Below are 72,089 nucleotides of genomic sequence, written 5' to 3' on the forward strand. Positions count from 1 at the left end.
ATTACCACTCCCCAGTGGAATTAGAAAGCGTTAAAAGGTGACACAAAACAGAACTGTGAAGAATGGTTTTAAGAATTATAGAATGCTATTTGCGGACATGAAGATTATTCGAAGATCTGCTTATCTTTTTTTGGAAAAAAATTAAAGAGGTATGAAGATTTATTTAGAGACACGAAGATCTATTTAGATAAGAAAGTTTCATCACAAAGCCTTAACTGTTCTTCCCATGGGCTGTTCGTTATTCTTTTAGGACATCAGACGGAAATCAGATCTAGCAGCTAGAACAGAGGAAATTGTTCTTAATGTTGATTTGTTTGGTTGTTTGCTAAGAATTAACAAATGCAATTCCACGGGCTTAAACGATGGACAGTTTAGCGTAGTTAGAAAATAACTGAGGATTTTCATATTCAGGCTTTATTTCTTTCCTGAAGAGCCCTTGGCACATTCATTAGAAGAAACTTTGCTTAGATAAAGCGCAACAATTTTGAAACAGTTGTACGATGGACCCAAAAGATGATAATTGCAGCGTTTTATAGAAATCCATCGTGTGATAAGTATTGCACCATGCGATGCAACTTCTGGGTACAAAACTCAAGAAATTATAATCGAGATAAAATCGCTTCCAATATGCAGCTTGGAGGTGGAGGGAACTGCTTTTTTTTTGTTGTTCACGTGTGATTATCTTTGCAAGTACTTGTGAATCTTTTGGAGAGTCTTAGATTCGAATTGCAGACCTCTTCAATCGAGATTGTGGTTAACCGATCTCACGAGAAGGAAGAATGGTTGGGTTTATACCCGTTGGTTATTCCAATTTTTCAAGTTACGCAACATACAGTTGTAACCACTCACATTCACACATAACCAACACAAAATATAAAATAATTTTGAAAGGAATAGATAGAAGGTACGATGAGATGTAAACATAAAAAATGCGCTTGTTAAATGATTCAAAGTGATGTTTATTTATTTACTGATATGGTACGTTGTAACTATATAAGATGATCTAAGAGGGATTCATTAATAATTCTATTAGAGAGATTTAATATATGCTCAGACTGCAGGGGCAGATAACGTGAAGAGTAAAGGGGCGTAGCACAGTGAACAAACATGTTCGCTATGGTACGTTCATTTTTTAAGTTTATTTCTTACAAATGTCCGCATATCTTAAATTACACTGGCTGGCTACTTTATTAGGATCACAGAGGTTTGAACTATATGCTACAGTCCATGCAAAAATATGTAAATCGAATAGGTCACACTGTGCGTGTCACCAGACTGATGCCCAATTCATCGGCAATGGGGGATAATGGATAGGATCTCATAGACTTCCAAAGAAATATGATTATTGGTACTCATTTAGTAGGTGCTATAGTAGAGAGGAACCTTACAAAGAATGCACTTCATGGAAGCCACAATTTGGACACCAACCAAGAGATATGGTTCCGATGATGATAGAAACGACGAGTACAGATAGAAGAAATTTAGAGGAAGCCAAACGAGGTACTGGAACCATCCTGTTGTGCACCGACTCTATAGGCTGCTGGAGGAGGTCTGATGGTAGTATCTCATTTGTCTCCTGAGCCCGCTGGAGAGCACTGTTGGCTCCAGAGCATATCTGACAATCGTTGTCAATCCGTGTACCCGATAACCTCGCATGTATGTCCCTATGGAGAGAAGCACCTTCGGGTAGCAACGCAACCATCCGCCGCATCAATTATTTAAAAGAAAAAAAAGAGGAGGACTTCAAGGCGTTTCCCGCATCAATTATTTAAAAGAGAGTTGAAGAGCAAGAGGAGGACTTCAAGGCGTTAGTCATTTCATCGCAGATGTTCAGTTTTATTGAGAGTTTGCAGTTATCGTCTTCCCATCATTCAAAGAACTGAGGATGGTTTTGCTACATGAATGGTGCAACGTTGCTCGTGTCACTTTTCAACAACTTCTAACTCCATTCTGTTAGCTCGTGAGCCTAATAAACTGGCCAGGCAGTGTATAATTAATTATTAATAAAACTAATACAGTATTACGTATATGTTTTAGCTTGCTCTTTATCTGCTCTTTTACTCATTTACGATTTCTCTTTCTCCACGATTTATTTTTTCTCCCTCTTTTTTTTTTTCTTTCTGTCTCTTTTGTTTTTTTTCTCTTGTTTGGAAAGAAAGATGATTTTCCCTCTACACTTAATTTATTTATTCTTCTTCCCTTCCCTTTCTTCTTTCTCTTTACTCCTTGTGTTTTCCATTTCGAGTGTGCTCATCAAAGTACACAAGCAATGCGGTGCGAGACCGATTTATTTGTTTCCAGCGCAAACTGAAGCAGATCTGATTTCTGGAAAAATGGAGTTTTTTCACGTGTTTCTCAGTACTGGTGGCTTCTCTCTTTCCAGGTGTGTGAGCCAACAAGAAAGGGATGAAGAGCAGAACAGGTATTAATTATATGACCTGGCGGCCATACAGAAACGGAGGTGCCTCTTTCTGAGAATCTACAGCAGCCCGTCGGGGCGGGACACGGGGGTGCATCGACGCCCTCCCCGCTTGCCCGTCTCTGGTAGGCAAAAGAGTTCGCGCATCAGGCCAATAGTGGAGAAGTGTTTCGCCCTTTTCCCTCGGGCAACGTGTGCCGAACAGAATGCGTCCTCCCCCCGGTCCCTGCAGCTAATAGAGGTGCTTTATTGGCGCGAGCAGCCATGAATTATTAACATTTGCGTACATGGCGATTCTCCCGGTGTAACTCTATCATGGCGGCCGTCGACGACCAGAAAGTGATGGTGCAGAGCGGCGGCGATGCGACGGCCGAAGACGAAAGTTGGTCCCTCTACTCGCCCCCTTACTACCCTTCCGCGCCTTCAGCCGCGTATGCGCACGTTATGCCCTCGTCCCCCTCCACTCTGACCAACATCAGCCTGGACCTGAGCACCTTCGAATTCTTCGAACAGATTCACGAATTTGGCACGTGCACGAGTTCGCAGTCGCTCGTGGACTCGGCGAGAGACTCTCCGAAGTCGAATTACGGCTCGCTGACTGTAACCACATCCTATGACATCCCCGGCAAAACAGCTACAAACTGTGACGCACTTCTCGATTTCCCAACGAACCCACCCACACTCGGCACCCCAAATTCCTCGACTACTTACGGCGAGTCACCAGCGGAAATCGCGGCGAACAATCAAGATTGTCCTGGAGCCGGTGTTCGCCGGCACTCGGCACGTTGCGACAGAAAACTTTACGATGAGTCACCCCCCGACTACGCTACTTCAGTTCTGTCTCAGTGGCACAACGGACAGCTCTCCCCTGCTGAGTTGCTGGACATCTCCGAGTTCAGGGGACGTTATATCCCTTCTCCGTCGACGCCCCAGCTAATATCCACGCCGAGCGTGGAAAACGAACTTAAATCAAATAACGCTGAAGGCACCGAGAACGGAACTCCTACCTCGTGCGCTTCTTTGACACAAGAAAGTGACCTTACGCTGTTGGGAGATTTGGAAAGGAACCTTCTAAGTACAGAAGAAAGCCCGGCGAGCTCAGATGAAGAAGAAACAGATAACGGAGGGCCAACTATCCTCGTACCAGCAGGTAAGTGTCGTTCAAATATTAATGTTTTCTTCTTCAGAGTGAATTCTAGTTTCTTAATGTTCTTATTTCAGTACGTTTCTCTTAATTTCAATTTTCGCTGTATTTGTAGTTTCATATTGAGTTAAGTTGAAGCTTCGTATTGAGTTAAGCCTAACCAAATTGTTTATTCAAATATTTACCTTGAAATCTCGCGCACACCTACGCAACAATGTATCACGATACTACGCAACAATAATGACACTCGATGACTAAGTCCGAACTTGATTCACGCGCTAACAGAACAACAAGACCCCTTACTCAGCGTTCTTTATCTCTGATTTAATTCTATATTTTGTTTTCAGGTAGTTGTTTATTCATCCAAGGAGAAATTCCCACCTTTTTGGGATTGCTCAAGAAGACTAACCTTGCTTCATAAAAAGTTTAAATGAAATCGCTCTCTTTCTCTCTCCAGTTTATATTAACCATAAAGCCAGTCTGCTGATTCAATTAACTTTGCTAAAATTTCATTTACAAATAGTAAAACGTCTTAAAGGGAAATTATGAATATTAATTTCGAAAACCGGTTATAAATAAGCAATAAGGGGATTTTATGTGAACTAATTATGGTGAAATAATCTGACCTCGTTACATAAACATTCCAAGAAGAGAAAACGATGTAATAGTTAAAATAACCTAAGGGATGAAGTGGTTTTCTCTTCGTAATATTCGCGGTTAACAACTTTGCAATTAAACTAATTATTTTCCTACACTTGGTTTTTACTTTGGCATCTCCAGCCATGTTCACTAATTTAAAATAGAAATTTATGCACATCTGTTTACAAAGATTCAATTTTAAATTAGGCTTCTTCTTATATTCTGTTTAACACCCTTAATACAGTTAAAAGCAGTCCATCAAAGATCAGAGGAAAACCAACTACAGGTTTATTTTGAAAATTGCTAAATGGTAGACATTATTATTTGAATCACTAGAAAACCATGGATATTCGCGATCATTCTCATTCTCTTTCTCTCTCTCTCTCTCTCTCTCTCTCTCTTGGTTGGTTAATCTTTACCTATGTTACACTAGAGGCAGATTTCATAGCCTGCAGTCTTAAAATAACATCTCAATGCTTCTGCTGCAGTACCAATCATCTTAGTTTGCTAGTTAAAGTTTACTTAAAAGAAAACAATAAATTAACTCACCTGGATTCTGTCCTGCCATCTCAAGACGTGGAGAGCAAGAATTTGCGTACCATGCCACCGAAATTTTCTCCCAAAATGGTCTTGTCCAGTTCCTTCAGACAGCTTTGTGCAACCAATGGCCCGAAGGTCCTTAACCGGTCCTAAGCAACATTTTTACCAGTCGGTAGAAATTATTGGCGAATAAACATGTATCCGGCCCGGAAGAAAAATTAAACTTGGCTGTTGTTGTTGTAATAAGGTTTTAGTAGCATCAGCGACTAAGACCATATTTTTCTATGTATATTGTCTGTAAATTGCGTGTGTTCTATGGTCGATTTTCTGTTTGATGGACGAAAAACCCGAGTTTCCGGGAGAAAAAACCATGCTACCATTGCCCGAGGCCGAATAAATCATCCACGTCGTGAAAAGGCCCATTAAAAATTCCTTACGTCATCAACGGGACTAGGACTTAAGTCTTTTCCACCCGGTGTGGGGAGGATTCTTGATTCTTCATGAACCCGCATCTACATATCCATAATCTCTAGAATATAACTTGAATACAACTGTTAGTACCAATCGTCTTGGATAGTTCTACGGCATTTTCACTGACAAAACTCGCAGATTGAAAGCCAGCTTCTGCTCCTGACTTTTCAGGTGTTTCTTTAAAGTATGTACAATGAAGTCCCAAAATCAAAAGCCCAATCTATTTTTGCTATAATTTTAAAATATTTCATGCATTTTAATAAATAAAAAAACAGTTGGTGACCATTGATTCCTACATATTGTTTTAAACAATGGCTTTATAATCAGTGTATGGCACTTTCGGATGACAGAATGATCCACTGTCAGGATGTTTAACAGCATGATCCACACATTCTCTACCTAGGATGCTGACATGACCAGGGATCCAGCAGAAGGTTACCATCTGGTTGAATGTTTGATATTGATATAATCTAGATCGGATCTGTTTCAGAATGGGATGGTAGGGTGAAGTAGTATATTGAATGGAGGTGACTGAAACTTAAAGTGTCTGTATACAGGGTGTCTCAAAAATACACGGCATAACTTCAGCAATGAGTTCCTCATATGTAGGCAATAAAAATATTTTATATCAACATAGTTCCGGAAATGCTTGATTCCCGAGTTATTAACCGGAATGTCTTATCTCCCGCAGGTGATTTCCTTCATCACAAGGTACTGACAGAATCTGGTGGTTTTCCATTCCGACCATGTACTCAAATCAGGAACAAGCGTATATGCACTTTATGTACGGTTTGGCAGACGGAAATGCTCTGGAGGCTCGTCGATTGTACCACGAAAGGTTCCCAGAACGAAGATGTCCAGACAGGAAAACGTATGAAGGTATCCATCGTTGCCTTTGTGAACATGGGACCTTTACACCTCGTGCTCCCGACAGAGGACGACCAAGATCTACGACTCCTGGAGTAGAGGGGTGGACCAACAGCCTGGCCTCCATGCTCACTGAGTTAAACCCACTAGATTTCTTCTTGTGGGGCCATTTAAAGTCATTGGTGTATTCGACTCCGGTAGCTGATGTGGAAACTCTCCGCAATCGAATTGTGGCAGGCTGTGAGATAATACGAAATATGCCAGGAATTTGGCATCGTCTTCGCGAGTCCATGAGACGTCGATGTGAGGCCTGTATTCAGGCAGAAGGTGGACATTTTGAACAATTACTATAAGGTGATGTGAACAGTTAAGTGTCATAGACAGACCTTCAAAACTCGGAAACCAAGCATTTCCGGAACTATGTTGATATAAAATATTTTTATTGTCTACATATGAGGAACTCATTCCTGAAGTTATGCCGTGTATTTTTGAGACACCCTATATATCTGAGCTTTCTTGAAATGCTGATTGTTGATATTATCTAGGCCAGTTTCATTGCGTATAATTTGCGGTATATTTCATTGCGGTATAGATATTGCAGAAGAATTCTACTTGAGACACCAGGACTGCTGGTTATAATGTCGAAAATCTTCAATATATAGTGACATTTTGAATAACTCTGTGGTATCTACACTTCCCAATTCTATGGAATGGACACTTTCATGTTCCAGCACGATAATATTTTGCTTCGTTCCATAAAATTATAAAATTTTATAATTCCTATAAAATTTACATTCCTATAAAATGAAGTTTGGACTAATGGAAGCAAGAAATGGGGTTAGGCGAGTACTGTCCACTTTCATTTCTGTTCCGGCGATTGCATGGAAGAAGAAATAGAGCAAAATACCAGTTGGATGCTTCCATCAAATTGTCAGCGCGGGTAGCACAGTGGTATCATCACCGTCCTCCCCACACCGGGTGGAAAGGGCCTGGGTTCGAATCCCGTCGATGACGCGAGGAACTTTAATGGGCTTTTTTCACTCCGTGGCTGAGTTAGTTGGTCTCAGGCGTAGATAGCAATTTTTTTCTCCCCAGTAACTGGGGTTTTTTCGTCCAGCAAAACAGACAAATCAACCATAGAACATACGCAATTTACAGACACAAATACGGGTTAATGTATTTAATTACGGGTAACCCTAAAATAATAATTAATAAAATTGTCAAAGCATAGATGCTGCAATTTATGCCAAGCTGGGGCCACATATTATTAATTTCTTTAATAAAAATCAGTTTTCTTCAACGTTTCCATGCTCTCAAAAATAGTACTGTAGTTATGGTCGCTGTTCTTCCACGTTGTGTGGAAAAGGCCTGTGTTGTAGGATAGCAATATGTCATCCAAGAACGACTCTTGGATGACATATTTTAAAACCTTCAAAGTCTGGACAATATGATCACCACTGGGCCGTTTTACTGCATCTGTTTTCGAATAGCCAGATTGCTTCAGGTCTCCTAATGGATCTCCAGTAAAAATATTCAGGAAGGTGGGTTCTTTTAGATATTTTTAACACATTGGAAACCCTGATGAATGGATCATGAACGCGGAAAGGTTGACTTTCTTCCCCATCGCTTGTAAATTTCGATTCCTGCATAGGCTACGTCAATGTGGTATCTTCTGATAATTTGGCCAAATACTCACTCAGGCTTCCACAGTAATGGCGGCCTTCAGGCAGGATGTTGGCTAGGGGCGTATTAAGATTGGTAATGATGTTCATGGTCCTGTTAACAATGTGAGCTGGAAAAGGTTGCTTTTATCTTACTTCCAAACCTTCTGGAGTTTCCATTTTATTTCAGATTCCTCACATACCGGGTACTGTACAGTCTCTGAAGATGAGAACTTCAAGATTTGACCTTAATTGTGAGCCGTGGAACATACCAACTGCATGCGTATGACAGCAATTCTGCCGCAGGTTTCAATTTAAGTTAATAACAGCTGCAAAATATTTTAGGCATTCCTTTTGATAAATCCCAATGTTTTGAATGCTTTGCTAGTGATTTTAAGGACATGAGCATCAAATTTAACAAAACTAGAAATAAAGAGTACCATGAAGTCATTCACTCGGTCACACCTTTCTATGGCCACAGAGTTAATAATATATTCCATATTTATTAGTTGCGAAGATTGGAAGGATGAGAAAGAGATTACACTTCAATAGACAAAGTGTTCAATGACAGCCACCGAGAGAATTTATTAAGGACGCATTTGCTTCTGAGAATGAGTTATCTCGTTCACGGCAAAATAGATATTTGAGGTCGTCAACGTAGAGGGCAACTTGAACGTCTGAGGTGTTGATGAAGGAAGGAAGATGATTAATTAAAGCAATGAAAAGCAGAAGACAAAGGAGGAACCTTGAAGTACTCCATTCGCTGGATAAAGGGTCCGGATTCACTTGGTTGATGATAACACTTAGGGAACGTTGCATAATATAGCTCCGTACCCAAGAAAGAATGGATCACAGATATCATAAAACGTAAGCTTTTCAGTTAGTTTTTTTATGAGGGACTTTATCAAATGCCTTAGAGATGCCTGTATAAACTTGAAGATGATTATCAAGAGCTTCGAAGGAAGCAAGTTGGTGATCACAGACTTTCCATGGCAGAAACCATGTTGATTTTGATCAATGAAATCCAAAGAGGTGTTTGTGTTCCCAAAAAAAAAAAAAAATTGCAGTCCTTGCCTAAGAATAGCTAACTCGGCCACAACAGAGATCATGCCGTTTACTAGCCGCGAGGGCCGAAGGCCAATGGATTTACCGGCACAGTTGCTCCGAGGCCCCAAGGATGCTTAGGTTTACCTGCGTCCTTAGATATACACTGCATCTGCTTACCTATTTTGTTCCATTCATACTTTATAACAACCGTCAATGAAGCATTTTCAAGCCAGTGTCTTCTGTTCAAGTCACTACAGGCTGTTGTAGTAGGATTTTAGGCGCATCGGCGACTGAGGCCGTATTGCTCCTTGTATATTATCTGTAAATTGCATGTGTTCTGAGCTGGATTTTCTGTTTGCTGGACGAGAAACCCGAGTTTCGGAGAGAAAAAAACCATGCTACCCTCGCCTGAGACCAACTAACTCAGCGACATTGTGAAAAAGGTCAATAAAAATTCCTCACGTCATCGTCAGAATTTGAATTCAGGTCTTTTCGACCAAGTGTGGGGGAGGACTGCGATTCTACCAACTGTGCTACCCAGTTGGTACAGGGTAGCCTGTACAATATGACATGGCTTGCCATGATTGAATATAAAAGGGTCCTCCCGATATTATTGCCGCAATGTAGGAACAACGGAATTGTCTGACATGCCAATGTACTGCATGCCATGCCATTAATTGTTCTAGGAACAACGCCGAATAATTCAAGCTGAAACTACTGCTTGAGCTTAAACAGAATTTGGCAAGCGATATTAATGAAATCAAGGGAACGATTACCTTGCATAAAAAATCGCTAACGTCTTTCCAGTACCCAAAGGGGATCAAAAAGAAGTGATGGGTTACCATAGACTAGTTACTTTGTCTTCGGTGGTGGAAAAGACCATGGAGTCTCTGATTAAAGATACCATACAGGATCATCTTGATAGGAATGGTATCCTTAATGGATCAAGGCAGAAGTTCATGTAGGAGAGGTTTTTCCTTGTCGATCTAGTTAATTTATTATGGCGAAGTCATAAAACAGTTGCATGCAAGAAGCAGCTTATCCTGACTTCTGTAAAAACAAAATTATACGATTCTCCATGAATGGCTGTTATAAAAACTGAAACAAAATTGGGATTGCTGGTAAGATTTTTCATTGGATGAAAGCTTGGCTAAAGGATAGGCGAGAAAGAGCATTCATAAATATTCTTAGGGGTGGAACAATGTAACAAGTGGAGTCCTACAGGAATCGGAACTGAAGCCACTTCTGTTTCTCATCTTTAATGATATTGATGAGGGAGAGAAAGGGGTTGTCAAAATTTGCTGATGATTTAATGGTAGAAAAGATGGTAAACGAAAGAACCTTACTATTTCGCTTCAAAATGACTTATATAGTTTGCACAAATGGTCTGAAAAATGGCAACTGAAATTTAATGCTTCTAAGTGAGGAACCAAGATATCCATGAGTTATTTACAAGAGTTAGTGCAGTTAAAAGTGGTCCATAACGAAAAAGACTTAAGGATTACATTTCAGTCAAGCGTGTAATTTTCCACGCATTATAAACAGGTGACAAAGAAAGCATATAGTATCTTGTCTATGTTACATGGTATCTTGCAACTAGGGAAAAGGTTGTCATCATCCATTTGTATAAGACGATGGTGAGACCGCATTTGGTATATTGTGTTCAGGTCTGGAGGACACTTGAGGAAAGCGTAGAGCTTCTTGAAAGGGTTCAAAGAAGAGCAATCAGACTGGTGAGTGGCACTATCCCTGTCCTTATAAAAATGGCTTAGAAGATGCGGACTGCAAAGCTTCTCAGATAGGCTGTCCAACTCCAAACCAGCAGAACCAGAACTTTTCTTCTGCATTTACCATTTCAACTTCCGTTTCCTGAAACAACCTTCCTTCACATGTATTTTCCGAAAAGTACGATCTGCAGAAATGCAAGTCTAATGTCAGCAAGTATCTTCTGTCTTCTCATTCACTCATTCATTAACCCATTTACGGAACTAAGTACTCTAGCTCCTAAGACATTTCATGTTTGGGTTTTACAAAAGAAAAGAGACAAAACGCCTTCTTTGTATTATGTTGGCAGTAATCGATGAGGAGTTGTGGAATTTACATGCCACTCTTCTGAGAATCATTCGATCTCTTTCTTACTTTTCTGAGATTGACCAGAAATTTACCCGTCAGTAGTAGCACGCCCTCGTTGGCAGCACAGTTGACAGAATCGCCATCCACCCCACATGCAGTGGAAAAGACCTGATTTCGAGTCCAGTCGATGACGTGAGGAATTTATATGCCTCTTTTTCACAACGTGGATGGGTTAGTTGGTCTCAGGCGAGGGTATCCCCGGATTTTTCTCCCGGAAACTCGGGTTTTCGTCCAGCAAACAGAAAATCGACCACAGGTTCAGTTTTAAACAATGGCAAACAGTGATTGCTAATATGGCATCCCATGATGACTTCCCTGTCGAAGTTGCAAAGTTGAACGCGTCGATCCATCTGTATTTCGTTCATCTGCTTGTAGCGTTGAACGCGTTAGTTTAATACTTGTCTGTGACACGTGATGGCGGTATGGGTTAATTTTTCCCTAACGACATGGATGTCCGGTTACTTTTAACAATATGGTGTACATAAGATAATTATTGGCCAAAAGTGGACGTAATTTGAGATATTCGATGAGCTTGTATTTATTTCTTAACTTATGGACACTTTTGAACTGTAATGCGAAATCTGTGACGTTATCAAATCATAAATCACTGCAGCACTCTCTAATTTGTTTATTTTATTATTATTATTTTAAGTAATTTAATACTCGATGCCACTAATTTGTTTACTGGGTCAATGGGTAGCTGTTACAGCTCGTGTTTAAAAGTTTCAGTTTTTTAAGAGTGCATTGAGCAACCCTTCATTTTCTATCACGAATTCGAAACCACTTACAAGTCCTTAGAATTCTCACCTGTCTTCCTTCTTTCGTGCCAAGCACTCTCTTCCCGGAACACTAGTCTTCTTAATCTTATCGATATGCGAACGGAAAGCGTGGGTGGTTACGTCGCCAATTTTCCGGCAGAAACTATAAACAGCGATCCGAGGATGAGCACAATTAAAGAAGATAATCGGTTCCGAGAATGGTTATCGTGGTGTGAAACACGCGTGTTGTAAAAACAAACAAAAAAAAGGGTGCACGAGCTTTTTAAACGTGCTGCCTGCTGATGGAAATTATATTGTCAACGTCGTTAGGCAGGAAGGGTTAAAATGGAACTTTGCTCCACCCATCTGGTCGTCGGAAGTCTGTCGGTGACATCCCACAGCCAACCTGCTCACAGACAAAAAATGCTGCCAATTTATGGGGGAATAATTATCCCCCAAAATATTCTGTTCATCTTAAACTTCCTATTTTTAGTGGAAAGTGGTCCCTCTTCATGATTAGGTTTAATATTATACTTTGGACATTTAAAAAAAACAACTTCCTGTAGTTCGGATCATTTTGTCTTTTATCTGCTAGACATCTTGTCCCACTATCACAAATAAAAAGAAGAAAAAAAATCAAATGCTTCAACCTGTGAGAGAATTTTTATTGCCTACCATTGCGTAATGTGATGAAAGAGCTAATCATCCTACAGTCTTGAAAGGATCCATTTCAAACGGGGGAGTTGGGTATAACGGAAGCTCGTTTAGACAACCCTGTTGTCTGCAGCCACGCTGGATGTCGAAGTATACAAATTTAGAACAGAATCATCTCGCTGATGCGACTTTTAAAGAATATTTTCTCATTGGAATGAGGGGTGGTGTCTCAAGGTCAAGACAGCTACAGCCATACACTTACAAAGAATGCTTATTCGTAGGCATGCTGTCTCAAATCTGAAGCCGAATATAATTCATAAAGACTGTAATTGGAAAACTAAAATAACCAGGAGCCGTTGGAGTAGTCAGTATGACGCATGCAACTATTAGTTGCAGAAGAAGATCGAATATTGGTGAGTCAGTTTATCGAAAAGACTTTTGAGATGCTCAAACACATTTAAAAGGAGCGCGTGAAGAAAAAGTTTGAATGGTGTGGCAGTCAGACTTCAGGTGGCTGGAGACTTGGGAAATTGCTGTTCATGTTGGACGAATTGTCCCAGGACAATTCATTGATGCTAGCACCAGTAAACATCCTCAGCATCAGAATATACCACGTTCTGCTGAATCCGAACAGACGACAGAGTGCGAGGACCGGATAACTCCCTGGCATATTGAAGTTGTCATATTTATGTCTCTCAGAAGAGTTAAAAATAATGCTAATTCATCTTTGAGATATACGATATGAATTATGTGAATCCGTACTTCCTAAGTCTGCTCTTTCTCTTGATTTGTCTCCATTGAGCATGTCTGTGAACTTACAGCTAAACTTCAGCCATAGCAGCTTAAGGGGAACAGCAACCCCAAGCATGAAAAGATATTCCTCAAGAGGATATCGGGAAAACTTTTTGACTCAATATCAAGACGTATAAACGCTTACATCACTGCCAGTAGGGAACAATACTTCATATTGATTTTCCCCATTATCTAAATCCCAATATCCAAAGGTTAGATAAAACACCTATATATTTGGGCTGGACAATTTTTCTGACAGAGTTCATCAAAGCGGATTTAGCACTTTTGGAACTTTAAGTGAAAATACCTTTCAGAACCCATATGGTATACAAATAGGCGATTTTATACTTGGATTCTTTCTCTCTCCTTTTCGCTTTTTTCTTCTCTTCTCTTCTCACTCTTTTTCTTTTATTCTTTGGACCTCTATTTTGTCAATAATGAATCTCGAGAACAGTCACCGGAAACTCTTTCCACGAAGAAGAAAATTCCAGCAGAAAGCATAACTTTGAAATACTTTGGAAGTGAATGAATTCGGTGTCAAGATTTTTGAGTAATTTCAAAGTCCCCTAAATTTTTAAGGAAGTGAATTTAAGAAAGAAAATATCAATAACTCGTCGTGGTTAAACAGTGGAAGGAATCAGTGATCCCTGTTGTTTATAGCCTGACCACTATAATATTCGAAATCATTCCAATGTGTACATCAGCAAAAAGAACAAAAAAGATGTCCTCTATTACTTTAAAAACCCTACGACAGTACAGTTCAACTGTCATTGAGTTATGTAATTGCACATTCTAGTTAGGCGTTCCCCGCTAGTTTGAAGTGGTACTGTGAATACACAACTGTACATACATAATAGTAGTTAAAACAGACGCAATTTATTGACCTTTCAAGGCAAGTCAACCATCATTCGTCATTTGTCTGGACTTCACAGCACAAGGAGAGTTTTGGAAGGAAGGGAGTACTTGAACTGGCAAAGCATCTTACAAGGAACCAATAGACTTTGAGTCTTATACTATTAATGCTTAAATATACTGTTTGTCAGGGCTCCATGTCACATGTTCATGGCACTAGTTTCAACGAGCTCTGCGGTGGTTTGGGTTTAATGGAATACAAACCACTGGCTTCCTTGCGTAGAGTCCACTTGAATTGAGCCTTCTTAACTCAGTCCGGTTGAAAATGTTTTCACCTGTGGCACAGTAACCTCAAGAGTCAGTTGATGAGAGACCATCCTAGGGTTCCGCCTTGTTGTTTGAGCCAGATAGCGGTCTGTTCTGGTTGACGTAGCCCTCGACCGACCTTGGCCAGCTCTTCTGGTAATGGTTCCTCTCTTCTGAAACCGTTTCCACAGTGCTGAGACACTGCGTGTCCCATTAAGCCAACGTGCGACCTCCGCCAGCGACTGGCCGGCTTCAAGTCGCCCAACGGCCCACCATCTCAAAGAATCATCTAAACGAGGATGACTTGCCATCCTGAGCATTGGAGATGTGGCTGTTCCACTGAGCAAGCCAAAAAATGGGTATTGTGGTCGCAACCCTTGTTTTTATATGCATGAATAATGGGATACTTGGAATTTGCATGCCAAGATGCCTGTTATATGAAATATTCGACACTGTTCACAAAATATTCATGAAAAACATTTTGTTCTGCTAATTTTGTCGAGCAGTGTATTTTAAATCACCAGAAAGGAGGTTCCACTGACATACTCCTTCATTCTCTCTTTCTCTCTTATTATCTCTCTCGTCTGTCTCCCTCTCTCTCATTCTGTTTCTTTCTGTCTTTTTCTTTCTCTGTTTCTGTTTGTTTCCCTTTCTGTCTTTTTCTTTCTCTGTTTCTGTTTGTTTCCCTTTCTGTCTTCTGCTATCTCTTATTCTCTCGCTCACTCTGTTTTCTTCCCATTCTCTCATTATCTTTCTCTCTCATTCTCTCTCTTCCTTTCTCTTCCACTTTCTCTCTTATTTTCTCTTCCATTCTCCCTTTTTTCTTCTCTCTCTCTCTCTCTCTCTCTCTCTCTCTCTCTCTCTCTCTCTCTCTCTCTCTCTCTCATTGCGTTTCTTTCGCTATCTCATTCCGTCTCTCTTTTTCATTCTCTCTCACATTGGTTCTGTGATTCTGGCTTGCTTTCTCATTCTGTCTTTCTCACACTCATTTTTTTTATCGTTCTGTCTTTCTCTCTCTGCCTCATCTTTCTCTTTGTTCTTGGGAAGAGTTCTCATAAGGGACCTTTTCCCAAGAAGAAGAAAATAAACCAGTCAGTCAGGGCCGTGGTGTGGGATGATTTATAAATGCAACCTCTAGTGGCAATATGTGAGTGAAGGAATTTTTAAGTTTTTTTTGTTTGCGAGCTATACGTTTGTTTGTTTGTTTGTTTGTTTAGAATTTTCGCTGAGGAAACTAAAGCCATGAGGTGTCAGTACAATGTATCTGTAAATTGTGTGAATTCTATGGTCTGTTTTAATGTTTCGTTCGATGAAAACTAAAATTTTCGAATTAAACCACGTGATCTGACTAACTCTGTTCGTCTTCCTCGGTGTCTATTTATATCTATGAAGTTATTTTTATTTTTTTCTTTCTCTCTGTCTTTACCTTGCTGTAAATCATTCTAATCGTCTGTGTCGTATTCAGAACATTTTCTTTTTGTCCAAGAGCCTTAGCCTATTTGGACGCCCTTTTAACCCCTGCTCGTGCGCCTGGTGTGCGCCTGTCTTAGTACTAAGATAACTCGTAATTAATAATTCCTTCCAAGATTATACAATCCTGGATTCTGTAACCGCAAAGAGCAGGTGATCGCGAAAAGAAAATTTAGCTAACGCATGCGCACAAGTTTCTGTTTTGCGCTAAACTTTATGTGTGGGGTTCATCACGATTTTCTCGCGTGATGCAATCCGGACAAGCAGATGTTTGGACGCTTAAAAGAAAGAAAAAAAGTAAAAATGCAAGCGCCTTTAACGCACCATCTACATAATGAACTGGAAGTGCGCAAAGAGATAAAGTCGAAATTATATTTAATCGGCCTTTGTTTAGAAACGACACGCGTGTCAACGCATTAAAAAAAAAGAAAGAAAAAAAAGAAAGGACAACTTTGTTTACGAAGAGATATGGGCAAGCGACAGTCGGGCACCAAAGAGAGAAAGAAGAATAGAAAAGGGAAAATGTGAGGAAGAGAGAAAATAGAACGAAACACTAATGAGAGAACACCATAAAGGGCTAATGGGAAGAGAGAGAGAGGGTGAGAGGGAGGAAAATAATAGAAAGAAAGAGCTAATGAGAGAGAGAAGAATAACAGAAAGAATTAATGAAAGAGAAAGAAAGAGTTAACGAAAGAAAAAGATAATGAAATAGAGAGAGAAAGAAAGGGGCAATTAGAGAGGAAGGAGGTAATGAAAGAGGGAGAGAACGATAGAAAGAAAAAAGAGATAATGAGAAAGAGAGAGAGAGAAAAAAGAATAGAAAGGGCTGATTAGAAAGAGAGAGAAAGAAGAATAGAAAGAGTTAATTGAGGAGAGAGAAACTAGGAGAAAAATAGAAAGAGCTAATTAAAGAGAGAGAAAGACTAACACAAAGAGAAATAGAAAGAGCTAATAAGAGAGACAAAAAAGACAGAGTGAGAAATAATATAGAGCCAATGAGAGCGAAAGAAGAATATGGAGCTACAGCTACTGAGAGAGAGAGAGAGAGAGAGAGAGAGAGAGAGAGAGAGAGAGAGAAGAATATAAATAGAGCTAATGAAAGAGAGCGAATAAAAATAGAGATAATGAGAGAAAGAAAAGAACGGAAAGAGACAGAAAGAAAGAATAATCGATCACGAGCTATGGATAAAGAACTAATGAGAGAGAAATTATATAAATAGAGCTGCTGAGAGAGAGAAAGAAGAATAAAAATAGAAATAATGAGAGACAGAAAAGAACAGACTAGAGAGAAAGAACTATTTTGGGAAAGAGAGAGATAGAGAGACTAACAGAAAGATGGAAAGAACTATTGAGCGAAGAGAGAGGGGAGGAGAACAGAAATAGAGATAATAAGAGAGAGAAAAGAATAGAAATAGAATGAGAGAGAGAGAGATGAATAGAAAGAATGGGCTAATTAGAGAGATACGAACAGAAATATAAAAAGAGCTATTGAATGGAAAAGAAGAGAGAGAGAAGAATAGAAAGGAAGAAGCAACAGATGAAACGACGAGAGTAATAGAAAGAAGAATAAGAATAGAAAGAAAGAAGTGTAGAAGAATATAAAGAAAGCGGTAGGTAGAAGAATAGAAAGAAGCAGCTAGAGCGGGAGAGAGTTGTAGAAGGATCACGAGCTATGGATAAAGATATTGAATTTCTCATCCCCAAGGACGTTTCGGTCGCAGAATGTTCCTCACAGGATGTGGTTAGCCACTTCCATTTCGCCTTTTGGCTGCCATTTGTTGCCTCCACACGCACACAAAACACTTTTATTCCACTTCCAAGTACTCCCACTATTCACGTGCTGCTAGCTGGAAAGGAGACTTTAAAAAACCTAATAGGAGAGGGTGTCTATCAAGTCGTGAACTCGCGCTGGAGGGCCTCCTTCAGAAACTGTTAAAACAGTCAAGAAGCATCTCTTCGCAGTCTAATTAAACCACACTTAAATTGAAAAACAAAACGTGCGAGTCACCGAGGAGCAAAATTACTCGGATCATCACCACACAGTCGAAGGAGGTGCGTGCACCACGCCCCTTATCTGTCCCTTAAACAGATGGCGACATTTTTAATAGAAAGAAGAATTTGGTACGAATAGCACCATCACGGGACTTTATGAAGAGTAGTGAGATATCGTGAACAAGTGGTGCTAAGGTGCCATTTCAGAACCGGTACTGAGGCGCCATTTATTTGCTACTCGCTTTGTCTTCCTTTCACGCCAAAGTTACAAATCTTGATAATGAACGTGCAAATGAAACGTGTTTTGCAAAGAATTCGTACGCTGTGCTTTTTTCTTTCACTCAGGGGCACGATCGTGGGCGAAAATTACAATGCATAAAATTACAATGTACGAATCCACAATGTTTAAAACTGTGAATATGAAGATTCAAGGATACGAGTACAGTACTTGGAGTTTGTAGAAGTTTATCTTGCGATGACCTTTTGTTTTGATGATTAAGGTCGTTAATGGAATACTACAGTTTGATACCAACTCTGCTGGTAATTGATTTAAGTTTATTTTATATTTGTACCCCCTAAAAAGTTTTATCTAGCCAACCCGAATTTCATTAAAATCGGACCAATAGAAATGCGACAATTATCATTTCTCTATCCATCCATCTGTCCGTCCGCATGTAAGGAGCCAACTCCCGATAGATGGATTTTCACTAAATTGTATATTTCATTCTTTCAGAACAATTTGTTGAGCGTTCCCATATTTCGTTAAAATCTGATCAATAGAACCGGTACTGAGGCGCCCACCGAGTACATTAAATAACTTTTTTTAATGTATATATTTTATTTATATAAAGTGGAAAGTTTTCCTTAATGAGTTAATAATATAATTCCGAACTTCTTCAAAGTGGCTTCAGAATAACTTTGTAAAGGAAGTAAAATCATTCAAAAGAAAAATTAAATTCTGATGAAATCATTTAAGACATTTTTAGACGTGTCCGTCCGCATGTAATAACTCAACTCCTTGTAGATTGATTTTCATAAAATTTTATATTTCTCTCATTTACAAAAATTAGAAACACCGTCCAGTGAAATGTTATCTACTTCTTTTCATACCATCGAGTACCAAACTATCCATACAACCTATAGATCAAGAAGTCATACTCAGCTGTAAATGTCTACACTGTCCAGTAAAAATATTATGACTACCTACCTAATAGTGGGGGTTGCCCTCCTCTTTCCAGCAGTACCGCTGACAGACGGCTACGCATGGACTCTATAAGACCTGTGAACGTTACGGGAGGTATGGTGTATCATATCGCCAGGATCTGAGTAGATCTGCCATAGGCCATGGTAAGGATCCAAACGACGGATTTGTTGATAGAAGGGGAAATCCCGGAGATGTTTTATGGGATTCATATCGAGCAGATTCGGCTGCCAAGGTAACAAGGAAAGGGAATACCTCATTAGCCACAATTAGTTGATATTTTTTACCATTCAGAGTGCGGTATACGGGTATGAGAGGCCTAAGAGATTTCCAGGACTACGTCCCCCATACCAAAACACTGCTGCCATGTGCCTGTTTCTTTGGGACCAGAATATCGGAGTGATTCCGATGCCATGGTCCAAAAGAAATAGTTTGTTTTCGTACTCTCCATCTACCGTCTGTATGGCATAGCAGGAAAAGTAATTCATCGGAAAAGGCAACTTTTCCAAGTCGTGAGTGTCCAATGACACCACCAAGATGCAAATTTTAGGCGCCGTTGGTGATGGGTGGCCATAAGCATGGGTACCTTGACTCCAGTGGCCCATACCGAGGAGGATTCGTTGGATTCGTAGTTTAGAAACACCGCTGGTCGTCCCCTGGTTAAAATGTATGGTCAAACTCTCATATTAGGGCCACCCAAGAACGAACTTATGTATAAAACATATACACATGCCTATGTGTATTATGTCCATAAACTGCGTGTGTTCTCTGGTTGATTTGTCTCTTTTTCTGGCCAAAAATCCGGAGTTTACGGGAGAGAAACCTTGCCATCTACGCCTGGGACCAACAACTCAGCTACCGAGTGAAAAAAAAAAGCCCATCGACAGGATTCCAACTCGCGACTATTGCACCCAGTGTGCTTCCTCATATCGAATCTCACAAGAGGGAGGGGGACAGCCTACTTTCACCATGACCATCAATGATGGGTTAGCACCAGTTATTTGCCAAACACTGCTGCTCTGTCCTTTATCCGTTCACCCACTCTAGGAACACCTTGACTACTGCACTCTGAGAACAGCCCACAAGGTACGCACTTTCAGTAATTCTGCCACCCTTTAACCGGTACCCTACAATCATCCCTTTTTCGAAGTCCGTCGAATGACGTCCCTTGCCCGTTTCGATCAAGTACTTCCTATGGACCTCATTCCACGGATCTGCAGTATCACATTTATCGGTCTCACCACGATACGTATGCCACCAGGCAGGGAGCAATTGTCGATTGCTGAAAGAATGGGGTGGTCATAATATTTTGACTGGACAGTGTATATCGAAGATAAAAATTATATAATGAAATGTCCGGTGATTGATGTTCCATTGGTGTTCCATATGGAACATCAATCACCGGTATGAAGCACTACAGAAAGTTTGAGACATGGTTTACGATTGCAATTTACAACTCCATCTTTGTCTTGGGCATGATTGTTCATGTCTGGAAACCTTGAGAGAACAATCTTTGTTCCAGTTTGGGGTCACCAGGTTACACTTGTTGTTGTAATTTCCCAGACATATTGGGAAATTCCTTATTTCTTTCAAGGACTGTTTCCTTATTTGTATTGGAGCTCTTTGTCAACATCTATTGAAAGATGATGTCTGCTTCTCTGGAACAGCATCCGTTTGCCAAGGTCGAATACATTAGACACGCTTCACTTTTCGTATTTTTTCCTTCTTGGGATGCATGGGGAAGGGCTCCCGATAACCTTGAAAAAAAAATCTGAAGGTCTTTTTGAAATAACGACCGGTTGCTTTTGTCTTCCCTTAAATAATATATTGTTTCTTTTTCGTTTAATGTCTTTTGGAAGTGTTCCAAATTCAGATACTCACCTGAAGTCTCAGTAAGGTCAGTCGAAGATTATTCCATTAATTAGAACATTCCTTTCATCACGCTGATATTATGTTTAGAGTGACAGTCCAATGTCATAATCATGTATCGACCCGACCCAAGACACCATCAATTGTAAAACTCGTAATCAGCTAAATGAACTTGAAGGCGGTCTCAAGGCAGGTGGTCTTATGGTTGATGGAACTGGTAAACAATATCTAATCCGTGGCTTGTGAAGGACACGAAGATTTACATGATGGACCTTCGTTGTCATGTAACCGCTCTTCAAGTTAATCTTGGTAATGGAGACAGGAATTAAAGATTCTCACGATTGTCTGGGACTGTAGAAAATTCAATACTGCTCTCATATCGAACGGTTGATGTCGCTATAATCTGTTAAGTTATATCCTAGAATAGACGCTTTTCTTTAAATATATCGCACAAAATCCTGCATCACTAACATAATTCGAACCCGGGCCTTTCGACCCGTTGTGAGGAGGAGTGATTATCGTTGGGCACATACCATGTACCCACCTAGCACCTGCATATTAAATTTCATGAAAACTTCAGGCAAAATTCAGCAAACTTTGGCAACTTCCCCAAGAATACCTCATCGATGTCATTAAGAAAGATGAGAAACAGGAGTGGCCCTAACACTGATCCCTATAGTTGTCCACCCTGAAGTGTGTACCTGTATAACGACTCTGTCTCCTATCTTTTAAGATAGAAAGCAGAGAGTAGACATAAATGGGCAAACATTTTGCACTAGCCCTTGACCCCAATCAATTTGCTCCACTTTACATAACTACTTTTGTGTGGAACCTTACAAAAAGATTTATTTAAATCGAGGTAAATTTAAATCTAGATTGTTTCGTGTGTACAATTGGTTTATGACTTAATAATTAATCATATTACTATTAAATTCATATGCATAAACTGTGCAAATATATCAGCTGTAAAAATTAATAGAACTCCATTAGTCATGCAAATACATAACATTTATGTACACTGCTCGACAAAATTAACAGAACATGTAGAAAAAGTGGTGTAACTCGTGCAGCTTTCGATAAAGCGGGCAAAATTTGGTATGGTGGTGTACCATAGAATAACAATGAAATGAGGAGACAGCGACAAACATCGGACAAGTATAAGAGACATTTAAAGAGGTTGTGTAAGAATTACCAAAAAGGTCACAGAAGTCGATACAAGATGCTTGAGAATATGGTCACGTGAGATCAGTACGGCGTATGATCTCCTCCAACGGCTAAACAGGCCTGACAGCGATGAACCATGCTCTGTTTAAGGGCGTCTATAAGATTCTGTGGCAACAAATTCCATTCTTCCACCACTGCAGGCCTTAGCTCACCAAGTGACTGAGGAGCTGGCTATCATTGTACAATGGAACGCTCAAGGGCATCCCACAAATGTTCGATCGAATTTGAGTTTGGTGGTCGTGTTGACCATGAGAGTCATCGGATATCTTCAATTTCAAGGTATTCTTCCCCCACTTGAGCTCTATGTGCAATGGCGTTGTCGTGCATGAAAAGAAAACCTGGGCCAACCGAACCCCTGAAAAGTCACACATGGGATTCGAGGATATGTTCTCAGTACATTTGTGCAGTTACGGTACCTCTATCAAAAACATGCAGAGCGATGTGGCCATTGATCATTATCCGCCCCACACGAGAACACTGCCTCCACTAAGCGTCCTTTTGATGTTGAAAGATGGTACCGCATTCCTCGTTGTCTCCAGATGAGATGATGTCTAGAATCTGCTTTTAGGCTAAAAGCGGGACCATCAGAGAACAGAACTGCACCATGTTTTCTCCACGTTCTGTTAATTTTGTCGAGCAGTATATTTCTAAGGAAGGATCCGTTAACCTGCAACTTTAACCAACCGTGTTCAGCGATGAGATATTTTATATTACGCACGAATGATTCCTTCTTTGGCAACGAACGTCAAATCTCGTAACAAGAGTCCTCTAATAATCCAAGAAGACAAGAATTTATAATGACAACCAAGCTTAACGGTGAACTTAAGTATAATGCAATACTCCAATCTGTTCCCAGAGATCTCCACTGTCCTTCATTTAATTGGGTTTGTTTTATAATGGTGGAAGACGTCGCTAAAAACAAATAACTTTCTTAATACATCAGCTGAATAGAATTAAGTTAAACATTAAGAATTATTACGCAAAATATATTGCATAAAGGAAAAATTTGATATTTTATTTGAAATCGAAAGTTATAATCCAAAAATGTGTGTTAAATTCTACACCAGATTTTAGTTAACACGAGTTTTAATTATTAATTATCCAAGAGTACATCATTTTGCGTTATGAAAAATTAGGGGATCCGTCCTCTTTCTTTTCCTCTTACGGCGATGATATCTTTGAGGGCTCTAGCCACTAGTTTTATTTTAAATGGTTAAAATCTGATAAACTTATCTTTATATATATTCATATTCAACAGATAGCTGAAGGAAGATTAGATTTCGCAATAAATTTTTTGGGCGTGGACGTGAAATGATCTTGAAAATGTCTCCTTCCATTTTCTACTACACTGTTGTTCAAAATTTAAGGACCATTCAGGTTTTCGTCTGTAGTTTCTCATAGGAGTAGCCTGGATATGGGAAAAGCATACCAAAGGAACCTCGAGAGGTACAGAAATGATGAAGGAAACAACACCGAAATAACAACGGAAACAAAACGGTACAGAGGGACTTTATTCAAAAATGGCAACATAGCACTGGCTGCTATGATACAGATGCATCCCTGCCAAAGATGGAACAAAGGGAAGAGGTGGTCCTCAGTAGGAAATATGGCCACCCCCAATGTCGATGCAGACTTTGCATCGCCTGTCAATACTGAAAACAATGTTGTTGATAAGTTCTTGCGGTAACATCGTCCATTCCTCTGTCAGCGCCATCTTCAGCTGGTGAACATTTTCTGGTGGGTGTGGACTTGCCTCTAGGCGTCTCCCCAGAACGTCCCATATGTGTTCGATGGGATTTAGATCAATGAAACGGGCAGGCCAATCCATACGAACAATGTCCTCACTTTCCAAAAGCATATCAACAGCTGCAATGCGATGGGGTGTGGCGTTACCATCTATAAACACGAACTCGGGGCCAATGCACCTCGGAACAGACGCACATGGGGGGAAGGATTACCTGACAGTTTCCAATTAGTCTGCGATTCAGGATTCGTACCAGCGCCTTTTCCACCCAGTGTTGGGAGGACGGTGATTATAACCAATGTCTACTCGCAACGACTGAAAACAAAGAACAGAAAGGACGAAAATAACTTCAGTAGAAATTTCACCGGTATAAACAAAGGGCATTAACGTTGCAGCTTTCCAGAATCGCAGAACTTTTACTAACAAGCTCCTCGGTGACACTCAACAGGAGATGGAGGTGGGTTTCATCCTCCCGTCACAATGAAGGACTAAACTCCACAATAGCAATGTTTCTGATCCGACAATGAACCGCTTCCTCCATTTTACCCCAATGGTCGACAGTAGCCATATATAGATGAAGGTGGCATTCTACAAAGGAACTGTCATTTCTGGATCTGTTCGATGGAAACATTTAATTTCAAAATATGAAATGTGACAATAAAGTTCCCGGACTGGTGCTGTTGCAAATTTGGGAAATTCGGGAAGAGATCGTCGTTTGACTCTCAGAATGATGGTTGGTGATTCGAATATGAATAAAGAGACGAGTCGTCAAATTCTGCATGAAAATTCAGGGAAAAGGAAGGACTGTGCAAAATTTGTGCAGCACAGCCTCACGGGGGAGCAGAAGCAACGAAGAGTGTCATCAAGCGAAGAATTCATTCAGACTTGTCGAGACACTCCTAATTTCCTTGACTGTATTGTCACTGGATATGAGTGTTGGGGTTTCAGTACGACACAAAGAGGAAGCGTCAGAGCATGCAGTGGACTTCAAAGTCCAAAAAAGATTCATTTACCGAAGTCCAGGATTGAAGTTTACTTAACCCTTTAAAAGGGTTAAATAATCTAAATATCATTAAACTATGACCGAACAGAGTCACTCAAGAGGTCCAGGAGCGTTCAGAAGAGACTGCCACAATAAATTATTCCAGCTTACAAATATCCTAAATTAGATGATGATTGCAGAAGTTTAAGCCAATTCATCTTCAGACGAGACCATCTGTTTAAAAGTAGTGCAATATTAAGGCTACTCGTTGCGAAGACAAGTCTTGTTCTGCTGATCTAGGCCCTGGTTGAAATATGGTCACGCTTCAACAGTTCATTTATCAAAACACGTGACTTGTTCCACGTGCAGCAAGACGTAAAATCGTATATATTCAACGATTCATCTAAGTTCTTTTTCTTCAGTCACGCTGGCTTTTTTTTTTTTTTTTTTCATTTAATTTCAGTCACCTGTTCATTGTTCACGCGCCGTTACCAGAGAGACAATTTGATTGCTGTCTTTTTTACTTAAAAAGTTCTGTTTCGTGTTCAGCTGAATACCCTCAATCCCTTCCAGCGATTTCTTTTCGCCTTCATTATCCGCCACGCGCGTAATCACCCAACGCATGCGTGTCTGACACCGAAAAGATTATATGGCGGAGGGTGGTTCAAAGGAGACCTACTTCTTCGTCATCGAGTGGTTAATCACAGACAGTCGCCGATGCGATATGACCAGAAGAACCTTGGCGGGTTTCGTAAGTGAAGAGTTACATTAAGCACAAGGGAGGTTGGACCAAGAGAACACCTAAAAAAACAGGGGGTGTTTTTCTCGTCATTACCTTTTGCGAGTGATTAAGTGTACAGTCGGAACACGATATCGATATTTAAGAGAACGAGTGCGCTGTCGCCTCAACCCATAGAGCAGGGTGAGCTTCGGATACTACAGAAACAGGATGTTAATGGAGGATGTTGATATGTCTCTTCTGACAATAATGGGAGTACATGGAGGAGGTCTTGCTTATACTGGCTTGCGTCAGTCGTGAATCACACTTCATTTCTTGTTGCTCCTCCCTGTTCATTGTCCTCTGGGGTGATGTTATGACATCTGCTCCAACATTCGCGACCTTGCCCTAGGAACCATGACATCAGCTTCTTTAATGTACGTTTTTACGAGTCATCCTGAATCCTACTTGAAAGCTCATTAAAGATCTGTGGAAAAACAAATTTTAACAGAATCATAGATCTTGCTGTAATGATAAAAATGCCCCTTATTACCTATAATTAAATTAAAATAAATTAAAGATTTTATTTCTGTTTATTCTCTGGTTCTCCCCGGAGAATAAACAGTTCAAACTATACACTTACACAATAACGTCATGGCATTTAGTAGCCAGAACCAAGGTCACTCAAATGCGTGTCATTCTGTACTCTCGAGCTTGGTCACTCGGCTACGGAGGCTCTGTTCTTTTAAAGATTATTCTCCAGAATTATCAATCATTAAGTATAAGATCTTGGAGTAGCCAAGGATATAGTCCGTACACGTGTCAAATGACTCCAGGGACCAAAAAAGTTTACGAAGAAGATGTGACCAGGTCCTTCATCTATAACTTCGTCAACAGTGACCACTGTTTGGCTTTACTTGTCGGAATCGAATGTTCAGTGTGCTGAGAAAGAAACCTCGATATTAATCACCATCGCAATTTCGTAGCTTTTTCTACTGTCATTAGAGTTTTCCCTAGCGTTGGAATCGATAAAATTGTGCAAGGGCTTGTACAGTATCAGCCATAAAAAATAATAAAATAATAACAAATTTTTTGTCCCTTCATTTATTCATTACTCCATTCCTTCTAATAATTTTCCCACTCCTTTAAATTTTATTCAACTTATACACTTCCACAATAGTAAGCCCCCTTGTGTGACAGAAAAGATAATTTAAAGATTCTATTCTATTCTATTAAGGATGCCATTGGCATTTGGTTTATTCAATCCATTGCCTTAAACACTTCAATCGGGACTTCTAGCAGGTTCTAGTTTTCGGCCGCTGCAGTTGTCAGAACTGAAGCCTTTCTTGGTAAGAGCACCTTTTTCTTCTCTCACTTATCTGATTGCTCTTCTTTGTAGGCCCTCGCAGGTAGCACAGATGGTAGAATCGCCGTCCTCCCCACACTGAGTGGAAAAGACCTGAGTTTGAGTTCCGATGATGAGGTGAGGAACTTTTATGGGCCTTTTTCACAACGTGGCGCAGTTAGTCGTCTCAGGCAAGGTAGCGGGGTTTTTCCTCCCAGAAACTTTGGTTTTTCGTCTAGCAAACAGAAAATCGACCACAGAACACACGCAATTTACAGACACTATACATGGAGTAATATGGTCTTCGTCGCTGATGCTCCTAAAACCCTACTACAACAACAACAACTCTGTACCCAGCAAAGAGATTGACATCTGTCCTTAAATGAGGCTCCCAGACTTGTATGCAGAACTCAAGAAGCAGCCTAATTATTTCCTTAATCAACGGGATTATTACTCCTTGTCCTTACTAGCAAAGTTCCTGTATACAATGACAGAACCCCATGTGCTAGTCTGTACTGCTCAGAGACTTCATGTCGGATTGTAAAATTAGACCTTGGTTATTTTCGTTCTCTTCTGCCTTGAGTGCGGTTCCACCCAATTAGTATGATATTTTGAGATTACTGCTAATCATATGTGCCCTCGTAGGTAGCACAGTTGGTTGGATCACCGTCCTCCCCATATCGGGTTGAAAAGACCTGGGTTCAACTCCTGTCGATGACAGAAGGAATTTTTATGGACCTTTTACACAACGTGGCTGAGTTAGTCAGTCTCAAGAGAGGGTAGCATGGTTTTTTCTCCCGGAAACTTTGGTTATTCGTCCATCAAACGGAAAATCGATCTCAAAACACACGCAATTTACAGACATTATACACTGAGAAATATGGCCTTAGTGGCTGATGTTCCTAAAACCAACAACTACCCAAATGCAACGCATTTATTTCCGCCAACCAATGATTTGCGTTAGACATGTTGTCCAAACGAGATATAGGGACAATATAGGCCAACATACGTATATTATGACTGCCCTCTGAACATCGTGGTTGGAATAATGACCAATGACCAATGCTACAAATTACTCTTGTTGGACGAATCCGCATTCAACTTGCAACCTGATTCTTAACGAAACCGTGTGTATCACGAATGTGGAATATGCGATAACATATGCCTTGATCAAGTACCCTGCCTTTGGCTTTAATGTTAGTCTTAATTCGATTATAACACCCTTCTCCAATGTACAAGTAGTAGAGAGTTCATATGTTGCTCCACTGTTCCTTCAAAGTAGTCACCAGCTGCAGAATCAAAGAGGGGATGATAGATTTGCCGTTCCAACCAATCAATGGGATTCAAGTAATAACTGTCTGTTGGTTGGCAGTTCTGCAACATCATATCTTTTAAACCCGGCGACTGCAAGACTAGCTTTGGGATTCTCATCTCTGATACGCAATGGAACGTCGATTATCCGAACTAATTGGAGATTGATCATTTCTTTTATTGACGTTTCTGATTAGCCACATTCAGACAATGGTCATCTCGCTGCTGCATACCAACGTTAGTCTCATCTTCAATAGTAACTGCAAGATGGCAACTCAAGTACGTATGACTGATGATGTTCTGTCTATGATGTGTTTTGCCAGTGTACTGGGTTGCAATTCTTGTCACATACAAGCAAAACAAAAAAAGCAATGGACCGTTTCTTTGCACGATAATTCCCAAAACACAGGATAGTTAATTATTCATGCAACTCGAAGTTTTAACGATTATTATAATGACCTAGCTTTCTTTGCTATTGATTCCGTCTTTTTCAATTAGATCGGCGAGAGTCGATTAAAATCCCTTTTAGGTGTGAGGCCGTACCAGCTACGTATTTCCCAGTACTTGAAATGCGACCTCGCAACAAGGAACTTCTCTGAATCTAACTGTTTATTTTAAGATAGCCTTCTGCCTCTTAACCAGATGTGATACGGCTAAAGGAGGAATTTCCCAAGTTAAATAGAACAGACAGACATGATAAACGAACAAAAATCGACACTTTCTACACTGCGGATAATACCATCAAATATGACCTCGAAACCTACTTTAAGATCTACATTTAGGCAAAGAAAATCTTAAGGTGGACTATAATTAGACAGCTACGAAGTTCCGGAAGATGGAAAAAATAAAAATAATAAACACTTAGAGATTCATATCTAAAGGTTTGTTGAGTAAGCAATAAATCCAAATTTTCAAAACACTTCGCTATTGACTTTCCAGTGATTTGGACATTCACTTAACAATATTCAATTTACTTTATAAATTTATATTTTTATTTGTAATTATTAATTATTAAACTTTATATTTATTGTTCTACATTATTAATTTTTAGAATATTAAAAATATGTAAAATTTACTTTCTTGTGTGTACAATTATCAAACACCACCTTTCTTGGTCAGTAGAAGAGAAGCGAATTAGCCACTACTCCCAACTCATCAAATAATGTGGAAATCTGAACAGCCTGAAACATTCTTTAAGAATGGAAAAGGGTAGGGAGGGTACGCACCGTGCTTGATTATCCTGATCCAGTAAGATGGGTACAAAAGCTCCTCATCTTGCGCCACCTCAAGATGGGTACAAAAACTCAAGATGGATAATACAAAAGCTCCTCATCTTGCGCCATCTCAAGATGGGTACAAAAACTCAAGGTGGATACAAAAACTCCTCACCTTGCGCTATCTCAAGATGAATACAACAGCTCGTCATCTTGGGCCATCTTAGTAAACATATCCACACAATATCTGAATATCACAGAATATGAGCCTACAATGAATATCACACAGAATATCTGAGTCAGCCAGAATATCTGGGGTCTAGAATGAAACAATGGTCTAGATGGTACAAGAATATCTTGTACCATCCAACTTTTGTGATTTTAGATGCAATCATTTACGTAATAAACTCACATTGCTTTTTGGGATACATCAAAATCTGAGGGACTGATTTTTGCGGATGAGACTCTTCACTTCTTGCCGTCCTGCCTGTATTCTTACCATGGAGCAGAACATCCTATAGCTTCAAGCCTTATGCCAATCGTAGATTGAATGTCTGCTTGGTGGAATGTTGTCCAACATTTCAAAACTTCCGCTTAACTTGGGTTGCAGATTTTGTTTCTTCCATCCACAAAATACATGTGCTCTTTCTTCAGAAAGCGTATACTGCCATTCCTGTTAGTTTAGTATGGCATAAGACATCCCTGGGCCCAAGACGTTTTGCCCGATGAAGAGCCTGCTTTCAAATTGCTGCTCCTAATTGGAAAAAGTTAAAAACAAGCCAGTAATTTCAACGTTTGGATAGGAAGGCTTACTCTGCCCCCCACAAAGGAAGATAAAAGATTGGCATTTGCATGATCTTTTAAAGTTGGAAGTATTTGCAATGTGTAACTTTAAATTTCATTTATATTAGAAGAGTGTTGTTTATTTAGTGGCTGTTCTTGGCATAGACTTTTCAGAATGGAAATATCCTCATTAAAAATCAAAGTCCCGCTTAGAAAGTGAAGATAAAAATTAATTGTAATTCTCTTAAATCGATAGTGGAAATGCAAGAGAAGTTTGCAAATCGATAGCGAATAATCGATAGTTCAAATCTGAAGTAACCTCAGAGAGAGAGCTTTGTATTTCTAGTATAACACGTAGAAAGACCAAAATCAAACCATGCCAAATATCACTGAAGATAATTTAAATCTTATATCCTCTCCTTTCATGTGATTTGAGGCCCATTTAGATTTAAATGTATTGTATTTGATTGTTAGCTACAATCATCCGACTCTGGTCTTTAAGGGAGTCGAGTTACTAGGTTTTTCTCTGGAGGGTGTAGGGTTGTTGTTGTTATTTAGGAGCATCTGTTTTAGGAGTATTAGCAACTAAGGCCATATTGCTCCGGAGGGTGTAGGGCTTCATGGCTTTCTCCATATTATCTTAAAAGAACTGAAAACAAAACCCCCGAAGAAAACCTGATGAGGTATAATCCGAATAATTCGAAACAGCTTTTGCTGTTTCGAATTGGAAGGTGGAATCTTGAGTTGGAAGGTGGCTCTGCCACCTTCCAACTCAAGAAGGAAACAATATCCAGGTTCATCTGGCTTTGTGCACGAGCTATTGCTGCCTTAAACCCCGCATTAGAGAATGTCGCCATCTGTTGTCAATAAACAGCCAGGTGGTTACGGGCGAGAGAAACCATCGTCAATCTGGCACGGTAAATAGCCCTTTTCTTCCCAGAACAAGGATGATTATCGGGGGGGGGGTTCTTTTGCACCACGTGCTGCAACGCTTCGGTGTGTCCGTAAAAAAGGTCAGCGAGCGTGTATGACGGCACTTAAGCGTGCCTACCCCCAGTTGGTAATGAAGATGTTTTGGGGATACTTTAATGATGTTGGAGATCGGATCGTATAAATGCACCCTGCATGGGGCGAGCGTCGAAATTGAGACCACACCGTGGGGGTCATCGATGCCGTTATCTGTGACATTCCACCGAACTGTGTGTCACTCTCGCTCGTACGTGATTCGGGGCGATGAACGCTTGCCGTCTGCACAGCGGCGACTCCCGCCGATACGTGGGCAGACGTCACACTCGCGCTGTGTCGCCAACGAGGGATCTCAATTGCGGATGTACAGAGACGCCGGAATATCACAGCCTCCCGGATTCACTCAGGTGTCGTCATGGGGACCCTCCCTGCCATTAAAGCAGTCTGTTAGAGACCCGCGTGGTACTGAAAACTGTTGGGGGGAAATGGAAGGGGGAGGGGTCGCAAAACTTTCGATTGGTTGCCGATGGCGTGAAAGAGATGCGGTAGTGCGAGGATGGAATTCTTGCGTCGCCTGTCCAAGTTCCGCCTGATAACAGTGGGAATATTGCTGCATACAGAAGACAAAACGCGGATCTGAGGGCCCCCTCATGAATCTGTGGCGTGCGTTGTGTCGGTTGACGGACAAAGAGATAGTTTATCAATCCGCTAATTGAACTAATCAGAGAAAAGCTCTTGTCCAACGTGAGTTATCAGCGGCCTCCCATCCATTACACCAACCTTTCTAATTGTATTACTCATATTTTTGGGAACATTCTCTTTTTTAGCTTCAGCAGGCAAACGTAGTCATTCACATAAGAATCCAAGCCTATTATATAACAAATAGGCTTAGCTTAAATACGCCTTCGTTGTCTTCGGGTTATAAAGCAACTAAGGCTTCGAGGCGTCAGGATAACCTCAAGGTGTGGCCATTAAATAACGAAACTCTGCCACTCTCTGCGAAGTCACGTTCCAACACGCTCATTCGATTTGCACTGAAACAGGTTTTCATTACTTTGTGTTTTTGCAGTTTGCGAGGAAAAATGACAGACAAAAGGATCGAACAACGAATCAACCTCAAATTTTTAACAAAACTAAAGAAAACACCCACAGAATTAAAATAAAACCTTCCACTTTTCTGTCAGGTAAGCTCGCTGGGTGGCTCTGTTTTCTGCTTCATTTTATACAGCAATGTGTAGCAATCAGGAATAATCTTGGCTGAATATTACCGTTTGAGCTGTTACGAGTAGGGGGAGGGTACAGGTCACGGGAAACTTCAACCTTTGGGATCGATTGCGTCGTTGATAACGCTGACCAGCGAATGGCTCTGTCGGTAGATGAAAGGTTCCGCCCCGTGTTCTCGTTGTGTCGTCATTAAGTGCCAGTGCCGTCCGGACGCTCGCAGACAGCAGCAGGAACCCTTTGATGTGGAGGTCTCCGCAGCGGGTTGTTCCCATTTTTCAACTTTCCCGCCTTCCGTGAAATGTCTGCGCGACCCGCCGCACACCTGTGAATTTCCAAGAAAAGGTTACGGTATCGCTAACACGGTGTCACCGACTCTTTTCGGATGCGTATTCTCGGTCTGCGAAGTGATAATCGTGAGAAGACGAGTCTTCACATGCTGCAGTGAGGAGAAAAAGAAAGAAAAAAGCTATTAAAACGAGTATTATTTTGTGGATGGACACATTGATGCGTTATTAAGGTGAAGCAGTTCTGGGCTTTATTTATAAGCGGTGTGTCACATCTTCTAATCTACCACCACACACAAAGTTGAGAATTCATTCTTTCAGGAATGTTTTGTTTTTTTTTTACTTTTTGGATGCAATAAAATTAAAATTTTTCCATCGAGTTTGCAGTTTGAATGTACTTATTCCTAATCCGATATTTCAAATAGTCAAGTCATTAAACTGTAATCGAAATTTTTATTAAATCATCGATTAAAAACTATACATTTTATTAATATTAGTATAACCATACAGGCCATTGCTGTATAGGCCAAAAAAGAAAAAGAAAAAAAACAGATAAGAAAATATAAATTATTAATTCTACACCCTTCATGTAGGTAACAATCCAGTTGATCTTTGATTATTTCGAACTGTCAGCCTCCACCTGTAAAGGCAACTTGTTCCAGCAATCAACGACTCTCTGGCTAAGAGAAAACTTCCTACAATCTAATTTAAACCTCTTCCGCTGTAATTCGAATTTATGGCTCTTAGTTCTGGAATGCTTTATAACAGTGAAAATTCCACCTTCCTTCATTTCATTAACTCCTCTCAGAGCCATAAAAACCTCCACCAGTCCCCTCTGAGGTGTCTAAGTGCCAAGCTCTTATTTGTGGGTTGCTGTTCCCCAAGTGTAAGACCTTACATTTAGCAGCATTGAAACATAGCTGCCACTTCTCTTGCCATCTTTGAAGTGTGTTCATCCTAAAGGAACACTGCTTGGCACTGACCATTAACGACTCTGCCAATCTTTACGTCATCTGCGAATTTTGACATCACTCCTTCTGTCCCTTCGTCGATGTCGTTTATGAAAAGCAGAAACAACAGTGGTCCAAAAACCGATCTTTGCGGACGCCACTCCTGACGTTACACCGAGCTGAAGAATATCCATAGATCATACCCCTCTGCCTTCTGCCCTACAGACACTCTGCAATCGTCTTAGAATCTTTCCAGTAATCCCAACATATTCCAGCTTATACAATAACCTTTCGTGAGGAACTAAGACAAATGCTTTGCTAAAATTCGAATAAACTATGTCGAAATTGTTCCCTACATCCAGCTGATGAGTAATTGTGTGTCAAAATAGTTTACTAGGTGAGTTAAACATGAGTTTCCCTTAACAAAACCATGTTTTGTGTCCTTCAGAATGCCATTTCTTTTTAAATGTCTCTAGATTGCATTCTTAATCATTTTCTTTAAGTTTTCCCTACAACTGCAGTTAAACTACCGGTTTATTGTTACAGACTTCACTCTTAGAAACGCCTTTATGTATTGCGGTACGTTGGCACTTCTTCAGTCCAAAGTAACCTCGCCCAAATCCAATGATGCCCACATAATTAATCTCACTGGTTCCATAACTGGCCGTCTCCCATAGAATTACTGGGTATATGCCATCTAGTCCTGGAGCCCTACTTGCCTTTATGCTCGAAATTTATTTGTAACTTTAAAACTTTATGCTTAATTTTATTTGAATTTAATAAATCTTTTTGCAGTTTGCTATGGCTACCAGAGGAACGCGTAAGTTATCTCCAGACTCATTCTGCTGTAATTGTGGATGTTATATAGTTTCAAAGAGGGTGAAGTATAACATCGTTGGCTGCACCAATTTTCGCGGTGCATGTGAAGTCTATTTTGGAATGCCTACGGTGATCAAAACAAGTTGGGCATCTCCTGTTTGCTATGGTGGTTGCAGGTTTTTTTATGGTAGATATATCAAAGTTTAAAAATCCTGCAGATAGAAATTTAATGTATTCCAACTTCTACTGCTCCGGTGCAATCCAATGACGAGCCACCAATTCTGAAATCAACTTCCAGAGAAGGGTCTTCAGAGTTGAATCTGGTGAGGAGGATAGCTGAAATTACGTCTCAAAAGCGTGTCCAAGTAGAGCGCCACATTTCCCTAATAAGCAAAAACTGAGTGACTTAGTGAGGGGAACTTGAGTCGAACTAACTCCATGAGCTCCTGACATCTCGTTTAAAAGATCTACTGGAGTTCGGCTGCAAGACTTCCGCATATACAGAAAAGCACATGTCCTTTTGTACTTATGCACCAGGAATTCTGTTTCAGAATCGCTGTGCTATTCTTTTCATTCGATTGATCTTTATGAATATATTGTTATTAGTCACAGTCCAAAAGTGGATTGTGGTGTCCTCTTATAGACTGTTTAAAAAAAAAGTTTGAAATCTATGATGTTTCACAATGGGAGCATATATCCATCCATTTCTGCTGCGCAATCCTCTCATATTAAAGAAAATTTGGAAAATCTGAAGCAGGTGTTAGAAAAGATCAAGGCAGACTAGTATAAATGGGTAGCGTGTAGGAACTTCAAGATGCTGAAGTTCTTTCTGGATTTGCAAGACAGTTTCACTAAATTCCATTGATTTCTGTGCCCCTGGGACAACACGGTAGCTGATCAGCACTACAGGAAAAGATAATGGTCTACCAGCGTTGAATTCCAGCATAGGACACACATAGAGTACAGTCACTGGTTCCAAGAAACATTCTTGCTTCCATCGTCCATATCAGGCTGGGACTGGTGAAGCAGTTTGTTAAAGCATTGGATCCTCAATGTGACTTCGCACATATAGAACTTATTTCCAAAATTGTCTAATAAAAAAGTGAGAGGTGGCTTATTTATTGGTCCACAGATTTCAAAAGACCTGGAAGACAAAATGGCTGATGCTGAGCGAAGTGTCCGGCAATAGTTTCGTATTGTAGTGGATGGCTTACTTGGTAACATTTAAGAGCGATAATTATAAAGACCTAGTTCACAAGTCGATGGAAAATTAAAGAAAAATGGGATGCAGAATAGCAATCAAGTTCTATCGCTTGCAATCTCATCTAGATTTCTTCAGACAAGATCTGGGCAATGTTAGTGAAGAGAATGGGGGAGAGATTCCAACAGAAAATACGCTCAATGGAGAAAGTACCAAGAAAGGTAAGATGAAACTATGATAGGCGACTATATGTGGAGTTTGCTCTGAGATGATACACTGACCACAAGATGCAAAGATGTACTCTTTTAAGGAACAATTTTTGATTAACCCGAAGTGGGTTTTCCTCTTTAATCTGCCATTTTTTAGGTTGTCGTACCTTTATAGAGGATTATTAAATAAAATAAAATATATTTATTTATTCTTTATCTCTGGTTTCTTCTTTCTCTATGAAAATATTGTACTCCAAAGAGAAAGGAGAATTTGATCAACAAAATCTCAAGCTTCCAAATACAGGATAAAATGATTGCACACCTTCAAGATTGGGAAATTGTTTCAATCTTAAACACATAATTGAGTCACGGTGACATCGGTGGAGTATGAAATAAAAGCGCGTGAGCAAACACCCACGTTGACTGCCGTGTCCTGCTCTTTCACGTCTGATAATTGGATGCCACTCAGGAGGATGTGCACGCACATCAGTCTCGTTCCACAACAATGCTCGCTCGTGTCACCATAGCAACACTCGTTGAAAACGACAAGAATGTTACCGGAAGGTACATTAAGCGAGCTCGCGGCGCGGGTAGGGCGAAACGGGTGTCCACTGGGAGAGTCTCTCACGAACCGTTACCGAAGGAGCACATTCTGCACGTGTCTGGCATTCCGCAGCTTGACCCCTGACTGATGTGGGCTACCTGCGCAGGTGAGACTTCTGGAGGCTGCAGATGACTTTCATAGATACATGAAAGGACTGCGTAATGACGGGTTTGCGCTGAATACGCGACCTCCGAGGTCAAGGCACAGCATCCGCGTCAAACCGTTGCACTTCGTCCACTCCAGCCACTTAATGAGAAACGGTTGCCTACTGTCAGAGACATCGTTGTAAGCGTCCGATGGAATTCACTTCTTAATTCATTTTAAAAATGAATGAGAACGAACTTTACCGCGAGTTATCTCGGTATTGTACCACTTTTAGACAAATAGACATTGCCCAAAATTTAATCTACTACCTATTTAAAAGCTGACACGCTGCATACCCTTATCCCTCATCTGATAAAGGACCAGCGAATCCTGAAAGTTTAAATCCTACTTTTCATAATTTTGAGTCACGAACAAAATCAACAAAGCTCTGAAACTTGTTCTGATTTTTGGAACAGAGGTCAAGAAGACGGAACCTTTTTGAACTAAATTCTAACTGATGATAGACCGCTGCTGCTGAACAAAACGTTAGCAAAGCCAATCATCTTTAAAGTCCAAACACCTGGTAACGTTGTATAAAAGCATTTATAATTTAAAGACACAATTATTCCACCTTCTATTTAATTAACCAAATTAATTAAATTGACTAAACTGACAATTGGTTTAATTGACCAAATTGAGAAAAGATGGATTCATTTAGTTCGATCACTTGTGGCGGTTGTATCTGTTTAGAGTTTAAAATTATCGGTACTGATTAGTTTTGGTTTATCTTGAATACCGAGCTGCTGAATACCGAGCCAGACTTGGCTCAGTATTCAGCGGGATGGTGTAGGATCGCACTGAGACAAACCGTAATGATTGCTGGCAGTCTGTAACTTATATTAGGCGATCCTGGCTCAAATAACTTTTATTTGAACCAATAATTTTAAATCTTTAAAATAAACGTGTCATTCGATAGTTTTGGACAAAATGGGTCATAATAGCAGCAGCAGCAGTAGCCATGTGAGATGGCTCACCCTGTAGAATTCTTATGTTGATTGCTTGGACGAACAGGTCTAGTCATCGAAGTTTCTTGTGACCACATGAAAATCTTTGCAGAGCAGTAAAACTCTTTAAGCCTCGCATCAACTCCAACACCCTGAATACCCGAATATGTGATAGCCATTTCTTCATTGGCTTCAAAACCACAAGGATCTACTGATTGTAGCCAACTGGATAGTGATGGATCATCTGTCTTTCGTGGAATAATATATGTGTATTTTGAAGGATGATTTGAAAAAAGTGGAAAATTGAAGATACGTAATCGGATCTTCACTTTTGCAAATCCCATATATAACCGAGGGGCGGGAATTGAAGAATCTGGGACTTGTTAATTGTGTGCCTATACGAAGGCCACATCCTTCCCTAAAAAGTCGAATGAGTCTACTGGAAATGTGGAACAGCGGAAAAAGATCATGTGTTCTGATGAGTCTGTATTTACACCTTATTGACCCAGTGGTAGGGTGAAAGTGTGAAGTGAACTTTATGAAGATATGCCTCCAGGCTGTCTCGTGTTTGCCACTCAAACAGCTGGAGGGGCTATCACGATATGGGGTTACTTTCTGTTGTTATGGACAGACTGGGTCCGCTCATACTATCAGAAGGTTATTTTACCTCCATTGAATATCTTTCTGTCGTATTGATCAACTTTTCCTTGGAGTTCTTCATTTTTACCGGAATTGCAATGGATTCTTTCAAGACTCAACTATCCGCTCTGCAAAAACTGTATCTGAATGGTTCGAGGAATATTCCTACGATCCAACATCTGTTCTGACCACCATTCTGCAGACCTGAATCCAATTGAGAATGTCTGGGAAGGGCAGTTTGGGTCCACAGTTCTCTATCGACCTCAATACAGCTGCTGAAATATCCTGATCGAAGAATAATCAAATCTGGAGCTAGACTCCCTCAGCCACCTAGTGGAATTAACGCCATGACATTCGGGCAAAAGATAAGATGGCGCTACTAGATATTTAATAAAGATTTCTAATTTTTTGGCCAGTGAATGTATGTCATGATGGTTTCGTCAAGAATAAATTGACATTGATGATGACCTTCGATATAATTTACACCAAAAACACTTGTATTACATAAACAATATCCTCCTGGAATTCTGGAGAGCCCAGAAGAGAGAAATCTTCATGATATTTAAGCAAAGCATCTGAAGTGAGCGTGTTTTTCTCAAAAGCTAACACCTGCATGTGTGTATAGACAGTGGAGATGAAAATCGGTGTAGTTTCCAAACCACAAATGGAGATGAGGACATTTACGTGTCCATACAAAGATTGACGACTGGCCTTCTTTACGAGCAGATTAGAAACAGGGGAGCAGGTAATTACAGGTGTGTTTCTGTAGCAACGTGAGGAAGAAACAGCCCCCACCCCACACCGAAACATAAATAAGGGAACAAGAGGCTCGAGGGGGTGCCGATTTGAAAACTGCCCGCAACACGCTGAACGGGAGTCGGAGGTGAGAGGACGTCACAATAGCGTCGTTATGTAAATCAAACAGGCCGCCCTCCTCCGTCCTCATGTTGCCGACGATTACAGCTCCGTAGCCCTGAGTAAACGGGATGCAGCAATAAGGGGTCCAGTAACTCTCGCCGATGCCTTCCCAGCCCTCAGTTGATGGTCCATCTACGTCGGAAACGGCGAAATACGATCGCCTAAATCATACACCCACTTACGACGTGTGATCGCTAACCCGGGGGGGGAGCGTTTTTGGGATTCGAAAGGGTGAGTGCGTTGACGTCATTAGAACGCTAGAGGACGCAGAGAGAGTGCGGGAAGAAGGGAACACGAGAAAGAGAAAGATGGATGGAAGAAACGGAGAAAGAATACAAGACAGAGAGGGAAAGTGGTCGGTTCTTGTGATGGAAGATTTAGTAATTTACGAAAAATAGTGGAAATAAAGAAAAAAAGCCATAAACACTCAGAAGAGAGGGTTGTGATAACGAACCCTCTCTTGTGGGTGGCTTGATCCGTCTAACTCGTCAACGTGCGATAGAGTTGTCTCTATACTGGTCCTAACCTAAGCCAGACGCATTATAGCTTAAGCTGCTCTTGCGCCAACAGCTATCAAACAACAACAATCTCTGTACTGGGCATGCGTCAGTAGTTCACAACAAAATTCAAACTACACCTCCATTGAAGGTGTTGTTTGTTTAAAAGCAATTTTAATTTTAACAGTCCTCTTCGATTGCACGCAGATGCAAATCTTTAAAAACTGAAAAAGTGAATGTTAAAATTAAAGTTGTTTTTAAACAAACACCTACAATGGAGGTGTAATTTGAATTTGGTAATTACTGAACAAGCGGAGGGGTAAACATCCTCGAAACGTATGATCGTTAGATTCTGTTAGTAACAAAGATTCTGAACTTTACAAAGGCGAAGTTCTTTCAGTTCAATTATTCTGATTGAGATAATTTTCCCAAAATACTGTTCAAACATTAACATTATATTACTTTGAAGTTGAAATTTTTTTGTTTCTATACCTCTGAGAATTCATAAAGTTATTACAAGTATATCTTGCTTTTTTGTGCTAGTGGAAACCACGGATTAAACAGAATCCCGATTAACAAGAAGTTATTGTATTTTATCCTCAAATGAATATTAAATTAATTAATTTAAAAAGCGCTTCCAGCAAACAAGGGTATAATATATAACTTTCAAAGAATTCTGATAATATACAGGAGTTTTTCTTGTAAGTGAATACAGCTATAAGGTACCTCACCATGGTCCAAAATTGCCAAATCCGCGACTCTTCTATATGCATTATGAAATTAAATAACCAAGTATCCGTTATAAGAAAAGCAAAAGAGGAGACAACTCTTACAAGGGTTAGAGATTCAAATTAACTCAATGATGGTAATAATCATCATCATTACCGAGTTATTTTCGTACTGAGCTGGGGTAGCAGAATTTGGTTGATCAATAGTAGGCAGCTGGAATTCCCAACGGATTGTTCCCTTGTCACAGGAAAGCGGGTGTGTCTGCATTTATCGACTTTCCCATGCTACCTATTTCAAAGCCTGTGCACACGTGCGTTGGTTGACCTTTGACTTGTACCTGTCTGGTCCATCGCCGGGTATCCAGTGCGGGAATCCTTAAGCGACCCTATCGCTTCTTTTTCCTCTCTCCCTAGAGCTATCTTTGACGGAAGTTCCGTTAATCGCCGGTTTTGCCAGAGTAACGCTCTTGTTCCCACGGATCCGTGGAGACCCGTGCTTTACGGGCGTTTCTGTAGAGAGAGTCGGTAAGAAACGTGCTCCGGACCCCGTCCTCAGGTGGTTTGTAATTGTTTCGTAGCTTTTTTTCGACCATCTACACCCAGATTGGCTTCTTGTCCCTCCCGAATCGGAACAGGAGCGGGCAGTGAGTTGTCTAACAGGTGTATCGGGGTCAGGTGTATTAAATATTGAACAGTTGGCTATCGAGAGGTCAAGCGAGGGTAATTGAAGAGCATAAGTACCTAAAGTGGGATTTCACTGTTTCTGGTGATCCACACTGATAGCTGGCCCCTTAAGTAAAACCTGCCGGTGGCATTTAAACGCAACAGGGACCTGCGAAAAGGGATACAGATGATCATTCTGGCTCTGAACACGCTCCATCACTCCTGCTTGAAAGAATTGCCCCAAGTCGCAGGTATCCTACCATTGTCATACATTTTTCTCATAAAGAAGAAGAGTATAAGAGGAGCTTAGAATGCAGATAGAACAGTAGGGAAAGTAACACTTTTGGAGCTTTTTTGGAGCAGGATTCTTTTAAAGCATTTGATGCATTACAAGAATATATTTACTATTCACAAGAAAAAAGGTAAAATAGTTCCTCTTTTCAACCTTTTGTTTGTTATTAATATGCTGTGTTTTTATATGTAGAGCGGAATTGCTTTTGATGGAATATTGTTGAGGACTTCACCAATGTTCCATATTCCTCATAATTTCATTTAATAAAGATTATAGATGGTCTCCAGTATTATTAGACTTCGATTTCTATAGATTGTAATTTTCGGAATATATAAGTTATAAATTGTCTGTGGGTTTGAAGTTGGACATTAAGTGCATGCTGACAGATAGCGACGCATATTTGGAATGATTTGGAAGAGAGTTGGGGAATTATTGAAGTCAATTCAGAAGAACAGTGCTCAAGGAAATATCTATAAAAAGAGGCATGCAGCAGAAACTGAACGTGTATAAAACGAAGTGGAGAGACTTTGTAGAAGAGGAGTCATGAAGACGAGGTTTTGGGGCTACCACCCCAGATGTGGAAATGATATTCCACTTTAGAGCAGATTTTAAATTTGTTCAAGGATTAGTAATTGTTTGGGGGAAAAAATAACAGGAGAGCTAAAACGAAAACCTTTTTTATGCAAAAGAAGCAATATTTGTGATGTGCGTTCGCCAAAAGAAATTAGCAGTCAAGGTAATCCATAATGAAAACGTTATCTTGCCTAGAAATCTCGGTGTTATTGAAGATGAGCGCGGCGGCAGGAATAAGACAGGTCAGAGTTTTAGAAGAATTGAAATTCACTAAGTTTTATTTGCCCCGCTGAAGAATTACTTGAAGATTAGCATTTAAGAAATTGGTGGTGGATAATCGAGAAGTTGAGTTGGTTTGTGCAGGGCGAGGTTTCTCAAACTAGAAGGCGGAATTTATTGTGCTGTTATAAGCAAAACTATTGATAAGATTTCCAGTCAGTGGAAGAAAGCGATTAATTTTCAAAAGTAAAATAGTGGGATAAAAAGAACTGAACCTTGAAGAACACCACTATTTGTGGATAAATTAAAAGACAGAGAGCCTACTACTTTCACAACAATGAACGGTCAATGAGAAAACTGGATACCAAATTGCAAAAGAATGGCTGGCAATCCATAAAATCAGATGCCCTTTAGAGAAACTTTTATACTAAACACCATCAAATGTCTTAAAAATGTTAAGAGCAATTGCTTGAATTAGTATTAGTAATGGAAAATGATTCAAGAAAGCAAGCTTATACAACATCAGCCAAAAAAATCCAAATTCACCTATCCAATCACTGTGAAAGTTTGTTTAGTTCTTCCTTGAATGTATTTAAGCTTTCCACTTCCACAAAAACAGGCAGAAGTTTTTCCAGCAATGAGTTATCCCTGGCTAAAGGAATACTTGCACACGTCTATTCTGCAACCATCCTTCCTCAATTTGAATTTATGTCTCCTCATGTGCATAGTCTGAGGAAGAATCCCATCAGCATTGAGCTTGCTCAATCCATTCAAAGCCTTAAACATCTTAATCAAATCGCCTCGCAGGCACCTAGTCTCCAAACGATTTAATTTGCAGAACTGGAGTATTTCTTGATAAGAGAACCCTTTTGTTTTCCTCACCAATCTCGTTGCCATTCTCTGTGCCCGTTACAGCATCTCTACATCCTTCCTAAATTGAAGTGTGCAGAGCTGTATGCAGTACTCAAGATATGGCCTTATGCAATGGTATAATTATACCACTGCATAAGGAGGAGGTGCACAAGGATAAGAAGGTGATTATAATCGCCGTATCCCTACTAGCAAAATTCCTATATATCATTGACAAGACGCCATGACCTGCTCTGGAAACTCGTCCGCACTGCTCAGCGAACCTCATATTTGACTGCACAGTTACCCCCAGGTCTTTTTCACTTTCCAATTCCTTAAGCGTAGTACCACACAGTTGGTACGTTTCTCTGGGGTTACTTCTACCCATATGCAGTACTTTGCATTTGTCAATGTTAAACTTCAGTTACCACTTCTCAGCCCATTTTCCCAACTTATTTAGATCCAGTTGGAGTAGCATACTGTCTTTACTGTCGTTAACAACCCTGCAAGCCTTTATATCATCTGCAAACTTGGACATTAAACCCGATATACTTTCACTAATATCATTGATAAATATAAAAAACGACAATGGGTCCAACACCGAACCCTGGGGAACTCCACTAATAACGTTTGCCCACGAAGAGCAGTGTCCTTTGATTACTATTCTCTGTGGTCTCCCACTCAACCATCCCTTTATACATTGTAGCAACTTACCCTTAATGCCATACCTTTCCAATATATAGAGCAGTCTTCCATGTGCAGCAGTATTAAAAGCTTTCCTGAAATCCAAGTACATGATATAAAAATAATTTTTTGCATCCAGTCCTTTGTGACCACATCATAGTATCCAATCAAATTGGTCAGACTTCCCCTTAACAAATCCATGCTGTGTCAGAATTATTACTGCAGCCTTGTCTAGATGATCCTGCAATGCTTCGTTAACCAGTGATTCCATTATTTTCTCAGGAACTGGAGTTAACCTAATTACTAATTACTCGTGTCACACTTTGATCCCCCCCCCTCGTGAATTGGGGATTCATTTCTACATCTCCACTCCGTGTGGACTGCACCTGAGTCCAAGGATGCTCTTATAATTATGGCTAAGGGTTTGCTGACTTTCCTCGTTGCCTCCTTCAGTATAAGTGGATAGATTCCATCCACGCCAGGTTCCTTTCTTATATTTAACTGCACCAATTTCTCTTCTACTTTCCTCTCAGTTATTAAAATTTCTGCCATCTACTTCACTACAAAAATTCCTCAAGCGTGAATGTAGATGCAAAATACTTATGCAGTTTGTCAGCAACCTGAGCAGAACCATGAACAGTTGAATTATCAAGTGGACCAATGTAATTCATCCCCTTATTTCTAGTGTTCACATAAGTAAAGAAGAGTTTGCTGTTTTGCTTCGAATCCTTCTCCAAAGATTTCTCATAATCTGTCTTAGCTTGCCTAACCTACTTTGTGACTTGGTTACAGAAAAGTTTATATCTACCATAGGTTTTTGGATATTGTTAATCTGTTGGTCCGAAGTTGTATTGAGACAGGCTTGAGAGAAAATCATGTGTTTAATCCTAAAAAGGTGTTATTCATTTATTATTTTTTGTCGTCTATTATACATATATTACCCTACCAAAAGTATTCGGACATCCGTCCCAATGAATTTAACGGTGCTAAAGGACGATGATAGTGTGTGAAATGGGCCCCTTCCATATTTCAGTAAGAAAGTGCATTCAGTGTAGAAACCTGGTTTGATTTAAAAAATACCCCAACTCGGTTCGGTGGCCTAGAGTTTAGATCTGAATCCGATTGAATGGTGACCGAATGCTTTGGTAGGATGGTGTGTATATACTTTAGTTCCATTAAAGATTTGTTTGTACACAGCATTCATACATATAATTTTTTAAATAATAAATCATAAATAAATAATGTACATAACTGTAAAATATTAAATAATCTCTCTATTTTCTGAAATGAATTTTAAAATTCATTTTAATATAATTTTAAGTCTGTAAGTTTAAAAAAATTATAAATAAAATGCGTAGAATTCCATAAATATACTCTCGTTAAAATGTGAGTGTATTTATGAAAATAGTTCCTAGATGGCGCCACATGTCACCTTAAAAAATTAATCCGGTTCCTCGTTCTATTTTATTGCAGATCCGGAAGAGTGGGAAGCACGTCACATCCGCCAGTGGCTGGAATGGGCCCAAAGGCAGTTTAACCTCAACCCCATCGACCACTCCCAGTTCCCTAGCGCGGGTCACGAGTTGTGCGGCTTCACCCGAGAAGATTTCCGCCGAGTGACAGATCGTAGGTCGGCGGATATCCTGACGACACACCTCGCGCACCTGAGGCAGTGTGAGTAACCCCTCGCTCGCAGCGGGGTTCTAAAATGTGAGAGATTTCCCGCGCGCGTCGATGTTTAAAAAATCATTAAAGATGGCTGAATGAGCGGTGTGCAGTGATCGTTTGAGATTGCTCGTGCTCGTCTGCTGCACCAAGAAGCGGTGTCTTTTCGTAGACGGGCTCGTCAATTAGGCGGTGTTCGAGTCGCTTCTCGAATTCGTGAAACGCGAGTTGACATGTCGGAAATGTGTGGCAAACAGCGGTCTGTCGCGAACGGTGCCATTGAATTGCCGGCTTGTGGGGCAATTGCGCGTGTTTTGCGCCCCCTACAGCAGCTGTGAGTTTTCCCCGTGCGACTTGTACGTGTTTGCAAGCACGAAGGAAGCTCGGTGCAGCGATTGCAGAGCAGAAGAGGAAGAGGGGGGGCGCAGCAAAGAGTGGGGAGGCTGTTTGAAAGGAGACGCCCAAGAGGTGCAAGAATGAATTGTTCCTCGAACGACGGTCATGCTGAAGCACCCCACATGAACTCCATTGTTAAAATAAAGTCGTGATACCAATAGTAAGCGAATACTGTTTCTCTCTGTCTCTCTCTCTCTCTCTCTGTTCTCCCCTCTGTTTATCAATCAATCAGTCCTCGCCCCTTCTCACTCCTCTCTTTCTCCTGTTCTAACCCCTCCCTTCTTTCTTCTCTCTCTCTCTCTCTCTCTCTTTCTCTCTCTCTCTCTCTGTCTCTCTCTTTCTCTCTCTCGCTCCATCTATTGTCTCTCTCTATATATCGTTTCTCTCTTTTCTCCTCTATCCATCTATCTCATTTTCTTTTGTTCTGTTCTCTCTATCTCTCTATCCTCTTTCTCAACTCTCTCTCTCTCTCTCTCTCTCTCTCTCTCTCTCTCTCTCTCTCTCTCTCTCTCTCTCTCTCGTTTCCATCTATCTATTCTCTTTATCTCTCTCACTCTCTCTATCCATCTATCCTCTCTCTATCTTTCGTTTATCTCTCTCTCTATCTCTCCTCACCCCTCCCAGTCCATCCATCCTCTCTCTCTCTCTCTCTCTCTCTCTCTCTCTCTCTCTCTCTCTCTCTCTCTCTCACTCTCTCTCTCTCTCTCTCTCTCTCTCGTTTCTCTCCTTCACTGTATCCATTTCTCTTCTCTTCTCTCTCTCTGTCTCTCTCTCTATCCATCGATCCTCTCTCTTTCTCTCACTACTCGCTCTCTCTATCCATCTATTCTCTCTATCTCTATCTCTCTATCAATTTATCCTCTCTCTCGATGTATCCTCTCTCTCCTCGCCCCTCTCTATCCATCTATTTTCTCTTTCTTTCCTCTCTCTCTATATACAACTTCTCTCTCTCTCTCTCTCTCTCTCTCCTCGCCCCTCACTATCCATCTATTCTCTCTCTTTCTTTCCTTTCTCTATATATACAACTATTTTCTCTCTTTCTTTCTCTCTCTCTCTCTCGATGTATCCTCTCTCTTTCTCTCTCTATCCATCTATTCTCTCTCTCTTTCTTTCCTCCCTATATATACAACTATTTTCTCTCCCTCTCTCTCTCTCTCTCTCTCGCCATCTGTCCTCTCTCCTTTCTTCTCTCTCTCGCTCTGTCTATCTTTCGTTTCTCTCTCTCTCTCCATCTATCCACTCTCTTTCTCTCTCTCCTCACCCCTCTCTACCCACCTATTCTGTCTCTTTCTTTCTCTCTCTCTCTCTATATATATACAACTATTTTCTCTCTATATATATATATATATATATAAATCCAACAATTCTCTCTCTTTTTCTCTCTTTCTCTATTCATCTATCCTCTCTCTCTCTCTCTCCTTTCCTATTCTTTTCATTTGGAAGGTTCTTATAGTAGCGTTATATCATTTTCACCAAATCCAGATGCAAACGCACGGGAACTGTCCGTTCAAAAACAGAAATTTCATTCTGCATAAAAAAAAAAAAAGGACATTTCTTATTAAAAGAAATAAAGAGAAAAAGAGGACACATTTCGTACTAAAAGAATCGTGATTCGTTAAAGAGAAGAACGCGGGAACGCCCATTCAAAGTGGGTGTCCCGATTACTTTCCCCACACACCAAACGGTCTTGCACCCTCACACCATTCCAATCTCTGCTTTCCATCACATCACTTGCGCCGGTTGGTTGCCTCGTCCTCAATTTGTCACTCGACGAATATTGGCAACAGCAGCTGTGTCATCTCTAATCATTCCAATCTCTAAGATCATCTCTGTCATATCAATGTCATCTCTAAACTACAATCGTTCCAAAAATTAAAATGTTTTATTTTTATTTTCTAAAATATTCAAATATCCGAGCGAAATTTTAATATAGAAAAATCCGGTTGTGACGTCACAATACGAGTTTGTCCGAAAATAAGAATGACGAAATTTCGAGATCACGCGCTTTTTGAATGGACCGAGGTGTTTACAGAAGCGATGGATGACGCGCAGTTGGGGAGTGTCCATTTATACTTTCCCTTATTCAAACTCATTTCGCACTAAAAATTTAAATCACTGGCGCCACCTATCTGAAAGTGGGGTAAGCTTATTAACGACTTATCTTTCGAGGAAAATGGAAACACCTGGAAGTACAGATGCGCTATTATTCCCCCCCCCCACCATTATTGCAGCCAAATCCACTTCAATTAGCCTCTGCATTCCACTCTCACTGTCTCAAAACCGGTTTCTCTTTGAACAGCAGACACTCACCAAAAAAAAAACTGCAGAAGAATGTTCGGGGAATCCCGGAAGTCCTTTTATGACACGGAACTCATGTCAGGAAAGGGATACAAGAAAATTAAATTGAGAATTTATTATTCTGCTCACAGTAAGAGGGCAATAAGGACATCTAAAAGAGATTTAACTTTGGTGCGAATTCATTCAGCCATCCATCATAGTTCGAGTCATTGTGGTAAAATAATTTCCTTAACTTATTTGTAAAATCTCTTAAGGAAGTATTCTTTAAGGCGTAGGTGGCACTTCCGTTGTTGTTTAATTTTTTTTTTTCTTTGATTGCAGCCAGTGGACATGGCCCCATGTCCAGATCGGAGTCGCCAGAAATCATTCCAGATGACGATCCATCCGCAGACTCTCAGAAGAATGGTAAGTTGATGAAACCGTTGTTTACTACGCCTTTTTGCTTTCCACGTTTAATTTTTTAAAATGTTTTTAATATTTTCTGAAGAATCTGAAGATGGATTCTTATATTCATATTAAACAGTAAATTGCAAAATATCCAAGTTATCTTTCTGCAAAACTCTGTTTGGGGTTTGGCAACCGCACGCGCGATTACGTTGACAGCTCTTATGTTTCATTCGATAGGAAGATGCAATAAAAGCGTATCCAAACGTCCAAAGAGCTCGCGTTCGTCCGGTAACCATAGCGACCATAGTTGAGTGTTTTGAAGTTCTTTCTGTCAGCCACTCAGCTGGCTTCGCGTTCGATCGGAGGCACCCATCGACTGGCTTCATTGGATATCGCGAAGTAGCGAAGGGGTGTTATTATTGGCAGCGATCCCTAACGTCACGGTGGAACGTGGAAACATAAGGGCGTGGTGACCTTTTCCGCTCTTTTGTCGGTTACACTTGCAATGGAGATGAACAAAAATTCTGGACTTGTTGTGATTATCCGCTGAATCAAAGGAGTGATAGAAAAGGAAAACAATCGCCTATCGGATAAGCTGGAACTTAGAAGACTGTACATGCATCATCCGACAGTGAGAGACTGTTTCACCACTTATAACCCCTGCAGTATGGTCCAAAGCGGTATGCAATTTAGATGTTGAAATGTTTGTCTCAATAGTTTTAATTGTTCAAATGAATTTCGAATCATTTTATTTATTTATAAAACACTTTGGTTATTGCACAAGCCTCATTTTGTACTTAGGAACACTCAAACTAGGTTTGCTACTTCGATCCTCATATTGTGGAGACCTTTCGCCAAGAGTTGCCTTGATGTTGAACTACTCAAAATAAAAAAAACTTTGCTCCAGTGGAGAAGTATATTGCTGTTTATTTAAAATATATAACATAAATAGCAATGTACGTCACCGCTGAACTTTTTATTTAGATATAGTGCAGTACCGAGGCTACTCGTGGTGAAATGCTCTAAATATTAGATCGATGTTAATTCTCTTTAGAATATCTTTCAAAGTCCTCCGGAGAAGTTGCTTTTACAGGGGATACCGGCATTTTCATTATACAAAATACTAATTGATATCGGCTAGTATGTTCAGTAAGGAAGATTCTCTATAATCCGAACCTCGTTTATCCGACATTACACGAGGTTATTCCTAGTAAAAACAGAAAGTTAAATCTAATACTTAGTGGGATTCGCGTAGGTATATCAATTCAAAAATTAATAATTAAGGTTTTTTTAACTAAAACGTGTTTAAAAGTCTGGTTAAAATTTTAAAACTCTTTTTTTAATTGTATAATTTGCTATAGAGCTGATTATTGACATCAACAAATTGATGATTTTACTAATATAGTTTTAACTTAAAAATTATATATTTTTTCCTAGATTTTTCATCATATTCTGACGTATTTCGAAGAAATGGTTTGACATCGGCGTTCAACTCAGATTCCACAAGTCTCGAGATCTGTAGCAATAACGGTGAGTATGCAAATGAACAGTTATATTTTGTAACTTTAGGTCTCAACCCCTGTTAATTATGCTTTGATCTTCACGGATAGCAACTAAACCGTTCCCCAGATTTTAATTAATCTAAAACAAATTGGCCTCAGAACGTATTAATTTACAAACATGAAATATCAGCTCCTCCTGACCTCAGGTGCCTTAGTGAGAATTAATCCTAAACAAGACAAGACTTCTAAAGTTGTCTGTGGAACGCACTTGATTATGTGTCACTGGTGTAGACCTTAATTCCCAAAGACACCGCTATCGAAATCAACGGAGGGGGATGGAAACCTTTCATATTCAGATAACAGTATCTAATGTGTCAACAAAGACTTCAAAGCGTATCTGCTGAGTCACGCTTCAAAGGAATAATGACAATTGAAATGACTTTGATTCAATAGTGTTTGTGTACTTCATTGAGAAACTCTGTGACATAATTCGATTTTTGTACCAAACAATATTTTTCTCGGCACTTGCACACTCACCTTCGTTGTTATACAACGATAAGCGTCGATGATCACGTGAAAAGTGTAATACCACGCGTGAGCTCCCCTCCTGGAGTTACACCGGATATGATTTCATAATATAGGGAGGTTTTGAAAGGCTTGAAAAACATTATCTAACTGTTTCGGTTTAATTTCTCCCAACATAAATAATGCTCCAATTGCATAACCCCAAAGTACCATTAGTGGTACCACAGTTGTTCTCTGGTGGTATGAAGATGGCCAACTATGATTTATGAGCCTTAAATTGGTATAAAATTTAAAATGCCTTTGGCTACTTGGACCAATCAAAAACCGACATTCGTTTTTCCTTCCTTTTTTCCTGGCATCTTTTGTGTACGTCCACAAATGACGTCATGAGAATCTCTAGAAATGCGATGTCTGCCCCTTATAATTAGTGAGCAGGCAGCTGTAGATATCTTTGTTTATCTAAGACACGCAGTCGCTGGAAAAAGCAAAACAAATTAGGTACTTGGCTACCCTCGTAACGAACTTCTAATGTCTGCTAGTCCTGAAATAACCGTTGTACTGCTTCAAACGTCTTCTAGACACACGCCAGGTGACACTGATCTCGACGACTAGCCTGGGTCGTTGAAGAGATTGACACACCACCTGCTTTGCAAGAAAAATACAGTATTGGGCTGTGGCACTGGTCATTAGCAGTTGTGGTTTCTCGTATCCATTTAGCGTAGAAGGAGGCCAAACATACAGCTGGACATTAAACAAATTATTAACTACAGTTGTTTAGATTACTGGCAACTCAAGCTAACCACCCGAATTTCAGTTCCGGGGTAGTCGTAAATTCCTGACTAGATGCAGACATCGATTCTGTGATTTCTTGTTGCAGAATTGCCATAAAGAAAACTTAATTTCCCTTTACACTATCTTTGGTGGCTTTTTATAAAGGTCATTTTGCATCGGACCTTATTCAGCATTTAAGGACTTTGAGGAGACTGAAGAATCCGGTGAAATGTGAATAATCGGGAGGTTGTAATCGATTATTTAGATTATACTCAAATCATTCGAATGATTCATTCAATTATTATGACAAATCATTGGATTATTTCGTTTTGTTATATCATTCGAATGATTAATAGTTAGTAACTAATAATTGTGATTATTTCGATTGTCAGAATCTCCCGATTGTTAATGATTCCATTATGCTCATCGCTAGTCTGAATGCAACGACAAATAGCTAGATATTGAGTTGTACAGAGCTGCCCATCTACTTTCAATGGTTCCAGTTAAATATAAAAGAAAGGTCACCTGCACCAGGTATGATTTCTAGAATTTGGTTTATGTCCTTCCTCAAGCCAATAATTAATAATATGGTGTATTTGAGTTTATTCCTTCTTGGGACCCTAAGAAAAACGATATAAGCGATACAGCGGTTAAACTTGCAAGGTACTTCATAGGACTGACCATGGAGATCGGAAGAAAAAGAGAGATAAAAGCGGGTTAGAGCTGTAAACTGTAGTGTTATAACGGGAGTCTATTGTATCTGTAAGAGAGGAGTTCAAAAAAGATTAGTTCACCCAGAAGTAGCTGTTATTACAGAAAGATGAAATTTTTTTTTGTTTGATACCTTGAAATCTCTATAGCAAAAACACAAAGTTTGGTTTCCATCTGAAAATTCGTTTTTTTTTTTTTTTGCAACACTGAATGAAGTGAAATGTCACAATGGATAAAGTGGAATGCAGATCAGTGATTGGGTTCCTCTTTCTGCAAGGGAAAACATCCAAAGCAATCCACGAAGAAATGGTTGCTGTTGATGAAGAAGACTGCCCAGGTAACAGGGTTGTTGCTCATTGGTACAAGCAATTGAAATGTGGAAGAACCTCAGTGCATGATGAAGAAATCGCAGGATCCCCAGAAACTGCTATAACAGAAGAAAGTGTTGCAAAAATTGAGGCATTAATCCTGGAAGATGGCCCTATTAGCGTCAAAGAACTAGCTGCAGAACTCCAAATTGGTGTAAGGTCTGTGGAGAACATCATCCATCAACAGTTGCACATGGGTAAAGTGTCTGCTAGATGGTGTCCCAAACGTCTGACCCCTTACCAGATGCGCGCATTGTGTTTGTTTCAACCTTCTACTACAACCACTTCCGGGTGAATACAAATCTTTTTTGAGCACCCTCGTAAATACGTATATCAATGGACTTGTTTGCATGATTAAACAAAACAAAATGTTTTTTTTTTTTTTTTTTTTCATCTGCAATGATCCGTCTAACTGTTACTGTAAACTTGCATTTCTTGTTTCCAGATCCGTACAGACTTCTGAGTGTGACGAGCAGTCGTCTTGTATCTCAAGGTGAGTTGGTATTCTTTGAATTGCTCTTTTCGGATGTGATTTCTTCTGGAGTGAAACGCGACATAACGTAAATGCAGCGAACCACTCACGTGCCAAAAGCAAACACCGCTTTGACGCCATGTCAAATAGGACGGGTGTGCAGTCGAAGAAACCTAACGCCCGATAGTGGGTTTCTGTAGCGTCGAGAGAGGTTTGCCACTCATTGTGTACCCAAAGCCGTCTCTCATTGTTAGCATATCATTTGACTTCCATTAGCTTTGGCTTAGGCCCAATTTCGTCTCACTCCTTGGCCACTCGATGCTGTTTGGTCGGGGGCCACTTGACGCTAGCCTTATCACGCAGGCGCTTTTACTTAACAGATGTCTGTTACTGTGTGTGTGCGAAGGGGAAGATTGATTACGCATAACGGCGAAAACAAACAGTGTGTGTGCTCCCTTTCCTAAAGACTTTATAACGATGTCAGTAAATATTAAAGCAGTACCACATAATGGACGGAATCACCGCCGCAAAGTGGTGTTAATAGTAATTTGCGAAATGCGCATGCTCAGTGGTTTCTCACCAACAGTTTATGTCATTGAAAACATCAACTTGGTAGGGGATCGAGTCTGACAATGATTTGGATTATGATTTGGCATTCTTCCAGAAACCAAAAGGAAAAGAAGAAAATTAAAAATAAATAAAGTTGCACCAGAGTCCAATTCGTGATGACATTCAACTGTAAATTCACGTTGGCAAATTATTAACTTGATATTTTTGAATGATTTGCAAAAACTAAGTTAAAATGGTAAGCCAGACAACCAAATTGATTGTTCTGATTTTATCCCATATGAAATCGAATGATTGGAATGGGAAGTTGGCATTATTTTAAACAATCAAACTCCCTTTATTTGTTTAAACAATCAAACTGCCTTTATTTGTTTAAACAATCAAAACTGCCTTTATTTGTTTAAACAATCAAACAACTGCCTATATTTGTTTCATTGTTTAAAAGTTTAACTGTTTTAAACAATTAGACTACCTTATTTCATATTTATTTTGTTTCTGCGAGGAAATGAATGAAAATATACAAATTACACTGACAATTTGATTGTTTTTAGTATACAGTATTTTTATTTAATCGTAAATCTGAAACAAAAATTTCATTGTTTACAATCAAACTGTCATTATAGTTTTTGCCACAAATCCGAATTTTATCCACAATCAAACTAAAGGCGACAATTTTTGTCCTAAATCCTAAAAGGGATTAGATTGCTTAAAACTGACAGTTTCGATTTTTCTCATAAATTCTAAACGGTAATTTGATCGTTTACAATCAAATTACTGTTTAGGCTTTGATTGTTTATAATCAAATCGACACACACACAGGCAATTTTTCTTGCAAATCCTGGACAGCAATCCAATTGTTTACAAATTGGCATTGTCGGCTTTTGTCAGAAACGATAATTTGTTTGTTTGCAATCAGACAATGAAAATTTTTATCATTGGATTGTTTACAACAAAATTGACACGAGTAATTTTTGTCTTAAATCCTAAATAGTATTTCGATTGTTCATAGATTGACATTGTCAGCATTATGAATGTTTATAAACTAATATTGGCAATTTTTTTACCTAAATTTAAACGATAGGTTGATCGTCTGCATCTGACTGCAGACGATCAAACTATTGTTTATGGTGTACGAAAAAAATTGCCAATATTAATTTGTAAACAGTTAAATTGCTGTCAATGTCAACCTGTAAACACTCGAAGTACTATTTAGGATTTAAGACAAAAATTACTCGCGTCAATTTAATTGTAAACAATCAAATTGTTGTGATAAAAATTTTCGTTATCTAACTGCAAATTTTGCAGGGTTATTTTATTTTATTTTTTTCAGAAATTCTAAATGGTAATTTTATTGTTTTCGATTAAACAGATGGTGAAAATTTTTGTTTTAAATCCTAAACGATTTTAAAATCCATTTCTTACAGATATATTGACAGTTTACAAAAGGACAATTTAGCATAAATATTTACGTTTATATACTAACACAAAATAAATAACGTGACAAAAAAGAAAACAATCTATAATAACTACAAAAAAAGAAATATTTTATGAATGTATTTATTATTGGTTGTTTTTATCTTCTTCGCAGTTATTGTTGGTTGTACAATCACTGCTTATATCGCGTACTTTGCGTTAATATATCTTGAAGAAGGATAGGAAAATGCTTATCCGAAACGTCCCTCCGTCTATTTCATTCTGTGTCTCTTTCCTGGTGCATAATTAACCATTTTTGTAGAGTGCAGGATAGTGACAATTCTTTCAAATACAGAATGAATATTTCTGTGATGATTTACAAAAATATTAAATTGCTTATTAGCCATGAATTCTAAACAACTGAGTTTTTGCATTTGTTGTGTTTCTTTTGTAGGAGGAGGACAAATACAACTGTGGCAGTTTCTTCTGGAGCTTCTGTCCGACAATACCAACGCCAGTTGCATCACATGGGAAGGCACAAACGGTGAATTCAAGTTGACCGATCCAGACGAAGTGGCTCGTCGGTGGGGCGAGCGAAAGAGCAAACCGAACATGAACTATGACAAATTAAGTCGAGCCCTGCGCTACTACTACGACAAGAATATCATGACCAAAGTTCACGGCAAGCGATACGCCTACAAATTCGATTTCCAGGGACTAGCCCAAGCATGTCAACCCAATGTGAGCGATTCCTTCAAGCTGCAATCGGATTGTCTGCTACCTCCGTATCCTGGTCATTCCACCAAGATTAACTACCTCTCCTCGTGGCCTAGTTCTGCTCCTGGTAGTCCATTAAACCAACAGTTGAACACCACATCCCGTCATTACTGGTCTTCCCCTCCATCAGTTAACTGTTTGGAGTTTTCTGGTGATTCGTCTCAATCCAGTAGTCCTCAAAATCAAAGGATCGGCGCGTATTCTGTCCGAAATACCCTTGTGTAAAAAACAGAAACTTAATCATCAGTATTGTTTTTTTTTTTATATTTTTTGTAAGACTTCTACTATCGCTTGTAGTTTTTTTCCCAGACTCTTATAGAGCTCAAGTAAGTATAGCAACTCAAGAAAGGAGATACATGCTGCTGTCCTTCGAAATCACTTTCCAGTCATGTTGTGTTTATAGAAGATTCTGTCAAAAATAATTTTCTGTATTGTGTTTTTTTTTAAGAAACAAATATTGTAATCAAACACTGATACTTTCTGCTGGTCAGAGAGGTCACGTAGTAGTATTAAGGCTTTCGTACTTAGATCACTAATAATATCTCGAAGCTTTTTAGTGAAACTGATAATTTGACTTTTATCCATTCGGTCTTTCAAAGTGGTAGAAAGGAGTTTATATTATTATCATCATCTGTAGCCTTTTTGTTTTTAAATCTTTATTTTTGTGAGAACTATTCAATGTAATCTATTTAATTATTTTTTAATATTTATATAAAACGGCTTTTAGTTTTAGTTTTGAAAGAGTTCAATCAAGAACATACAAATCCAGTATAATATCTTAATTCATACTTTTGGCTCCAGATGGCGCCACAGTAGCCTAATGAATTTTGGATGTTTCTTTTATTATTTTTGTCGGTTGACTGACTCCAAACAGTCAGCAATGAATCCAACGGTTTTTATTGAGTGTGATTGTAGAGGGATTTGGAGGAAGACTAGACTGAATCCCGATGCCAATTCGTTTACATTCTCTTTTGTCAGCACGTACTTTAAGTTATGAGCTTTACAATTCTCATTCTCTGTGGCCATAACAACAAACTACCTGATTTACATCGGTCATCACCCCTTGTTCCGATCCATTGAACGTTGATGTAAAATATCGTACAGATTTTCCAAGAAGGTCCTTACCCAAGTTATTATTTCAACGCACACATTTATAAGTAACTTGGATTAAAAATCAACAACAACAAAAAAAAAACCTCAAATCGGTTGTCATCGAATTAAATGTCTTTTTGTGTAATTCATGTATTGTAAAACATTACTGAAATAAAATGTTAATAAGAAAAGATTCTGTTTCATCAAATGTAATAAATTATACATATTTCAGTCCAGGACTTCTTATTATTGGGAATTTTATTCTAGATATTTGATGGTAACTTGTGGGATGGTATCACAAAATTTCTGCGTTTGGGAGATGGGCTGCTTTTTTTGTGTGCCAAAGCAACTAAGCTTATGAGGCTGTGGTATATTGTGTCATTGTGACTCTGGTGTGCTGGACAATTGGCGTAATCACTGTCCTCCCCACACCTGGGTGGAAAAGAGCTGAGTTCGAATCCCGTCAATGGGATTCGAACTCAGTTAGTCGATCTGAGGCCAAGGTAGCAAGATTGTTGTTGTTGTAGTAGGGCTTTAGGAGCATCAGCAACTAAGGCCATATTGCTCCGTGTATACTGTCTGTAAATTGTGTGTGTTTTGTGGCTGTTTTGCTGTTTGCTGGACAAAAAATCCAAGTTTCCGGGAGGAAAAACCAAGCCATCCACGCCTGAGACCGACTAACTTATGTTGCGAAAAAGGCCCATAAAAATTCATCACTTCATCGACGGGACTTGAACTCAGATGTTTTCCACTCGGTGTGGGTGTTCTTTCCGGCAACTAGAGTTTTTGGTCCAGCAAACAGCAAAACGTCCAGAGAACACCCTCAATTCACATACATATTACACACGGCGCAACATAGCCAAAGTTGCTGATGTGCTTAAAATTCAATAACAATCAATCAACCAACCTTCTTTCATCTCCAGCCATCTGACGTTGAGCCGAAAATACACAAGAGATTGACAACAGAATGTAAAGTAGGTCCTCAGATCAAATAGTCCATCTGCTGTCGATCAAATGAATGGTACTTTGACCTAAAATGAGATAAATCCAGTTCTTGTCGAACAAACTGCGAATTTTCAACCAAAAATTGAAAAATAGACTCGAGTGCTGTTTGAATGAAAACGATTAGATTGTAGAAGATTGGAAACTGATATTATTGGCTTTTGTACAGAGAGGTGAGGAGTATGATGTGGACACATGAAGCAAAAGATCCATCACGTATTGACCCTGCGGAACAACCTGGGAGGTTAAATATTTGTATGGGGATTATTTTCCACATGGACTGGCTTCGTCGATATGTCTGAAAAGACGGCAAAGGACATTGGTATATTTCTGAGATTCCGTAAACCCAGCAATGATTTTTTCTTAGAATAATAGTGGTAACGCAACTGTCCATCGAGATATATCTGTTGGTGAATGGTTCAAGGAACATAATGGCGAATTCAGTCACTTTTCTCCGCCTCAAGTTCCAGCTCTTCTAGTGTGATAAACAAATAAATAAATTTTCTGTTTATATTCCGGAACGACCATACATACGGTCAGAGTAGTTCACAAGATAGAAAGAATAGCAGAAACAGCAGCATATTTAGCAGACACGGACTTCAACCTTGGTCAGCTGCAGAAACTTTTTCATTGACTGCGCCGCTAGCAGGAATAGCAAGAATTAAATCCCTCCCGTTTCCCCACAGAGGGAAGAATGTTCGTGGTAATGGCTAGATGAAACTGTATCCTTAAAATGTCACCTACCAGCTTAACCCAGACGAAAATGTATGCCAATCGCATAATCGAAAGAAACTTCAATCGTCTCTAGTCTGAAACTAGAGAGGACTGTGTCCATCAGTGTCTCCCTCCACGATTTCAAACTCTAAATACCCATTATTATTTTTTATTATATAAAATGTATACAGTACTTTTCAAAAATAATTTTAATAAACAATAAAAATGAAAATTTAGACGATATTTCATGTGTGACGATGATCTACTTGAATTAAAGAGTGATTTTGGTCCTCATGGGTAGTACAGTTGGTATAATTACCGACTTTCCTATACCAGGTGTAGAAGACCTAAGTTATAACCATCAATAACCAGGAATTTTTATGGCCATATTGCTCCGTGGCCTTTTTCATAAGCGACTGCATTAGTCTGCCTCAGTTAAGGGGCATGGTTTTTCTCCCGGAAACACGGGTTTTTCGTCCAGAAAACAGCAAATCGCGCAATTTGAAGACATTATATACGGCTCAATATGGCCTAAGTTGCTGATGCGCCTAAAACTCTATAACAAACAACCAATCTAGTATTGCACGTCCCGCAGAATAAATGATTTTATACCATCATCCAGGAACCAGATGACATCTTAGGGCTGACAGTAGAGGAACCATTAGTAGGGAGTTCTAAGTTGAATGATGAGGAGAATGACTAAACCGTTGTATCCCATCTAGTTTGCCAAACATGTATCAATTCATTATAGCATCTCGCCTTTTCTTTTTTTTAATATCAGCTTCAGTGTTGATAGTAATTCCAAAAATTTCTGCTGGTATCCGTCTCAGAATGCAATAACGTAACCCCTTAAAAGCCACCATCAAATCAAGAGGCATGGGTCCCGCATGAACCTGTAACGCTGATGTTGATACTGTTCTACGAACTCTCTCTAGATAATCAAAAGCATAATTCTCTGAATGAAAAAAAAAAAAAAATCTATTATATTTTGGCCACCGGAATAATTAAATTCATCTGCCCTGCATTGTGTCTGTAAAAGTCTTCTGAATAGAAATTAGTTTAGTTTTGAACCTGATAGTATTCACTCTACGAAACCATGCTCCAGAAGCATCATGGTTTTCCTGGATAACCCCCTATCAGTCCGTGATATCCGAGCCTTTGCGCAAATGAACTTCTTAACTTTAGCAGCTGTATGCTGTACATGTAATAGAAAATTTAACTAATCATCAATCATTACTCCTAATTATTATTATTAACCACAAGAAACCGGGTCACCACGGGAAGGCAGTGTGCCAGGAGGATGAGATTTACATACTGAGGTGCAAGGAACTACATATACAATGTACAAGAGCACTTATGTGCTCACCCCGAGATATTTACAGAACTGAACTTACATACGCGTTAAATAAAAACAAAGTTCATAGCAATAAACATCAGAAGTAAAAGAAAAAAATGCAGCAGGCAAAAAGACCAGGTGTAATTGATCGGCACAGATTCAATAGTTGGTAGCAGTTCTTGAGCCATTCCTCTTTGTAGAGCTTGTCCTCACAGAACTTATCAGGGTTGATGCCCAGTTTATTGTAGATTTGGAGGCAGTTGGCCGGAAACATGCCCCTAAGGGAATCAATGTTTGTGAGTGTAAACCGCAGAGGGTGGCAGGAGTCGAGGCGTTCACCTCTTGTCTTCTTTGGGGCAGAGATTAACGGAGATACAGATGGGGCATCAATTCGGCCTGTGATTTGACGTGCTTCCTTGAGGGCATTACTTGTCGTGATGAGAAGTCTCCAGGGAGTGGTCCCTAGATTAGCTTGGAGGATGGATCTGGAGATAGTAAAAGGGTGACCCACCACCCTGTTCATCCATCTGAGCAACCAATATTACAGACTAAGGTACTTTTTTAGGTGGGAGGCAGGAGCAGATGACCAAATTTCAGATGTGTAGAGAGGGATAGATAGGGATATTGCACATCAGGATGTACCGAGAAAGCAGCCCTGGCTAATGCACACCAACGAGCTCCTGACGCACTGCCCAAAGTGCCGCGTATGTCTTCTGTCTCATCCTGACAAAGTGAGGCTGGAAAGTGAGTCCAACATCCCAGGTGAGGCCTAGGTCTGTGTGGGAAGTTACCCTTTGGACCCTTTCCCCACCAATAAAGATTTGAACATCATTTTTAACTCTTTTTTTTTTTTGGTTATTGGTAGTTGAGCAGATTTGGAAGGGGTCAGATGCAACCCAATTATGGCTAGATAGTTTTCCAGTTTCATTATCTGTGTAGAGGCCTATTGGTTAATATCGAGGATCTGATCAGGATGGTTTGAACTCACGTAGAACTTCAGATCACGGCATAAAAGACAAATTTAGAATTATATGCTAGGAAAGGTTCCAAAACTGCTGCGAAGAGGATTGTTGAAAGCACACTCCCCTGCGAGATGCCTCTTATGATGTTGAAAGTTACCTGGAAGTCGTTGACGGTAACAGACAGATGTCTGAGAAGTAGGATGGACTTCAAGATTTGTAGCAAGGTATCTGCCAGACCAAAGTATTGCTTCAGAATAGTAAAGAGAGCTAGAAGGTATATTCTATCGTATACCGATTTAATGTCCAGGAAGATGATGTCAATCTCGGATTTGTTGTTGATGGCCTCTTGGATCCTGAAGAGGGCATCTAGAAGATTAGTAGTTGTTGATCTCTTGTGCAGAACGGTATGAAGATACTCGGGCCCGTGACCAAAGCAGCGCTGGGCGACTGCTGGCTGAATGGCTTTTTCAAAAATTTTAAGTAAAGAGCAACTGATGGAAATTGGTCGCAGAACTTTCGGAGATTTAGTTTTCCTAATCTTTGGAATAGGCTTGACATGGTAGGGTCTCCAAATTGATGGAACGATTCCAGATTGTAAGATTCGTCTGAAAATGTGGAGCAGAATGTATGTGCTGCATATTTTGACTATGAATAATGGGAAACCGTCTGGTCCTATAGTAGCTTTGTAGTAATTTGTTGACATCGATCAGGGTCTCTCTAGATATTTCTATGTCGTTCATCTGTGCCCTAAGTAACCAGTCCTCCTGTGGGGGAGAGGAATCTGGATCTGGAAAATCTGCCTGCAGGAGGTTGCACTGTACCCATTCCTGGACAACGTTTGATCAATGATATGATGATTTGTCTGGTGTGATAGAATCCTTCTACCCTTATTCAACCAATCAAGAACAGCTTGGTTTAGAACTTGTCTTTTCTTTTTTAGGAAGTAGGCTCTTTCTTTCTTAAATATAGTGAGGTCTGGGGAAAGTTGAAATTTCTGCCATTTTCCGTAGGCTTTCTAATGAAGGCCAACTTGGTTTCCTTATTAAATCACCGATTCGACTTGCTACAAATCTTAACTTTCTTGGCTGAAACACAGAATGCAATTAACCTCAACTGTTCGGACAAGGCCATAGTGGCATTCTCTATCGACTCAGAATAGAGGCATCCCCAGTCAAACCTGCTCAACACTGTAAAAAATAAGATAAATATTTTATTTCTGTAACCATTGGGATCTGCTTATTATTAATTTTAATTTGAGGTGGCCGCTTAATACTTAGCTTAGAGCCGAAAACCATCATCTTAGTCTTATGAAAACTAATCTTCAATTTATTTGCCTCAGCCCATGCTAGCAGATCAGAAAGAACTGAGGACATCCTCTAGAAACTTCCCGAAAGATCAGCATGTGCTTAGATTTCACTAAAACTGATCTATCAGAAAAAATAATTCCTAAAAAGACAGTACAGATACGGAGAACAATGTGTCAAACGAAGACTTTCGAGGCCGCATTCCCATCAAAGGGAATCGAAAGCGTCCTAGAAGTCAATAAAAATTTACTTCTAGGGCGCTCTCGAATTCTGCAGAGTACCATATTCTAATCCAATTTAGAAGTCGAATTCTTGATAGGGGAAACGGATTCCACCAGTCATCCTCGCAAACCTGCCAGCTCGAAATCCGAATTGATTAGGAGAAAGTAAATTAAGTGTTTGTAAAAGTTCCAGTAAATGTAAAGCCATAAATGTTTCCAACAGTTTTCCTAAATTAGATAGCAACGCTATCAGTCTATATGACCTCGGTTCCGTTTTAGGTTTATTAGGCTTACAGATTAGCTTAAACATGGCCGTTTTCTAAATGGATGGAACGGTACCTTCCGTTCTGAATTTAATAAATCTTGTTATAAATACATTCTCAACGAAATCCATACCAGGACACTTTTCAATGTTTATCTTCTTAGCAACTGTACTCAACTCTATTAGAAGGAATGGCGGATCTAAAGAATCTGTACTGAAATTATCATTTCGAATTTTAGAAATTTTGTAGATTGTGCAGTTTGCTCACAGAGTGCAAATATACTATTCGGCATACAAATTCCGCGTATACAATAGAAATCGATCTACCATCTTACAGATCCGCACATTATGCAAATTATTCATGGCTATAAAAACACAGGTTGTGACCACATCACTTCATTCCCGTTTTTTGGCTTGCCCAGCCACATCTCCAGTACTCAGATTGACACAAAACGACGATGACTTGTCAGAATGACAAGTCATCGTCATTTAGCTGATTCTTTTGAGATGGCGGCTGTTGGACGATCTGAAGCTCGGGCAATCGCAGGCAGAGGTGGTACGTTGGCTTAATGGTCACGCAGTGTCGTCTCGCCACTATGGAAGCAGTTTCAGGAGACAGGAACCATTACAAAAAGAGCTGGTCAAGATCCCCCGAGGGCTACGTCAACCAGAACAAATCCGTATCTGGGTCTAACAGCAAGAATGATCCATATGATGTCCTGTCATCAACTGTCTCTTGAGGTTGCTGCAGCCACAGGTAAAAACATTTCCAACCAGACTGCTTTAAGACCAGACTACTTTAAGGGTAGATATTAATCCAGTTAATATCTACCCAGTTAACAGTTATCTAATTGAATTAAAAATTTTGTTCCCCATGTCGAGTTTCCTTCCCATTTACTCCAATCAATTAGAGGAAAATTGAAATCACCCATAATAAGACATTGACGCTTACTTGCCATTCCATTTGCATGTAGAGGCTTTTGTCATAATCTTCACAATCACCTGGTCTGTAGATTTCTCCTACTCGCATTATACCTTTGTTTCCAACTATCTCACACCATACAGACTCTATACTAGCATGTGAAATGTCTGAATCCGGGAAAGCTATCGTCGCACTCAGGCTGCTTCTGATAAGAAGCATTACCCCACCACCCCTTCTATCTACCCTATCCTTCCTAAATACATTATACGAGCCGTACTTAAACTCATCATCCCCAATTTCGGGGTGGCACCACGTCTGCGTAAGCCCCTATTATGTCCGCGTTACTTGTTTTAACCAGCAGTTCGAATTCGCTCATTTTATTGACGACACTTCTAACATTACTGTATAAACAATTAAGACTTACTGTGCTTGTATATTTAATAACCCTAACACAACCCTTGAAGTTTTTTTAGGCTCTCTTCCCTGGAATTAGCTACCCGCTCACTCGAAACGTTTCTGCCCCCAGAAAATCTAGATAATATGTCCAGTTGGGGTGACAGATAAGAACACTTGAGGTATGTGCAAGAGTTACTTTGACCAATATTTTCAGATAAACGCGTGTCAGTATTACCCACATCCCCCCTAACTAGCAGTTTCCCTGAACCTTTAAGGTATCCTCAATAATACTGGCAAAAACTTTTGCACCACCTTTGTTTAAGTGTATCCCGTCTCTGCAAAACAAATTCCTTCTACCTACAAGTGTAGGTAGGTAGAAGGTAGAAGGACTCTATTAACTGGTAGATATCGCACAGAGAATGAATACAATTGAACTGTGGTACGCTTTTAAAACATTAATCACAGATGCCTTGAATGCGTATATACCATTAAAAAAATACTCCACGAGGAGGGTTCCAAGTTGGATGAATAGTGAAGTTACCACATTACTTGAGCAGAAAAAGGTGGCATGGAAAGGTTACAGAGCAATAAAAAGTACTGAAGCCTATAACAGCTACAAGGTGATGTGTAATAGAGCCACAGAAAAGGTTCGACAGGCAAAGGCAGTTTATGAGAAATCACTAGCAAACAGAGCAAAGAGGGGGGGATAAAGAATTCTTCACATATATAAATGCCAAGAAGATCAGGACAAACCAGATCGGACCTTTACGTAAGGGAAAGGGGATAGTAATAAATACACCAGCTGCCGTTGCAGATGAACTCAACAGTTATTTTGCATCGATATTTACAAATGAAAAACCTTTTCTGGCAATGGGAAATTGTGGGAGCGAAGTTGAAAAATATGTAATTAATGATATTGAAATTTCGCAAGATTATTTAATGAAAAAACTTTCAAGCCTACAGACCAGTAAGGCTCCTGGAGTTGATGGAATATACCCTATAATCTTAAGAGAGGCGGCAAGCGAGTGCATTGAACCATTGAGGCTAATTATGCGAGCATCACTAGACTCTGGGGAGATTCCCTTGGATTGGAAAAGTGCAAATGTATCTCCCATACATAAGGGTGGCTCTAAAAGTGAAGTTGGAAATTATCGACCTGTCAGTCTGACTTCAGTAGTAGGGAAAATCATGGAGGAGGCAATGATCAAGGGTGGAATTCAGGATCATTTGGATCGAATTGAAATTCTCAAGGATACTCAGCATGGTTTTGTAAAGGGAAAATCATGTTTAACAAATCTGGTTCGCTATTTCGAAAGGGTCACTCACGAGCTGGATTTAGGGAATAATTTCGACATTGTTTATTTAGATTTCAGCAAAGCTTTTGACTCAGTCCCACATGAGCGGTTGCTTTATAAGCTGGAACAGGTTGGAATCACTGGGGAAATCCTTAGATGGATAGTAGGATGGCTTCAGGGCAGAAGGCAGAAGGTTATGATAAATGGCTATTCCTCAGATTGGATTGATGTAAGAAGTGGGGTTCCCCAAGGATCAGTATTAGGACCACTGTTGTTTTTAATTTTCATAAATGACATCGATGAAGGGATAGAGGGCGTGATATCTAAATTTGCAGATGATGTTAAAATTGGTAGAGTAGTTAATGATCACTGTCAAGCTGAGCTTGTTCAGAGAGACCTAAATAGACTTCAGGAATGGTCAGAAAAATGGCAGCTATGCTTTAATCCAACAAAGTGTAAGGTATTACACATGGGAAACAGTAATCCCAAAATAACTTATTCACTTGGTGGAGTTCAACTAAACCCAGTACTGGAGGAAAGGGACTTGGGTGTTACGATACAGTCAGACATGAAATTCTCTGAGCATTGTAAACAGGTTGCAAAGAAGTCCCATGGTGTCCTATCGATGATCTATCGAACTTTTGCAAGTAGAGATAGCGACGTGATAATCCCATTATATAAGGCCTATGTTAGACCACACTTGGAATACTGTGTTCAAGTATGGAGACTGCACCTAAAGAAAGACATCGAGCTTCTTGAAAGGGTGCAAAGAAGGGTAACTCGCCTGGTGAGATCGGCAAAAGGGCGTCCTTATGAAGAAAGACTTCGAATATGTGGGTTGCAGAGTTTGGAAACTAGACACCTTAGAGGAGATTTGATTGAGGTGTTTAAGGCTCTGAGAGGCATCAGTAAAATGAATGAGGACAAAATTTTCAAGATTATAAATGATGCTAGAACTAGGGGACATAAATTCAAGTTACGGGGGGAAATGTTTAGATTGGACTGCAGGAAGGTTTATTTTAGCCAGCGAGTTATAAATTACTGGAATAAGTTGCCTACATGAGTGGTAGAGGCTGACAGTTAGGTCATCTGGATAGTACCTTCGGGTGAGGGAAGCGCATAGAATGATGGGTGTAATTTCCTTTTCTTTTATTATTATTTTTTTCTTTTTTTATCATTGTTTTATTCGTTTTTTTTTTTTTTTTTGGCTGGTGCAGCATAAGCCATAGGCTTTCTTGCACCATACGGCCATTACTAATACTAATACTAAGACAACTCAATTCAGGTTCAATTCAGGTGGATTCTACGCAATGAAGGCAGTGGTTTGTATCCCATTGACCTCAAACAACCGCAGAGCTCGTCGAAACAGTTGCCATGAACATATGACTTGGATCACCGTCAAATGGAGCAGAGTTCTGTTCTCATATGAGTACCATTTTAGCCTACAAACAGATTCTAGACGTTATTTCATCCGGAGAAACGAGGAATGTGGTGCTATCCCTCCAACATCAAAGGAATGGGCGCTTACGGTGGAGGCAGCGTTCTCGTGTGGGGCGGAATAATGATCAACGGCAGCAACCCTCTTCATGTTTTTGATAGAGGTACCAGAACTGCGCAGATGTACCGAGAACAGGTCCTAGAACCCTACGTGCGATTTTTTAGGAGTGCTGTTTGCCCAGATTTTGTTTTCTTGCACGACAACGTTACTGCACATAGAACTGAAGTGATGGAGGAATATCTTGAAACTGAAGATGTCCAACGACTGCCGTGGCCACCAAGATCAGCAGACTTAAATCCGATCGAACATATCTGGGACGCCCTTGGGCATCGCATTGCACGCCAACTGCTAACCTCTCGGTTACTTGATGAACTAAGGTCTGCGCTGGTAGAAGAATGGAATTTGTTGCCACAGAATCTCAGACACCCTTATATCGAGCACAGTTCACCGCTGTCAGGCTTGTTTAGGGAGGGGATCATACGCCGTAATGATGTCGTGTGACCATATTTTCGAGCATCTTGTATCGACTTCTGTAATGTTACCTTTTCGGTAATTCTTAAATGTCCTTTATACCTGTCCAAAGTTTCTCGCTATCTCCTAATTTCTTCGTTATTCTGTGGTACACCACCATAGCATATTTTGTCCCGATTCATTGCAAGCTGCACGAATTACACCACTGCACGACAATGCTGCTGCACACACACACACAAAATTAACAGAACACATTTTCTACGTGTTCTGTTAATTTTTTTCGAAGAGTGTATACTAGAATTATGGTACAGCTTTAAAGCTATAGCCACATAAATCTTGAATGCGTACTCTATGTATTAGCAAGAAAAAGCATCACGAGGAGAATTCTGCGTTGGATGATTAATAAACCAGGCAGAAAACATCGCACGGAAAAGTTAGGGAGCTATAAAAAGTTGTGCAGCTTTTTACAACAGCTAAAATTTGATTTGTAATAAGACAATAGAAAAGGTTAGGATGGCAAAGGCAGATTTGAGAAATCACGGTTTAAGAGAGTAAAGAGAGGACAAGGAGTTTTTTATGTATGTGAATACAAAGAAGAAGGAATCTAATGGCACCCTTCTGTAATGGGTGTGGGAAAGTCTTGCATAACCCAGATGATGTCGTAGATGAACTGACCAGGTACTTGGCATCGATGTTTATAGAAGAAAGACCCTTCACTGTAAGAAGAAACTCCGAGAGTGAAGCTGGAAAGCATGAAATTAGTGATATTGAAATTTCAGATGATTATTTATTAGAAAAACTTTTGAACCTAAAGGCGAGTAAGGCTCGTGGAGTTGAGAGTACATTACATGCCCAGTAATTTTGAGAGAGGTGGAAGGAGAGTGCATTGAACCATTGAGTTTAATTACAAAGGCGTCGCTGGACTCTGGAGAAGTGTCAGAGTATCGCCAATATATGAAGGTGACTAAGGGTGAAGTGGTAACTACCGACCGATTAGTCTGACTTTAGTGGTAGGGAAAATCATGAAATCAATCATGAAGAGTGCAACACTGGATCTTTTAGACAGAAATAGAATTATTCTGAAGTAATGCTTGTTTTTGACAGTCACTCATGAGCTGGGTGCAGGAAATAATTTCTACATTGTTCACTTGGATTTCAGTAAAATATTTGAATAAGTTCCACACGAGAAGCTTACTGTATAAGCTGGACCATGTTGGAATCTCAGAGAAAATGTTTAGATGGATCCCAAGATGGCTGCAGGGTAGGAGGCAGAAGGTTATAATGGTTACGAAGATGAGATAAAGGGCGTAATATCAAAATTTGCAGATGATGTCACGGTAGGTAGAGTGGTTAATGATCTCTGCCCAGCAAAATCTTACACTTTGGGATTAGCATCCTCATCATCCTTGCGCTTTATATAATATGTATTTAAATTGCATGTGTTCTAGTCTGTTTGCTGTTTGCTGGACGAAAATCCCGAGTTTCCTGGAGAAAAAACCATCTTACCCTCGCCTGAGGCCAACTAACTCAGCCACATTGTGAAAAAGACCCATAAAAATTCCTGGCGTCATTAACAGGATCCGAACTCAGGTCTTTTCCACCCGATGTGGTGCAGACGTGATTTTACCAACTGTGCTACCCACGAGGGCAATAAAAATAGTAGAGAAGAAAGAGATTTTGGGAATTATGATACGGTTGGACATGAAGCTTTCCAAGCAGTGCAGACGGGCGGCAAGGAAGGCCCATGGTGTCATATCGATAATTTATTGAAGATTTTCTTGTTGGATTAGGAAGTCATAATCCCAGTGTGGTAAGAAAATTGTAAGATAGCACTTGGGATGGAGATTGAACCTAAAAAGAGACATCGAGCTTCTTGAAAAAGGGTCTAAAGACGGACAACTCGCCTGGAGAGATCATCAAAAGGGTGTCCATACGAGGAATGACTTTAAACAATGTGTGCTGTAGATTTTAATAACTAGGCACCTTACAGGTGACTAGACTGAGGTGTAAAAGACTCTGAGAGGGGAAGATAAAATGAACAAAGATGGAGTTTTCGCTCTCAAGATGATTTCAGAAATAAGGGCCATAAATTTAAATTACAGGGAAGGGGTTTAGACTCGATTGCAAGTTTTCTTTTAGCAGAGAGTTATTAATTACAGGAATAAGTTACCTACGTGGGTGGTTGAGGCAGACATATTCCTTGAATCACATGGCTAGCACTATGAGCTTGTATCTAAATTCATTGGAAACTCATATAAAATAATTGGTGAGGGAGAGGAGGAAATCAAATCTTTTATGAAATGATAATTCTAGCAAAACGGGACACCTTTCAATACGACCTTTATAAAATGTCCACTAGATGGCAGCACACTGGCAACTGACAGCTAACCAGTATGTTGCAATCCCCCGAACTTTGTAATTAAACAAGAAATGAACTCCAGCAGCGTAGGGACTGGCGTACGGACCAATACACTGCATCTGTGTCATCGTTGAAGTGAGGGATTGTTTACTGACCAAACGACTGTTCCAAACCTGTACCATCGTTTGCTGACACGACTAATGAGATATTAGAAGCAGACAAAGGGCCAGATGAACGTCATGCTTTCTGAAAGACGTTAGGCAACCAAAGAAGTCGAGTGTTGCTGCTGCTGCTTCTTATCTTATCTGCCATCACTCGGTGTTGTGTACACCTCATGCATGACCAACTGTTGAGCGGGAAAATTTTTCGTCCGCTTTATTTCTTTTGTCTCTCTTATAGGCTGACTTATCGCCATTGAGTCACGAGGCTCGAGCACCCTCGTGTCTCGAGTCACGTGACTTCAATCGTCTGCTGATGAAATCTCGAGATCTTGCTAAAACGCAGTTTATTTCTTCGCTCGGAGTTGTCCGGCCGATCACGAGCTTCAACTGCACACAGCTGGCGGTACGGCCTACCGTTAATGGGTGAGTTATTGCCTCTCGTAGGACTGTTCCATTATGCAAGAGGGGGGCCAGTGATTGAAAAAAACAAGACGCGTCATTGTTGTTAAGAAACTCGTCCAAAATCAATTGTTTTAAGTTTCTAAACGTAGTCCAGACACGGATAAATTTAGAAACTGTACCGAGGACGGGGAAAAATCTTTTCAGGAACTACTACCATCTCAACAATAACAACTTTATATTTCTAAAGATGAAACTGAGTTGAAATTTTGAAATGTTCCAATTTAAACATGCTCTAGAGATGATATTTCCATGGTTCGATTTTGTCACCGGGTGTGGGATGACTGTTTAATAACGTCTGCAAAAAGCAAAGAAATTATTTTGGCACAATGGTACTGACAGAGACGTAATATGGTCAATTTAGCGAAAATCGGTTCATGCAGGAATGCAAGGCTAAAGCAGCACCAAAAGAAATTTCAACATCTCCATAATCACTGCCTGCACTATGGACTATGGACGACCTTGCCACGAGAATGAAATTCGGCTGAGCGGTCAAAAACCTCTGAAAAGCAATACACATAATGCCCTTCACCCACCAGAAGTGTTTTTCAATCCTGGATCCTCTGGAGTCGCCAATAATCACATGCATTGACCATAATTATTGCACGAAAATTTGAATCTGACTTTCGTTGGAAACAACCTGAATTGGAGGAACGTGGTGAGATTTAGCTTTAGGGAAGCCCGCACCCAATCCTGTGGTGTGTAAGTTGACACATATTCCTCGAACCCATGAGATTACTTTGTGTGCGCATAGGTGAAGAAGCCATTTCCGAGACACCAGATTAAATCTTCAGATTTTATCAACAGACGGTCAGAGGATCATTGCATTGTCTAAGTATAGACCACTTTACAGCTCCGCTATTGATCCTCCACCTTGCTGGTGGAAGAACTGCATCATTCTTGCTGGAAATTATGTTAAGTGAAGAATAGATTCAGTTGTTGTAGCTTGTCTTAATAAGAATTGATTCTGTTTGTAGGGCACGGAAACTGCCAATCTTGTGAGCTGTTCGTGTACTGCTGTAGTTAAGGTGTTCCCAGAGTGGACGTATATTGGAGAGAGAGAGAGAGAGAGAGAAGAGGCCAACAGGTCAATGGGGAGCGCCCACACCTCATCGATGGTGTGGTGAACGTAGACTGTCCCGCTTTATGCGAGCCCAAAGATGCAAAACGGTGGAACGGCTCACCATGGACTTTAACCAGGGTACGAACAGCGGTGTTTCCAAGACCACGATCTAACGAACCCTCCTCCTTCGTATAGGCCACCGGAGTAGGCGTCCATTCAAGGTACCCATTGCTGATGACACAAGTTTCCATATGCGCCCTCCCCTTAACCATGCGTATAAGTGCTCCTAGGTATATCTAAAAAAAACCACTGAAACACCTGGTTGCGATGCCCCCCCTTACGATGTACCCGGATACGATAGTGTCACACACCATGTGACTTGTTCGATTTGCTTACTTCGCATATAGCCCATGACCAGAAATTGTAGAGGGATACATTGAAGTGCATAATCGACATTCCATCTGAACTTGAAGGATAGTTTGACGGTGGTGAGAATACTTTGTGTGCATGAACGATATCAAGTTCGAAAACTTTTTTCTTTGACTTATCTTTCTGGGTAGATAATCTGCAATCTTGATACCCTTATACACCTATATAGATCGACCGAGGGGTTAATGTTCTTCGTTATAACCATGACATCGAGTATTCGTCCAAATTGAGCTTGGATGTGTCACTAGGCCTTTCCTACATCTTCCGAAGATTCTTTTATAGTAGGACGTGAATATGCTAGCGTTAATTGTTAATTATATGGCGAGTCCACTGTAAATTGCGATGTCAGCACACCTCTATTTGTAGCTGACAAAACAGCAGAGTGAAAAAAAGACAGACGGACAGGAGGGAGTAACAAACAGAGATGCAGGAGGCAGGAGTCATTAAGAAAAGAAGAAACCCTTGGATGGATCGGATAGGCAGTCGGAAATAAACCTCGCTATCGCCACCTGACAGAACTCTAAATTATGGTGCACGTGCAGATATGAAGGGGCTGACAAGTACACACAGTGTCCCCTATAAGCGTCAAGTGTGTCTGCAGAAACCGAGAACGTAAGATGCATTGCAAGCGAAGTCACTTGAAGAAAGCAGTCTGGTCACGTGTTGAGAACTTTCTCCTCCCTACATCACTTGGGAACAACATCAATCTGGCGCCACCTTGTGGTCTGTCTAGTTTTTAGGCAACGTG

At 40.0% G+C, this 72,089-nt stretch overlaps 1 protein-coding gene across 1 annotated transcript; it reads left to right on the top strand.

Moving 5' to 3' along the window:
- The first annotated feature begins 2,734 nt into the window (after positions 1–2,734).
- On the top strand, positions 2,735–55,620 carry LOC150080067 (uncharacterized). Its single transcript, XM_090381650.1, has 6 exons — positions 2,735–3,569; positions 45,017–45,217; positions 48,224–48,307; positions 49,727–49,819; positions 52,612–52,659; positions 55,073–55,620. The coding sequence occupies exons 1-6, from the start codon at positions 2,735–2,737 to the stop codon at positions 55,618–55,620; spliced, it is 1,809 nt and encodes a 602-aa protein (XP_090237776.1).
- The last annotated feature ends 16,469 nt before the right edge of the window (positions 55,621–72,089 follow it).

The sequence above is a fragment of the Mastigoproctus giganteus genome, chromosome 9, assembly GCF_048544385.1.
Source record: "Mastigoproctus giganteus isolate SK-2022 chromosome 9, ASM4854438v1, whole genome shotgun sequence".
NCBI lineage: Eukaryota > Metazoa > Arthropoda > Arachnida > Uropygi > Thelyphonidae > Mastigoproctus > Mastigoproctus giganteus.

Excerpts from the sequence above, each read along its gene's own strand:
- LOC150080067 (XM_090381650.1), top strand. The coding sequence starts at position 2,735 with ATGGCGGCCGTCGACGACCAGAAAGTGATGGTGCAGAGCGGCGGCGAT. Across the intron at positions 49,820-52,611 it reads CGAGATCTGTAGCAATAACG|ATCCGTACAGACTTCTGAGT; the intron begins GTGAGTATGCAA and ends TCTTGTTTCCAG. Across the intron at positions 52,660-55,072 it reads CAGTCGTCTTGTATCTCAAG|GAGGAGGACAAATACAACTG; the intron begins GTGAGTTGGTAT and ends TTTCTTTTGTAG.